The 72,089-nt window shown below is 40.4% G+C and overlaps 1 protein-coding gene across 1 annotated transcript; it reads left to right on the top strand.

Annotated features, from left to right (window-relative positions):
* Positions 1 to 37,383: 37,383 nt before the first annotated feature.
* Positions 37,384 to 51,540, top strand: LOC132131835 (myosin heavy chain, fast skeletal muscle-like). The gene is made up of 40 exons (XM_059543968.1): positions 37,384 to 37,448; positions 37,623 to 37,835; positions 37,963 to 38,106; positions 38,176 to 38,332; positions 38,822 to 38,849; positions 38,953 to 39,064; positions 39,154 to 39,246; positions 39,333 to 39,396; positions 39,498 to 39,596; positions 39,680 to 39,783; positions 39,934 to 40,072; positions 40,157 to 40,275; positions 40,384 to 40,533; positions 40,621 to 40,791; positions 40,866 to 41,166; positions 41,411 to 41,481; positions 41,560 to 41,647; positions 41,725 to 41,842; positions 41,949 to 42,072; positions 42,546 to 42,682; positions 42,764 to 43,019; positions 45,188 to 45,430; positions 46,696 to 46,872; positions 46,952 to 47,097; positions 47,183 to 47,273; positions 47,378 to 47,767; positions 47,845 to 47,971; positions 48,068 to 48,186; positions 48,309 to 48,505; positions 48,587 to 48,770; positions 48,853 to 49,018; positions 49,116 to 49,240; positions 49,443 to 49,751; positions 49,858 to 50,061; positions 50,156 to 50,281; positions 50,423 to 50,593; positions 50,797 to 50,901; positions 50,989 to 51,084; positions 51,196 to 51,327; positions 51,442 to 51,540. The coding sequence occupies exons 2-40, from the start codon at positions 37,635 to 37,637 to the stop codon at positions 51,457 to 51,459; spliced, it is 5,802 nt and encodes a 1,933-aa protein (XP_059399951.1). The 5' UTR covers positions 37,384 to 37,448; positions 37,623 to 37,634; the 3' UTR covers positions 51,460 to 51,540.
* The last annotated feature ends 20,549 nt before the right edge of the window (positions 51,541 to 72,089 follow it).

Below are 72,089 nucleotides of genomic sequence, written 5' to 3'. Positions count from 1 at the left end.
ATACTGTATTGGAGAGTCCGAAAACCAGTCAGTATCTGGTGTGACCACCATTAGCCTCACGCAGTGCAACACATCTCCTTCACATAGAGTTGATCAGGTTGTTGATTGTGGCCTGTGGAATGTTGGTCCACTCCTCGTCATTGGCTGTACAGTGAAAACCGGGACTCATCCGTGAAGACAACACCTCTCCAAAGTGCCAGACACTATCAAATGTGAGCATGAGCTGCAGTCAGGTCGAGACCCTGATGAGGATGACGAGCATGCAGATGAGATTCCCTGAGACGGTTTCTGACAGTTTGTGCTGAAATGCTTTGGTTCTGCAACTGATTATTGCAGCAGCTGTGCGGGTGGCTGGTCTCAGACGATATTGGAGGTGAAGATGCTGGATGTGGACCTGGGTTGGTGTGCTTACAGGCCTTTTTTGTACATAGAAAAAGTCTTATATCTTTGAGATCATTTCTCTTTTGAAAAATGGGGGCAAAAGCAAAAGTGTTGTGTTTATAATTTTGTTCAGTGTATAAACAAATGTACAGTATAAAGGTGAGTGATGTCAGAAAAAGAAAACACCTTGGTTTCTGCTGCTTTGGAAAATGCTAGCAGCTCGGAAAGTTTTTTTCCTCCCCTCTGATAGGTTCCCCAAACTAGCCCTTCTGATTGGCCAAAACTCTCTGATCTCTGAACAGTGCCCACCGTTGCCTGTACAGATGCACAAATCACTTTTGCACCATTTATCACACAGAGATGTGCTGCAAAAGGGTGTACAAAACTTGTCACTTGCAAGTGAAAAACAGTGAAAACCATTGTCGTAAAGCACTTGTCTTTGTGCTAGAAAAAGTATCCAAGAAAAAAAATATATATATCTACGAAAACATTCTACAAGCATGCAAATCTCATTGTAAGAATTCACAAATTGATTTGCAGATGTACAAAATTTGTCCATGACTTCACATTGAGCGTACGAGTTTCTCGATTTGTGTTTGCAACTTTTGACAAGTGACTTCCAATTTACTGGTACATGTGTGGCTATTCTCTACAACTACAAATTCCATTGTCACATACTCGGTTGTTTTGCACCAAAAATACCTTCATACATATCTGCCATATGTCCATAAACTGACAGTCACCACTGATAAGATACTACTAAATATTGTAGAAACTCAATTTTCTGTAAATTTGCTTTGCAACAATGTGCATCATAAAAGGCGCTCTACAAATACACTTGAATTTAAATTGCATTCCTTCTCTCACCACACACCATGATCCTTAATATGACTTTGACCTATTTATAAATGTGCACTCAGCTTGCTGTTGTCTTGACACTGTACACCAGAGCAATCTGACAGCTCCTCCACAGCCATGCCTGCACTGGAAGAGTGCCAGCTGGATTATCTGACAGCATGAAGAAGCAGTGAAAACCTGAGCAGCTGATTCCCATTCCCACTCTTGCCCAAACAAATCTGTCAATCATTACAGAAATTTTCATCTATGTGGACAAAGACGCATTTTACATTATGCTTGTCTTGAATACTTTATTTACTGAACTTTAGGAATCATCTTGGATATATTTGCCTAATTTTACTTATTTAACAAGGAAAATCCTCTCAGAGATTAAAAATCGCTTTTACATTAGTGTCTTGGCCAACTTATACACATCTACACAAACAACCCCAATTCTCAAATAATATTTTAATTTAGTTTTTTTGTAAGACACAAATAATATCTTTAATTTCATTTAGAAAGAATTCTAATCCATGGGGTACAGCATACCTAAAACATACTTTTTCAGCATACTCTTTTTTTTTGCCTAGTTCAGTTCAGACAATCGGTGCAGAAAGAGAAATTTGGGAAACAATGAAATTAACTACCAATAATTTTCTGTTGAAGAAAAATTAAACATATGGGCAAATAAAATCTGTTGTATTGTTTGTTTTGAAATTCAAAAAGAATTCTCTCCTGTTTAAGAAAAAAATAGGTTTACAGTATACACTTTCATCTTGTGTAAAGTAAAATTCTTTAAATGCAGAGACATTACTTTGACTTCTCTTATCAATCACTCTGTGGGGGTGTGTAACTGTATACTAGGATAAAAACAGAACAGAACACATTCATCATAAATAGAAAGTAAAACCCAGCCCATTATAACCAAATACAGTGGCTGCACTGCTGAGACAACATCTTGAGTCTATATAAAAAGAGTCATCCTGGACCTCAGTGACTTCCAACCACTGGAAGGTGAGTCAAGACTTTACTGTGCCAAAATTATTAATTTAATTGATCATTTTAATCAATTTTTTTTTTTTACTGTTATATTTGGTTGACATTAATAGCAATGTTTGATATCGTTAAAAGAAAAAAGAGCTTATATGAGATTATATATCAACAAAAATCAATATCCAATAAATAGTCTGTGTCCATGTATTTATTTAACAAAACCTAGCAGAAACATTTATGGTCTTGAAAAACAAAAAGGTGAGCAGATTGGATGTTCACGTAATGATATACTGCATCTTTAATGAAAATACTTTGTTAATGCAAAATTAATTAATAAAAAAGAATAATTATTTTTGGAACACATTGTTTTTTTCATAACTTAAGTAAGTCTGACACTTAAAAATGTGTACCTTTTAACATTTTAAGCCGAAAAGTACAATCATGGGAGATGGAGTGTTTCAGCTCGGCGGCCATTTACCTCTGGCAGCCAGAAGGAGAGTGAATCAAGGTTCAGAACACCCCCTTCGATGCCAAAACAGCATTCTTTATGACAGATGCAGCTGATATGTACCTGGAAGGTATTTTTTATTTTTATTTTTTTTAAAAGGGGGTCAAAGCTAATGTCAAAACTCACAGTGGGAAAGTATAACGGGAAAAAAAGACTCTGTGCTTCAGACTGTTACAGTAAAATAAGATGAAATATTCCCAATGAATCCTCCCATTGTTTGACAGAATTGAGCACATGGCCAACCCTTACGACTATCCAATGATCAGCCAGGGTGAAATCACTGTCAAGAGCATCAATGATGTGGAGGAGTTCATTACCACTGTATGTTGACAACTGCAATATTATTCTTATTATAATTTTTGAGGTGGCACAATAAGTACAATCAATTTTATCTGAAGTAACACATTATATATTGAGTTATTTTAATAATGTGTCGCTGAAAAAAGCACTTACACACTATTAATAATATGTTACCTGCCCAACCGGATGGTATGAAATACTAAATGTGTGTTATAGGTCAGTGATTGGGCTTGGACAATCACAACTGAGTGTTTTTATTACCTACATATAAGACTACATTTTGTACAAGGAGAGAGTAAAAAAAACGATGTAAAGGTTTGGATGGAAGATTCTGTGCTCTGTTTACAAGAGTGTTATGATTGCATGAACTGGACTATGCTTAAAGAAAGCTTTGGTGATGATTTGGATGAACTTGCTGGGGCCCCTTCTCTGTACATCACTAACTCAGTTAGCTGGATTTAATTTTTTTGACGATTTAACGTGATCTTGGATTATTTGGGTCTTTGAAGCTCATCCTGGACTTGCTGTCATAGTAAATGGTCTCTAAGCTTAAACCTGATTGGGAGCAGGCTTATGTCATATGGGCTTATTTCATTAGATTGCATCTTTTAAGTGGAATTGATATTTAAAATCTTTCCCAGCCACTGATAATTTATTACATGAGTACCCTACTAACCCAGGGACAATAAATTAAAATGATAAAAAATTAAAAAAATTAATTAGAAAATAATATTTTAATTTTGTGTTATCTATAATAATATAGACACAGCCCTTTCTACTCACTGAAATATTTATTTGTGATAAAATATTTACTTTATGATTGTATTTGAGTCTTACACACATGCTATACAGTTAATCTGAGTTGTGCATTAATTTGAGTACTGGCAGCTATCATTGGCTTGATGGAGTGAAGGAGGTGCAGATAACTTGATCTTGACCCTTAAGAAACTTAAATGAATGCTGTCACATAACAAATCTACTTCGAAGATGAAATCACATGAATTGATAATAACAAAAACTCTGTACAAATACTAGAAAATGTGAATATAAATCATTTGGAAATAAATAAAAGAAAAGAAATGCACATTTAAAGTATCTATTATAACATTTAGTTTTGTTTTTCAGTTGACTGTTTCCTTGTAAAGGTCCAGAATGTTTTACATGAGGAGTCTTTTTTTAATTATGAGATGTCATTACATTGCTGTCTTGCTGTATCTGTATCTGTCCTATAGGGGGAACACGAGAACGCACAGTAACCTTAATCCAGATATTTTAATAAAATCCACAATTTCTTTAGAAGTACCAAATTAGCCAGAGATCAGTTATCACAATTAGAAGATCTGGCATCTTTCAGATCATCTCAGAAATATTAAGTGAGGTGTGAAGAACGGGCCCCTGATGTGACTTGTTCTTATGTTGCCTTTTGTTGATGATAATTCTTTATAAGACGGTCAAAATCTACCCAAATAACAAACCATGGGTGACTGAAATCTGTTAAAACCAAAATAGAAAGTAAGAGATGGGTGTTTAAACAAGGTAAATACATTTATCTGCATAAACAAGTAGTTGAACCGAGAATAGTTGTTAATAAATTGGGCTTGGCCTTGTCTAGTATGAAAAGTACATTAGTGTATGATAGTTCAAAGCACAATATTCAGGTCATCTTGGACGGATATAATTCTGGTTTGGAATTTCAAATGCCTTGAATGTTTTTTTAATCATTTTGATACAATTGTTTTATGTAAGGAAATCCAGGACTCGTGTTAAATGTAGATAGGCAGCATTTCTGTATAGACCAAGGGGAGGTGAATAAGAGTTATGGGCCTGATAATATTTGTAGGTGGGTACTCAAGAAAAGCGTTAAGTCCTGTATTTCACTACATTTTTTATATGTCTTTGAGGGTTCAGCATGTTTCAAATATGTGGAAGGATGCCCTGTTCTGAAATATAGATGTCCAAGGATGCAAAATGAACTTAGACCAGTGGATCTTAAATCTGTTTTAATGAAAATTATTGAAAGTCGTGTGAGATCTGAAATCTTTAGGATGACTGAAAGTTTATTTGATCAAATGCAGTTCACCTACAGATATAAAGATGTATATGAGTATAGAACAGGTGTAGAGAATGCCACAGTGACCTTCATGCATTCACTTTTTAACCATTTGGAGGGGAAGGGGTCTCATGCAAGACTTTTATTTGTATATTTTTCTTTATTTCAACCTCACATTTTAGTAACTAGGCTATTAGAACAATTTAAATTGAGTAATAACTTAATGGGTTGGCTTTTAGAATTCTTTGTAGTATTTAAACTTTATGGTCCTATTCTTTGGTGTCCTGGTTTGGGAATTTATCTTTAACCGCCTGGGCTTGGCAAAGACACCGGAGGGAGCACTTGGATATTTTCCAGATGACAGAAGAAACTTTAAATGCTGTGTCACTTTTGATTGGGCACATAATACATCACTTGAATCTGTACATGGTCTACTTTAACTGTTTAGAAGCAGATCTCTTAGAAGTGGTTAACGCCTCACTTCTTTCTGGGACATTTCCAAACTCCTTGAAAACAGCAGCTGTTAAGCCCCTCCTGAAAAAGAGCAATCTTGATAACACCATTTTGAGCAATTATAGACCAATATCTAATCTGCCTTTTATAGACAAAACTATAGAAAAGGTATTTTTTAATCAGCTGAATCAATACTTAAACTCAAATAGATATCTGGACAATTTTCAATCTGGTTTTCGACCACATCACAGCACAGAGACAGCACTCATTAAGATAATAAATGATATTCACTTAAATTGTGACTCTGCCAAAATATCATTGCTGGTATTGCTAGATCTCAGTGCTGTGTTTGACACTGTCGATCATAACATACTACTAAAGAGACTGTAAACTGGGTCTGGCTTTCTGGGATGGTACTCAAATGGTTCAGGTCATACTTAGAAGGGAGAGGTTATTATGTGAGTATGGGAGAGCATAAGTCTTAGTGGACGTCCATGACATGTGGTGTCCCACAAGGGTCAATTCTTGCACCGCTCTTGTTTAACCTGTATATGCTCCCATTATGTCAAATAATGAAAAAGAACCAAATTGCTTATCACAGCTATGCTGATGATACCCAGATTTACCTAGCCTTATCTCCAAAAGACTACAGCCCCATTGACTCCCTCTGCCAATGCGTTGATGAAATTAATAGTTTGATGTGCCAGAACTATCTTCAGTTAAACAAGGAAAAAACTGAAGTCATTGCATTTGGAAACAAAGATGAAGTTTTCAAGGTGAATGCATACCTTGACTCTAGGGGTCAAACAACAAAAAATCAAGTCAGGAATCTTGGTGTGATTCTGGAGACAGACCTTAGTTTCAGTAGACATGTCAAAGCAGTAACTAAACATAGTATTATTTAAAAAACATTTCAAGATTTTTTGTTTCAAGCCAAGACTTGGAGAAACTTGTTCATGCCTTTATCACCAGCAGGGTGGACTATTGTAATGGGCTCCGCACCGGCCTTCCCAAAAAGACCATTAGACTAGAACCAGAAAATCTTAGCATATCATACCAGTCCTCAGGTCCTTACACTGGCTTCCAGTTACATTTAGGAATGACCTAGGACCGAAAAACATTTCAGATATGTTTACTGTATATAAGCCTAACAGACCACTCAGATCACTAGGATCAAGTCAATTTGAAATACCAAGGGTTAGAACAAAACAAGGGGATTCTGCCTTTAGTTACTATGCTCCCCGCAGTTGGAATCAGCTTCCAGAAGAGATCAGATTAGTCACATTAAAACATTAGTCACATTTAAATCTAGACTCAAAACCCTTCTGTTTATTGAATGATCACTGTGCAATGTATGAACTGTTTGCACTTTATTTAACGTATTCACTGTATTTTATGTAAAATCATTTTCTATTTCTAGCTGTTTTAAATTCATTTTAAATAATTCAATTTTTAAATCATTTCCAAAGTTTTAAAATTGTTTGTTTTATTTTTTGTTCTTGATGATTATTTTACTGTCTTTTATGTAAAGCATTTTGAATTACCATTGTGTATGAAATGTGCTATATAAATAAACTTGCCCTGCCTTGCCTTGTAAAGACCTTGTCTCAGACGACCACTGGGACAAGACCACAGGAAACAGATGATTCTTCTGCACAATCTGACTTTGCTGCCACCTGGAATTGAACTGCTGGTTTTGTCTGGTCAGAGGAGAACTGGCCCCCCAACTGAGCCTGGTTTCTCCCAAGGTTTTTTTTCTCCATTCCGTCACCGATGGAGTTTTGGTTCCTTGCCGCTGTCGCCTCTGGCTTGCTTCTACAGCTTCTTCATCTACAGCGATATCGTTGACTTGATTGCAAATAAATGCACAGACACTATGCTGTTTTTCAAAAGAAAAGTGTTGGGAAATATTCCCTCCGGTCTGATAATTGTTTTACTCTATCCGTCCCATTTGTGAGAACTGAACTGGGAAAAAGGGCTTTTATGTACGGAGCTCCATTTGAATGGAATTTACTCCAAACTAAATTGAAATTACAAACTCTGTTGCCTATGGAACATTTTAAATCTATTATTCGGTCACTCGAAGAAGACTCATTGATTTGTAATTGTTTTTAAGTGTTTTAAATTGTGCATTTGTTGTTTCAATTTGTAAGTTGTGACTGTAACTGCTGTCCATTTTTGGCCAAGATTCTCCTGTGAAAGAGATTTTCCTGTTTAAATAAAGGTAAAAAAAAAAATGTTAGAATGCTGTTGATCGACTTCAGCTCAGCATTTAAACCCATGACTGCACTGCACTCACCTGGAACACCAACACCATGTCACTCTCCAAGATGGCATAACAGCACCTACACTCTCCCTCCACCCATCCTCACCCCATTCTACAGAAGAACCATAGAGAGCGTGCTGACCAGCTGCATCACTGTTTGGTACAGGAACTGCAGTGCAGCAGACTGCAAGACCCTCCAGTGGACAGTAAACACAGTCAAGTCAAGTCAACTTTATTTATATAGCGCTTTAAACAAAATACATTGCGTCAAAGCAACTGAACAACATTCATTAGGAAAACAGTGTGTCAATAATGCAAAATGATAGTTAAAGGCAGTTCATCATTGAATTCAGTGATGTCATCTCTGTTCAGTTAAATAGTGTCTGTGCATTTATTTGCAATCAAGTCAACGATATCGCTGTAGATGAAGAAGCTGTAGAAGCAAGCCAGAGGCGACAGCGCCAAGGAACCGAAACTCCATCGGTGACAGAATGGAGAAAAAAACCTTGGGAGAAACCAGGCTCAGTTGGGGGGCCAGTTATCCTCTGACCAGACGAAACCAGTAGTTTAATTCCAGGCTGCAGCAAAGTCAGATTGTGCAGAAGAATCATCTGTTTCCTGTGGTCTTGTCCTGGTGGTCCTCTGAGACAAGGTCTTTACAGGGGATCTGTATCTGGGGCTCTAGTTTTCCTGGTCTCCGCTGTCTTTCAGGGATGTAGAGGTCCTTTCTAGGTGCTGATCCACCATCTGGTCTGGATACGTACTGGATCCGGGTGACTGCAGTGACCCTCTGATCTGGATACAGACTGGATCTGGTGGCTACGGGGACCTCGGAATAAGAGAGAAACAGACTAATATTAGCGTAGATGCCATTCTTCTAATGATGTAGCAAGTACATCGGGTGTTATGGGAAGTGTTCCCGGTTCTAGTTTACCTAATTAATGCAGCCTAAAAATCCTTTAACGGATTTGGATATTAAAAGCAAATTAATATGTTATGTGTAAGCCAGGTTAAAGAGATGGGTCTTTAATCTAGATTTAAACTGCAAGAGTGTGTCTGCCTCCCAAACAATGTTTGGTTATTCCAGAGTTTAGGCGCCAAATAGGAAAAGAATCTGCCGCCCGCAGTTGATTTTGATATTCTAGGTATTATCAAATTGCCTGAGTTTTGAGAACGTAGCGGACGTAGACGATTATAATGTAAAAGGAGCTCATTCAAATACTGAGGTGCTAAACCATTCAGGGCTTTATAAGTAATAAGCAATATTTTAAAATCTATACGATGTTTGATAGGGAGCCAGTGCAGTGTTGACAGGACCGGGCTAATATGGTCATACTTCCTGGTTCTAGTAAGAACTCTTGCTGCTGCATTTTGGACTAGCTGTAGTTTGTTTAGAACAACCACCCAATAAAGCATTACAATAATCTAACCTTGAGGTCATAAATGCATGGATTAACATTTCTGCATTTGATATTCAGAGCATAGGCCGTAATTTAGATATATTTTTGAGATGGAAAAATGCAGTTTTACAAATGCTAGAAACGTGGCTTTCTAAGGAAAGATTGCGATCAAATAGCACACCTAGGTTCCTAACTGATGACGAAGAATTGACACAGCAACCATCAAGTCTCAGACAGTGTTATAGGTTATTACAAGCAGAGTTTTTTGGTCCTATAATTAACACCTCTGTTTTTTCAGAATTTAGCAGTAAGAAATTACTCGTCATCCAGTTTTTTATATCGACTATGCATTCCATTAGTTTTTCAAATTGGTGTGTTTCACGGGGGCCGCAAAGAAATATAGAGCTGAGTATCATCAGCATAACAGTGAAAGCTAACACCATGTTTCCTGATGATATCTCCCAAGGGTAACATATAAAGCGTGAAGAGTAGCGGCCCTAGTACTGAGCCTTGAGGTACTCCATACTGCACTTGTGATCGATATGATACATCTTCATTCACTGCTACGAACTGATGGCGGTCATATAAGTACGATTTAAACCATGCTAATGCACTTCCATTAATGCCGACAAAGTGTTCAAGTCTATGCAAAAGAATGTTGTGGTCAATTGTGTCAAACGCAGCACTAAGATCCAATAAAACTAATAGAGAGATACACCCACAATCAGATGATAAGAGCAGATCATTTGTAACTCTAAGGAGAGCAGTCTCAGTACTATGATACAGTCTAAATCCTGACTGGAAATCCTCACATATACCATTTTTCTCTAAGAAGGAATATAATTGTGAGGACACCACCTTTTCTAGTATCTTGGACAGAAAAGGGAGATTCGAGATTGGTCTATAATTACATTGTTAACTGAGAAGATGTTCATTTTCAGCGTTTGTTGGCGCAGCTTCTCAGTTAACAACGGCTCTGTGTAGTAACAGCTGCTCTATGTGAAATCACGCACCTGATGGAATTAACCGCTGAATAGAGAACCGGCTTTACTGACGAGATGCGCATAACGATCGGCCGATCGTGATCGGAGCACCCCTATCTATAATTATTTAGTTCTTTGGGGTCAAGTTGTGGTTTTTTGATGAGAGGCTTAATACCAGCCAGTTTGATGGTTTTGGGGACATATCCTAATGACAATGAGGAATTAATAATAGTCAGAAGAGGATTCTATGACTTCTGGAAGCACCTCTTTTAGGAACTTAGATGGTATAGGGTCTAACATACATGTTGTTGGTTTAGATGATTTAACAAGTTTATACAATTCTTCCTCTCCTATAGTAGAGAATGAGCGGAACTGTTCCTCGGGGGGTCTATAGTGCACTGTCTGATGCGATACTGGCTGAATGGTTGCAATTTTATCTCTAATATTATCGATTTTAGAAGTAATTTAGTTCATAAAGTCATTACTGCTGTGGTGTTGGGAAACGTCAACACTTGTTGAGGCTTAATTTATGTTTGTTATGTTTGTTTTCTTCTAAAAGAGAAGAAAAGTAATCGGATCTAGCAGTTTTTAATGCTTTTCAGTAGGATGGGTTACTTTCCCGCCAAGCAATACGAAATACCTCTAGTTTTGTTTTCCTCCAGCTGCGCTCCATTTTTCGGGCTGCTCTCTTTAGGGTGCGAGTATGCTCATTATACCATGGTGTCAAACTGTTTTCTTTATCCTTCCTTAAGCATAAAGGAACAACTGTATTTAAAGTGCTAGAACAGAGAGAGTCAATAGTTTCTGTTTCATCATCAAGTTGTTCTGAGGTTTTGGATATGACATCCCTCCTGCCTGCGGGTGTCGCTGTTGGACAGTGTTTTCTCTACTTCCTGTTGGCCTTCTGTAGCAAATTGTAGCTCCGTGTAGCTGTTTTTATTTTATTTTTTTTCTCTAGAATCTTTATCTTACTATCACTCTCTGTTTTTTAAAGTGGTAAAATATAACTTAATTCACACCATATTTCTGATATTATCAATCAATCTTATCAGATTAACTTTGATCGTTCACTTTTATTTTATATCCGTGAGTGCAGTACACCTGCAAAGCGTTAGCACTCGTTAGCTTGTCATTAGCGTTTTCATTCGAACCTATCGCTGTTTTCTTTTCTCCTCTCCCTCGCTCCAGTTTTTCACAAGTTCATCAAACAACCGCAGTAAGAATTTTCATCAAGCACGGTGAGTAATGGCTTCTCCTATCATTGTTTCTTGCACCTCTTGCCACATGTACAGTTTATCTATCTCTGTCGCTGATGAGGGATTCACATGTGATAAATGCAGGGAAATAGTTAGGCTGACAGAGAAGATTTCAGAATTAGAGACACGCATCCAAACTTTAATTGAGGACAGTAAGAATGTTAGGGCTCTAGATATGGCTTTGGATGCGTCTAGCTCAGGGATTCCTGTACATTGTTCGGTTCCGGAAACAGAGCCCCAGCAGCAGGGCAACTGGGTGACGGTGAGGCAGCGTAGTCGTGGGTCAAAACACCGCTCTTCTGTTCCGATCAAAACATTAAACAGGTTCTCCCCACTCAGTGATGCACCCACTGAGAAACCTGATGAAAGTGCTCTAGTTATTGGTGATTCTATTGTACGGAACGTGAATATAGAGACACCAGCCACCATAGTCAAATGTTTACCGGGAGCCAGAGCGCCTGACATCTTGGCAAATTTAAAAGTGCTGGCTAATGCTAAACGTAAATACAGTAAGATTGTTATTCATGCCGGCGCTAATGATGTTCGACTTCGCCAGTCGGAGATCACTAAAAATAACATTAAAGAGGTGTGTGAACTTGCAAGCACGATGTCAGACACTGTAATATGCTCTGGTCCCCTCCCTGCTTACCGTGGTGATGAGATGCATAGCAGATTGTCATCACTCAATGGCTGGATGTCTAAGTGGTGCCCACAGAATAACATAGGTTTCATAGACAATTGGACGAGCTTTTGGGGCAGACCTGACCTGTTTAAAAGAGATGGTCTTCATCCCTCCTGGGGTGGCACCACTCTTCTCTCTAGAAATATGGCAAATAGTCTTAGTGTTTATACTTGACTAACTGGGGCCCAGGTCAGGAAGCAGACAGACTGGCTAAACCGACCGTCTGCTAGCTGCCTCCCGTCACAGAGGTCAGTTAATTCTCAGCACATAGAGACTCTTTCACCTAGATATCATACTATAGAGACTGTGTCTGTTCCCCGAACTAGAAAATACAAAAAAACGTCCAAACCAAGTTAAGATTAACAATTTAATTGAGGTTCAAAAAATAAAAAACAGAAGCAATATGGATAAACAAATGATAAAGCTTGGCTTATTGAATATCAGATCCCTTTCTTTGAAAACACTTTTTGTAAATAATATGATCACTGATCATAATATAGATGTACTCTGTTTGACAGAAACCTGGCTAAAACCTGATGATTACATTATTTTAAATGAGTCCACCCCCCAAGATTACTGTTATAAACATGAGCCACGTCTAAAAGGCAAAGGTGGAGGTGTTGCTTCAATTTATAACAACGTTTTCAGGATTTCTCAGAGGGCAGGCTTCAAGTATAACTCGTTTGAAGTAATGGTACTTCATATAACATTATCCAGAGAAACAAATGTTAATGATAAATCCCCTGTTATGTTTGTACTGGCTACTGTATACAGGCCACCAGGGCACCATACAGACTTTATTAAAGAGTTTGGTGATTTTACAACGAGTTAGTTCTGGCTGCAGATAAAGTTTTAATAGTTGGTCATTTTAATATCCATGTTGATAATGAAAACGATGCATTGGGATCAGCATTTATAGACATTCTGAACTCTATTGGTGTTAGACAACACGTTTCAGGACCTACTCATTGTCGAAATCATACTCTAGATTTAATACTGTCACATGGAATTGATGTTGATGGTGTTGAAATTATTCAGCCAAGTGATGATATCTCAGATCATTATTTAGTTCTTTGCAAAAATTCATATAGCCAAAATTGTAAATTCTACTTCTTGTTACAAGTATGGAAGAACCATCAATTCTAACACAAAAGACTGCTTTTTAAGTTATCTTCCTGATGTAACCAAATTCCTTAGCATATCCAAAACCTCAGAACAACTTGATGATGTAACAGAAACTATGGACTCTCTCTTTTCTAGCACTTTAAATAAAGTTGCTCCTTTACGCTTAAGGAAGGTTAAGGAAAACAGTTTGACACCATGGTATAATGAGCATACTCGCACCCTAAAGAGAGCAGCCCGAAAAATGGAGCGCAGCTGGAGGAAAACAAAACTAGAGGTATTTCGTATTGCTTGGCAGGAAATCAGAATCAGAATCAGAATCAGAATGAGCTTTATTGCCAGGTATGTTCACACATACGAGGAATTTGTTTTCGTGACAGAGCTCCGCAGTGCAACATAACAGCGACAGAACAAAAAACACAATAAGGAATAAAAAATACAAAAAAATACAAATAGGTGGGTAAGGATTGACAATATACAAATTGACAATGTATGGCAGGTATATTAAAAAGAGCATTTATGTATGTAAAATGATTACATGCATTTATGTATGTAAAAAGTAACATATCCTACAGAAAAGCATTAAAAACTGCTAGATCCGATTACTTTTCTTCTCTTTTAGAAGAAAACAAACATAACCCCAGGTATTTATTCAATACAGTTGCTAAATTAACGAAAAATAAAGCCTCAACAAGTGTTGACATTTCCCAACACCACAGCAGTAATGACTTTATGAACTACTTTACTTCTAAAATCGATACTATTAGAGATAAAATTGCAACCATTCAGCCGTCAGCTACAGTATCACATCAGACAGTGCACTATAGACCCCCTGAGGAACAGTTCCACTCATTCTCTACTATAGGAGAGGAAGAATTGTATAAACTTGTTAAATCATCTAAACCAACAACATGTATGTTAGACCCTATACCATCTAAGCTCCTGAAAGAGGTGCTTCCAGAAGTCATAGATCCTCTTCTGACTATTATTAATTCCTCATTGTCATTAGGACATGTCCCCAAAACCTTCAAACTGGCTGTTATTAAGCCTCTCATCAAAAAACCACAACTTGACCCCAAAGAACTAGTTAATTATAGACCAATCTCGAATCTCCCTTTTCTGTCCAAGATACTAGAAAAGGTGGTATCCACATAATTATATTCCTTCTTTGAGAAAAATGGTATATGTGAGGATTTCCAGTCAGGATTTAGACCGTATTATAGTACTGAGACTGCTCTTCTTAGAGTTACAAATGATCTGCTCTTATCATCTGATCGTGGGTGTATCTCTCTATTAGTTTTATTGGATCTTAGTGCTGCGTTTGATACAATTGACCACAACATTCTTTTGCATAGACTTGAATACTTTGTTGGCATCAGTGGAAGTGCATTAGCATGGTTTAAATCGTACTTATATGACCGCCATCAGTTCGTAGCAGTGAATGAAGATGTATCATATCGATCACAAGTGCAGTATGGAGTACCTCAAGGCTCAGTACTAGGGCCGCTACTCTTCACGCTTTATATGTTACCCTTGGGAGATATCATCAGGAAACATGGTGTTAGCTTTCACTGTTATGCTGATGATACTCAGCTCTATATTTCTTCGCAGCCCGGTGAAACACACCAATTTGAAAAACTAATGGATTGCATAGTCGATATAAAAAACTGGATGACGAGTAATTTCTTACTGCTAAATTCTGAAAAAACAGAGGTGTTAATTATAGGACCTAAAAACTCTGCTTGTAATAACCTAGAACACTGTCTAAGACTTGATGGTTGCTCTGTCAATTCTTCGTCATCAGTTAGGAACCTAGGTGTGCTACTTGATTGCAATCTTTCCTTAGAAAGCCACATTTCTAGCATTTGTAAAACTGCATTTTTCCATCTCAAAAATATATCTAAATTACGGCCTATGCTCTCAATGTCAAATGCAGAAATGTTAATCCATGCATTTATGACCTCAAGGTTAGATTATTGTAATGCTTTATTGGGTGGTTGTTCTGCACGCTTAGTAAACAAACTACAGCTAGTCCAAAAGGCAGCAGCAAGAGTTCTTACTAGAACTAGGAAGTATGACCATATTAGCCCGGTCCTGTCAACACTGCACTGGCTCCCTATCAAGCATCGCATAGATTTTAAAATATTGCTTAATACTTATAAAGCCCTGAATGGTTTAGCACCTCAGTATTTGAATGAGCTCCTTTTACATTATAATCCTCTACGTCCGCTATGTTCTCAAAACTCAGGCAATTTGATAATACCTAGAATATCAAAATCAACTGCAGGCGGCAGATCCTTTTCCTATTTGGCGCCCAAACTCTGGAATAACCTACCTAACATTGTTCGGGAGGCAGACACACTCTAGCAGTTTAAATCTAGATTAAAGACCCATCTCTTTAACCTGGCATACACATAACATACTAATATGCTTTTATTATCCAAATCCGTTAAAGGATTTTTAGGCTGCATTAATTAGGTAAACCGGAACCGGAAACACTTCCCATAACAACCTATGTACTTGCTACATCATTAGAAGAATGGCATCTACGCTAATATTTGTCTGTTTCTCTCTTGTTCCGAGGTCACCGTGGCCACCAGATCCACTCTCTGTCCAGATCAGAGGGTCACTGCAGTCACCCGGATCCAGTACGTATCCAGACCAGGTGGTGGATCAGCACCTAGAAAGGACCTCTACATCCCTGAAAGACAGCGGAGACCGGGACAACTAGAGCCCCAGATACAGATCCCCTGTAAAGACCTTGTCTCAGAGGAGCACCAGGACAAGACCACAGGAAACAGATAATTCTTCTGCACAATCTGACTTTGCTGCAGCCTGGAATTGAACTACTGGTTTCGTCTGGTCAGAGGAGAACTGGCCCCCCAACTGAGCCTGGTTTCTCCCAAGGTTTTTTTCTCCATTCTGTCACCGATGGAGTTCCGGTTCCTTGCCGCTGTCGCCTCTGGCTTGCTTAGTTGGGGACACTTCATCTACAGCGATATCGTTGACTTGATTGCAAATAAATGCACAGACACTATTTAACTGAACAGAGATGACATAACTGAATCCAATGATGAACTGCCTTTAACTATCATTTTTGCATTATTGACACTGTTTTCCTAATGAATGTTGTTCAGTTGCTTTGACGCAATGTATTTTGTTTAAAGCGCTATATAAATAAAGGTGACATTGACATTGACATATGCTAAGGAATTTGGATACATCAGGAAGATAACTTAAAAAGCAGTCTTTTGTGGTAGAAGTGATGGTTCTTCCATACTTGTAACAAGAAGTAGAATTTACAATTTTGGCTATATGAAGTTTGCACAAAACTAAATAATGATCTGAGATATCATCACTTGGCTGCATAATTTCAACACTATCAACATCAATTCCATGTGACAGTATTAAATCTAGAGTATGATTTCGACAATGAGTAGGTCCTGAAACATGTTGTCTAACCCCAATAGAGTTCAGAATGTCTATAAATGCTGATCCCAATGCATCTTTTTCATTATCAACATTGATATTAAAATCACCAACTATTAAAACACCGCTGCAAAGATCAACATGTGAAGCATTCGTATAGTCTATATATTTTTCTTTTTCAGTCTATGTATAGGTAAAATGCATGTATAGTATATTTAGTCAAAAATTTGCAGTAGGTTAGTTGTGTATAGATTTATATTGTTTTAATAAATTGTTGTATGTCTGTATTTATGTAGCACTGTGGTCTTGTGAGGCACAACATTTTGTTCCACTGTATATCCACACATGTAGCAGAGTGACAATAAAGCTCTGAACTTAAACTTGAAACTTGAACTTAAAGACCCCTCTGTCAAGCACCTGAGTTTGCAGATGACACTACAGTCATCAGTTTCATTCAGGATGGCGACAATACTACAGCAGACAGCCAGCTGCTCAGCCTCTTGTCTGTAAGCAGTCTTAACAACCTGGAGCTGAACATGCTCAAAACTGTGGAGATGATCGTGGACTTCAGGAGAATCCACCCTGCTCTCCCCTCACTCACCATCATTGACAGCAGTGGAGTCATTCAGGTTCCTGGGCACCACTTTCTCTCAGGACCTAAAGTGGGACAATCACATTGACTCCACTGATAAAAAGGCCCAACAAAGGTTGTAATTCCTTCACCAGCTGAGGAAGTTTAATCTGTCACAGGAGCTGCTGAAACAGATCTACTCAGCCGTCACTGAGTCTGTCCTGTCCACTTCAATAAATGTCTGGTTTGATTCAGATACAAAATCAGACATCAGAAGACTACAGAGAATGCTTTGGACTGCTGAAAGGATTATTGATGCTCCCCTATCCACACTTCAAGAACTGTATACATCCAAAGTGAGGAAAAGGGCTCAGAAAATCAATCTGGATCCCTCAAAGGGTTGCCACCTTCAATACAGAGAAATAAGGGACGCCTCACACACACTCTCTCTCTCTCTTTCTCACACACACACACACACATACACACTCAATATAATATGCTGTTATACTCCATATAACTCCATATACAAGCCAGAAACCAAGCCTTTTTTTGCACAGGCCTATTTAAAGGGTTAATGGTCCCACCTAGTGACCAACTGTAAAAAATAACAAATGTTACCTCTTCCCAGAAGTGAAAACCACAAACAATCAAGAATGCATGATTATATGGTGTCATGGCATTGCAATCAAAAAATGTCATTATAATGGAAGTCAATGGGGCAAAAACAGCCACCAACAACAAATTAAGGAGAAAAAATTTAAATCTAATGCTGCACAAAAACTAACAATGCATCAAAGCCAATCTTGTTACTAATCTTTGACATGCCCAAGACTGTGATAAAAGGTTTAAAAAAATCCAGTCCACAATCACTTTTTATATTGAAAATATGTAATTTTGTGTGTTTTTATTTCCCAAATCAGTGACATCATTTATGAACTTGGTAATTAAAAAGTTAAAATCTTGAATTTTTTTTTTTAATTTGGTAGTTTTGATCAGGACTGAGGTTGATTAATAGATTTATGCAAAAAAAAAGAAAAAATATTTATCTGATACATTTTTACAACAGTTTAATTTAGTGGATGGTTTCATCCACGAACATCCCGAAAGGGTAGTGAATTTGGCCACAGTGTACCATTGAGTTTTTGAAAAATTTCAATTTAATTCCATTAGCTCAAACACAGAGAAAGTTGTGGCCAAAATAAGACTCAACTTTACCCCCTAGTGGACGAAAACGTCCCCAACAACGCACAAGGGTTAAAACATGTTTTCATAAAAATATTAATTGCTAATGAACTTTAGTAATTGTATAAGGTGGCGTGAACAGATTTTGGATAAAATATTTGTCATTGTTTGCAGACAGTAACAGCATCCAAACACTGAAACCACATAATAAATAACCGATCTATAAACATTTCTAAATTCATGTTAATCACACAATTTTTTTTTTTTTATTATTGGTAAATTAATCTATTTTATATAGTCAATTGTTAATTCTACAGTAGCCTATTGAAGAATGCAATCATTTAAATTAGTTAAGTTGTTTATTTGCTTCACTTAGGCATTATATTTTTATTATTAAATATATCTATCTTATCTCTTATTAAAATAATGCTTATGTGTCTGACTGTACACCTTAACCGTAATAAACAAATTGCCAACACTTTAAAATAAGGTTCATTAGTTAACTATATTAATTAACATGAACTAATAATGAACTGCACTTATACAGCAATTGTTCATCTTTGTTCATGTTAATTTCCACATTTAATAATACTTTATAAAAATCTTGTTAATATTAGTAAATGCACTGAACTAACATGAACAAACAATGAACAGCTTTATTTCTATTAACTAACATTAACAAATATTAATAAATAATGTAACAAATGTATTTCTTACTCATTGTTAGTTCATGTTAGTTAATACACTAATGTTTAATAAATGAAACTTATTATAAAGTGTATGAATGTTGTTCTCCCGAGTCATGCTGTCGAGCATCTGAAAAGCCACCGTGCGCAACAGAGAACACTCGCCGACAAATTGTGCTTGATACTCATTTCCGCTGACACTTTCCAGCCAAGTATTTGATTCCTCCCACTTTCGTCGGTACGTTTGCGTCCACTTTCGTTTCAGCGCTGGACGCGGTTGGGTATCTGGAGCAGCCTCCGCCATTCTTTCAAATCGACTCTCTGTCAAGAGACCCGCCCTCCTCTGACTCTGATTGGCTGTGAACCTGAAACAAACCAATCAATCCACCGATGGCAGCGAGTATTACCCAATCAGGGTCAGAATAGGACGAGTCTTCACAGAATGCCGGTGGGATGATCTGCACGAGATGCTGTATTGAAGACAACTCCGAAAATACGGGACAAACCCCATACTGGATCAGCACCTAGAAAGGACCTCTACATCCCTGAAAGACAGCGGAGACCAGGACAACTAGAGCCCCAGATACAGATCCCCTGTAAAGACCTTGTCTCAGAGGAGCACCAGGACAAGACCACAGGAAACAGATGATTCTTCTGCACAATCTGACTTTGCTGCAGCCTGGAATTGAACTACTGGTTTCGTCTGGTCAGAGGAGAACTGGCCCCCCAACTGAGCCTGGTTTCTCCCAAGGTTTTTTTCTCCATTCTGTCACCGATGGAGTTTCGGTTCCTTGCCGCTGTCGCCTCTGGCTTGCTTAGTTGGGGACACTTCATCTACAGCGATATCGTTGACTTGATTGCAAATAAGTGCACAGACACTATTTAACTGAACAGAGATGACATAACTGAATCCAATGATGAACTGCCTTTAACTATAATTTTTGCTTTATTGACACTGTTTTCCTAATGAATGTTGTTCAGTTGCTTTGACGCAATGTATTTTGTTTAAAGCGCTATATAAATAAAGGTGACATACCGTATTGATTCAAAACGTGACGCGCTATTTTATTCTCAAATACGGGACGATTCCGTATTTTAAGGGACGGGTGGCAACCCTAATCCCTAACATCTAAGTTTCACACTTTCTGAACTTTTGCCATCTAGCTGGCGCTTCAGAGCCGCAAATACCAGGACACAGGGATTTTTTTCAACTGGGGGGCACAAGAGGGGCCACGAGTAATACAGAGGGGCCAATCTTGTGTTGTTTGAACTGTATATCCAAGTCATTTCAAGAGTTCAGTAACCTTTAAAATCAGTAATAAACAGTGATACCCTATTATATTTTAATAGCAGTTATTCACTGCTCTAAATCAAAACAATCAAATACAATTTGCATTAACTTTTCACTTTACAAAAGTGAAAGAAAAACTGTAATAAATAAAAGAATCCAATGTATGAATAGTGTACAACTCACAAATAATAATAATAATAGAATTTATTTATAATAGCCTTATATAATATATATAATAGCCTTATTTATATAAATGCAGAATAACATCAATAATTCATAGAAATAAATACACAATTAATGAATTAATATAACTAATATAAATGCAATATTGATGAATTGATTAATAAACAAAATCTACTTATGTCAAGGCTAATTAATCTTGAGCATATTGATTTAAAAATATCATATATCCATACTTTGTTAGATAGCTACTTGTTCAAAAAAGTAGCTTTAGTTTAACATGTAAAATATGTGGATCCCATAGAAACAGTTTAGAATAGCTTAATTAGTCCAGTGTTATTTTAGTATTAGTTATTTATTTTGCTATTTAATCATTCATTAAATGCATGTTCATGCATGTTATTTGTGGACATATGATGAACATATGATAAAGCCAGTTGCTAAATTATTTTTTTCACTTTGATTACACACAAGATGAAAAAAGATGTTCAGAGGGATTTCAGCATATTTATATATTTTCGGCATATTTTTTTATTTTTATTAAAATGTCTCATTAATCAGGCCAGTAATGATTTATTAACAAATCCCTCTGGAGATATCTTCAGAATACAGAATATAAGTGTATAACTGGAGAGTTTGGTGCACATAGCTGCTACATAGGCTAAGATGTTTGTACTGAAGAATGACAAAAAACTCATTTTGAGAAAACGGCATTTAAATATTTGTAATGTACAGTCGTGGCCAAAAGTTTTGAGAATTACATAAATATTAGTTTTCAAAAAGTTTGCTGCTAAACTGCTTTTAGATCTTTGTTTCAGTTGTTTCTGTGATGTACTGAAATATAATTACAAGCACTTCATACGTTTCAAAGGCTTTTATCGACAATTACATGACATTTATGCAAAGAGTCAGTATTTGCAGTGTTGGCCCTTCTTTTTCAGGACCTCTGCAATTCGACTGGGCATGCTCTCAATCAACTTCTGGGCCAAATCCTGACTGACAGCAACCCATTCTTTCATAATCACTTCTTGGAGTTTGTCAGAATTAGTGGGGTTTTGTTTGTCCACCCGCCTCTTGAGGATTGACCACAAGTTCTCAATGGGATTAAGATCTGGGGAGTTTACAGGCCATGGACCCAAACTTTCAACATTCTGGTCCCCGAGCCACTTAGTTATCACTTTTGCCTTATGGCACGGTGCTCCATCGTGCTAGAAAATGCATTGTTCTTCACCAAACTGTTGTTGGATTGTTGGAAGAAGTTGCTGTTGGAGGGTGTTTTAGTACCATTCTTTATTCATGGCTGTGTTTTTGGGCAGAAGTGTGAGTGAGCCCACTCCCTTGGATGAGAAGCAACCCCACACATGAATGGTGTCAGGATGCTTTACTGTTGGCATGACACAGGACTGATGGTAGCGCTCACCTTTTCTTCTCCGGACAAGCCTTTTTCCAGATGCCCCAAACAATCGGAAAGGGGCTTCATCGTAGAATATGACTTTGCCCCAGTCCTCAGCAGTCAATTCACTATACTTTCTGCAGAATATCAATCTGTCCCTGATGTTTTTTTTGGAGAGAAGTGGCTTCTTTGCTGCCCTTCTTGACACCAGGCCATCTTCCAAAAGTCTTCGCCCCACTGTGCATGCAGATGTGCTCACACCTGCCTGCTGCCATTCCTGACCAAGCTCTGCACTGGTGGCACTCCGATCCCGCAGCTGAATCCTCTTTAGGAGACGATCCTGGCGCTTGCTGGACTTTCTTGGATGCCCTGAAGCCTTCTTTACAAGAATTAAACCTCGTTCCTTGAAGTTCTTGATGATCCTATAAATTGTTGATTTAGGTGCAATCTTAGTAGCCACAATATCCTTGCCTGTAAAGCCATTTTTATGCAATGCAATGATGGCTGCACGCGTTTCTTTGCAGGTCACCATGGTTAACAATGGAAGAACAATGATTTCAAGCATCACCCACCCCTTATTTATGTAATTCTCAAAACTTTTGGCCACGACTGTAAAAGCTAATTATTTTTTTTAGTGGAAACAACTATTTACAGACACAATATCTTGTCAAATCCTTAGCAATCAACAATACAAACCAACTAAAACACATCAAAACCTATAACTCAGCATTTATGGCCTTCAACTAAACAGAAAAACAGTCAAAAACACTGTGGAAATGTCAGGGCACGTCACGTTATGTGTCTGAACGAATCATGTTGTCGGAAATTGGCATCAGCCAATGAGATTCACTTTTAGTGTTAAATGCCCCATTGTACTTTCACAATTGGTTGCTGATGAAAAGGAAATGACCATATTTGGATCCGAGAACATTGTATGGGAGAGAGAGCTAGAGAGAGAGCTTTCCAGGGTGCAGACAGCAATCGCGGAGTACCATGGTGATTTAGAACGCCAACTGAATTTATGCGAAATCTACAGACGCAAATAGACTAAAGGTGTAGTAAAATAAAGACCTATATGTGTATTTTGGACTTTTCACCACAAGTCTGAAAGAAGACATGTTATTGAAGATAAACAGCTCGGCGTTCGGCCGAAAAATAAGTAAATCGTAACGCAGTAAACCCCTTTTACATTCAGCATCAGACGAGCATAGTAAATATAATGATTAGCATCTTGGTCTGCTATAGGAGATAACATCTTCATCGAACCTGGTCTGTCTAACACCGAAAGACATTAACGTTAGTACCAAACACTTCTTGCACTGCAACAACTTGCTAATCGAAAAACATAAGCTATATAAAATAGATCAACTTACCGTGTTCTTTTTTTCGTTGGAAAACAGCAGCTCGCTATTCTTGGTCCTCGTTGAGAAGCATCGCGACGCAATCATGAGTTATTTACTAAACTGAAAGATTATGATTTGAATTTGTGAGTGACAGACAAGTAGAAGGGTGGGGGCACACTGGGGGGCCAATCAGTTTTCAGGAGGGGCCAGTGCCCCCATGGCCCCTCCACTGGCTACGCCACTGCCAGGACAGCTGGGCTCAAGAACAGTTTCTTCCCCCAGGCAACCTACCTCATGAACAGTTCAATTCTGAAACATAGCTAGAATGAAGCAGCCCCTCCTAACTTCACTTACATGAGTGTCTGCAGGACTGTTAGGAGAGGTGGAGGTGTAGCTGCTCTATTTAAAGATGTCTATCAATGCAAGCAAGTGTCATTTGGTCAGTACTTGTCTTTTGAATATCTAGGGATTGTGCTGAAAGGTGCTCTACACATTTAGTTTATTATCATTTACAGGCCTCCAAAATACTATCCAGCCTTTGTTGAAGAGGTCACAGAAATGTTATCAATGATTTCCTCAGAGTTTGACAGTTTTGCTATTGCAGGGGATTTTAATATTCACATAGATAATGCAGAAAACAAAACTACAAAAGAAATGATAACGTTCTAAACACTTTTGACTTGATTAAGCATGTGCATGGACCCACACACAAAGGTGGACACACTCTAGACTTAATCATCAGTAGGGGTCTAAACATTTCATCCATTGTTATTAAGGAGGTAGCACTATCTGATCACTTCTGTTTTTTCTTTGATATTTTGATGTCTGCTACAACTTAATCTAGATCTGTCTCTGTCAGAAGGAGATGCATTAACGAGAACACAAGTGTAATGTTTATGGAGGCTATATCTTTAACACCAAGCATTTCTGCAGAGTCTGTTGATATTCTCCTTGACTCCTTCAACTCAAAAGTTAAGAATGTTATTGATGACATTCCTCCAACAAAGAATGATCAAATAAGTGAAATAATGGGTGTAATTATTACCAAGATTTTCATAATAATATTTAATAGGAATATTGATATACAGTACAGACCAAAAGTTTGGACACGCCTTCTCTTTATATGTGTTTTTCTTTATTTTCATGACTATGAAAATTGTAGAGTCACACTGAAGGCATTAAGGGCTATTTGACCAAGAAGGAGAGTGATGGGGTGCTGTGCCAGATGACCTGGCCTCCATAGTCACCGGACCTGAAACCAATCGAGATGGTTTAGGGGTGAGCTGAACCACAGACAGAAGGCAGAAGGCCAACAAGTGCTAAGCATCTCTCTGGGAACTCCTTCAAGACTGCTTGAAGACCATTTCAGGTGACTACCTCTTGAAGCTCATCAAGAGAATGCCAAGAGTGTGCAAAGCAGTAATCAAAGCAAAAGGTGGCTACTTTGAAGAACCTAGAATATGACATATTTAGTCAATATTTAGACATATTCAACATTTAATATTTCCTTGTTCCTTGTCTCTGGCTTGCTTAGTTGGGGTCAATTCATTTACAGCGATATCGTTGACTTGATTACAAATAAATGCACAGACACTATTTAAACTGAACTGAGATGATGACATCACTGAATTCAATGATGAACTGCCTTTAACTTTCATTTTGCATTATTGACACACTGTTTTCCTAATTAATGTTGTTCAGTGTCATGCTGTCTAGTCTCTGTTTCCCTGGGTCTCCACTAGTGGGCTCACTTCCCCTTAGGGACTTCACCGTAGGCACTAGAATTCCTCTAGTCTGGTCCTGTCTTCACAGTAATTGCACTCCTGTTAATTGCACCAGGTGCTGTCACTTTATTGTCATTAGCCTCCTTATAAATACCAGTCTCTCCCTGTTGTTTGTATGGAGTCCTTACCCTTCGTGTTATCAGCCTTCTCGTCATCCGAGATTCCCCTTCGTCTTCTCGTCTTCCGAGATTCACCCTAACCTCTCGTCTTCTGAGTTCCTTTCCTGTTCCCTCCTTTGTTTATTTGTTTGTTTATTTTTGGACTGTCTGTTTGGCTTTGACCTCTGCTTGTTCGACAACGAATTGGATTACCCTGAATTGATAATAAATACCTGCAATTGGATCTCTTACTCTCTCCTGTGACTCTCTGGTACACGAATCGTCACAGAAGGACTCCTTTCAAACAGAGATCCAGCGGTATGTCTATTCAAATTTCCTCCCCAGCCACCGAGCGGGAGAGGAATGGTTTTGAGGGTACTCGCCTGGTCGTATATCGTGGGACCAGGGGAGGTCGCTCAGGAGTGGGTGGTCGAGATGAGGTCCGGCATCACTCCCCAATATGGCCACCCGTCGACCCTGAGTTCGGAGGGGAGTCGCCGTCTCTCCATTGTGGACGGTGAGGGGAAAGGAGGCGCAAGTCTGCCGAGCCAGCACCGCTGCACAAGATGGCCGCCAGCCCAGCGCCGCTGCGCAGAATGGCCACCAACCCAGCACCACGAGGCAAGATGGAAGCCAGCCTAACACCACAACACAAGATGGCCGCCAGCTCAGCGCCACGAGGCAAGATGGATGCCAGACCAGCGCCACAGCACAAGATGGCCGCCAGCCCAGAGCCACTGCGCAGAATTGCCGCCGGCCCAGCACCACTGCCCATGATGGCCGCAGGTCCAGCGACACTGCACAAGATGGCCGTCAGCCCAGCGCCATGAGGCAAGATGGACGCCAGCACAGCGCCACAGCACAAAGTGGTCACCAGCCCAGCGCCACGGTGCAAGATGGCTGCCAGCTCAGCGCCAACGCCCAAGATGGCCGCCGAGACATTTTTGGATTATTTCTCCATGCTGTCAAAGATCCTAGAGATTCCCAGGAGTGTTCACGTCACGTCTGCTGATCCAGAGACTGTTCACATCACGTCTGCTGAGCCAGCACCACAATACAAAATGGCCACCAATTCAGCGCCACTGCACAAGATGGACACCAGCCCGGAGCCACTGCAGAGGATGGCGGCTACAGTGGGCTTTCCTGAGTTGAGTCAGGTTCCCGTTGACTCTCCAGAGTCGAGTCAGGTTCCGGTTGACCCTCCAGAGTTGAGTCAGGTTCAAATGGACCATCCAGAGTCGAGTCTGGTTCCTGTTGACCATCCAGAGTCGAGTCACGTTCCAGTTGATCCTCCAGATTCAAGTCAGATTCCTGTTGACCTTCCAGAGTAGAGTCAGGTGCCCGTTGACTTTCCAGAGTTGAGTCAGGTTCCGGTTTACCATCCAAAGTCGAGTCAGGTGCTCGTGGACCCTCCAGAGTCGAGTCAGGTGCTCATGGACCCTCCAGAGTCAGGGTTAGTCACCGTCGACCTTCCAGAATCAGGGTTAGTCACGTTAACCTTCCAGAGTCAGGGTTAGTCACCGTTGACCTTCCAGAGCCAGGGCTAGTTCCTGTTGACTTTCCAGAGTCAAGTCAGATTCCAGTTGACTATGCAGGGTCGAGTAAGGCTTCTGTTGACCATCCAGTGTCGAGTCACGCTCCAGTTGATCCTCCTGAATCAAGTCAGATTCCTGTTGACCTTCCAGAGTCGAGTCAGGTACCCATTGACTTTCCAGAGTTGAGTCAGGTTCCGGTTGACCCTCCAGAGTCGAGTCAGGTGCTCATGGACCCTCCAGAGTCGAGCCAGGTGCTCATGGACCCTCCAGAGTCAGGGTTAGTCACCATTGACCTTCTAGAGTCAGGGTTAATCACCGTCGACCTTCTAGAGTCAGGGTTAGTCACCGTTGACCTTGCAGAGTCAGGGCTAGTCACCATCGACTTTCCAGAGTCAGGGTCAGTCACGGCTGACTTTTCAAAATCAGGGTTAGTTCCTGTTGACCTTCCTGAGTTGAGTCAGGGACTCACGGACCCTCCAGAGTCGAGTCAGGTGCTCGTGGACCCTTCAGAGTCAGGGTTAGTCACCATTGACCTTCCAGAGTCAGGGTTAGTCACCTTTGACCTTCCAGAATCAGGGCTAGTCACCGTTGACCTTCCAGAGTCAGGACTAGTCGCCATTGACCTTCCTGCATCAGGGCTATTTACCATGGACCTTCCAGAGTCAAGGCTAGTCACCGTTGATCTTCGAGGACAGAGTCAAGTCATTGGTGATCTTCAGGGACAGAGTCACGTCACTGGTGATCTTCAGGGACAGAGTTAAGTCACTGGTGATCTTCAGGGACAGAGTCAAGTCACTGATGATCTTCAAGGACAGAGTCAAGTCACTGGTGGTCTTCAAGGACCGAGCCAAGTCACTGGTGATCTTCAAGGACCGAGTCAAGTCACTGGTGATCTTCAAGGACAAAGGCAAGTCACCACTGATCTTCATGAACAAAGGCAAGTCACCATTGACCTTCATGAACAAATACAAGTCACCAATGATCTTCATGAACAAATGCAAGTCACCAGTAATCTTCATGAGCAGAGTCAAGTCAGCACCGATCTTCTGGAATCCAGTATAAACACCATGGGATTACCAGAGTCTCGTCACTTCTCTGTGGGACTACCAGAACCGTTCCACGTCTCTGCAGAACTACCAGAGTCTCTCCTCGCCTCTGCGGAACTTCCAGAGACTCGTCATGTCTCAGTCGAACTCTCTGAGCACCCGACTGTTCCTGTTGTGGCCACAGAGGCTACCCTTAACATGTTCATGTTCTATGTTTCCAACTTGCCCAACCAGACTTGTCCTCCTGTTGGTCCGGCCGCACGGATGTGGTGGTCTTCTGCTCCGCCCTGGGGGCCTTCTGCCTCGACCACAAGGATGTGGTGGTCTTCTGCTCCGCCCTGGAGGCCTTCCGTCCCGACCACACGGTTGTGGTGGTGTTCTGCTCCGCCCTGAGGTCCTTCGGCCTCGACCACAAGGATGTGGTGGTCTTCTGCTCCGCCCTGCGGGGCTTCCGCCCTGACCACACGGTCGTGGTGGTCTTCTGCTCCGCCCTGGGGGCTTCCGCCTTGACCACATGGTTGTGGTGGTCTTCTGTTCCACCCTGGGGGACATCCGTCCCGACCACACGGAGGTGGTGGTCTTCTGCTCCGCCCTGGGGGGCTTCCGCCCTGACCACGCGGTTGTGGTGGTCTTCTGCTCCGCCCTGGGGGGCTTCTGCCCTGACCACACGGTTGTGGTGGTCTTCTGCTACGCCCTGGTGGGCGTCACGTGATGTCCTTCTTGGACTTATGTTTTTGTGTTTTTTTTTTTTTTTAATGTCTGTCTTCCTCATATGGACCTGGCCCTCCGTCCCTCCTCCTGATCCTCCGCCGGTCCACCTCCCTCCTGGACTCCTTGTTTTGTGTTGCACTTCTCTTGTCTCTGTTTTCCCATTTTACCGAGTTCCTTTCCTGTTCCCTCCTTTGTTTATTTGTTTGTTTATTTTTGGACTGTCTGTTTGGCTTTGACCTCTGCTTGTTCGATCATTAATTGGATTACCCTGAATTGATAATAAATACCTGCAATTGGATCTCTTACTCTCTCCTGTGTCTCCCTGGTACACGAATCGTCACATTCAGTTGCTTTGATGCAATGTATTTTGTTTAACCTCGTAGCCAGCACCCCGACGCCCTCGCCCTGAAAGCTTCTAAACTGGCACTTGTCAGTGTTTACGAATAGATTAAATGAAACGGGACAAATTTAATCTTGACAAACTATGTATCATTATAAAGATCTAAGCCTCAAGCATCGACGACAGATCGCTGTTTTTCAACGGAAAGCTTATAAAGACTGTATTTGCTACATTTGTGTAAGCAGTACACATAAAAACATGAACATTAGAAATGCTGTACATACCAGATCCGTCGTAATAACGAGTCATAAACACATCCACAGCTGTAAATCCCAGTTTAGTTGGAAAGGTAAGGGTCCACTGAACGTCATCTCATGGAGCACGTTTGGTCCAATGAAGCAATAACGTTGTAATATGGATCATAATTCCTTTGTTTACATTTCAGTTCTTCAGCGACAGAACTGTTTGCGTCCGTTATGGAATAACTCATGGTCGGAAACTGCGTCTTGGTAGTAAAAAAATGGCATGGTTTTGCAGTGTACAGTGTCACAAACAGAATAAGACGATCCACTGGAAAAAATAATGAATGAAAGATAGACGAAAGATTGTTTATTTGAACACACCTGTCAGCTGATGGAGGCGGAACTTATAGCGATCGCCTTTTTCTTTCTTTTGAGAGTGTGTTTTATGTTGAATGTGAATGTATCTGCATGATTACCATCTGTTTGAGTGCAAATCAGCCCAAATCAGATCGCTATTACTGTATGATCACGGCTATCAAAGTGAACGAGTCTATATGAATAGAGAGAGTTGATTATTTACTTTATGGCACATTTGTGTTATTACCATCTGTATAAGTGGCCATCAGCACATCAGCACTTTTTTTTTTTTCTTACTTAAATATTCTTATTGTATTTTTCTAGTGCTCAAATAAATCACTTATATGATGTTTTTTATATGATGATATATGATATATTTTTATGATGATATTTTATGATGATACTTATATGATGATATTTTTGAGCATTATCAAATCTGGTTGATAAAAAGTAAAGCCCAAAGGTCCTTCTTTCCAAAATTATGTTTGTAACACACTGAAGTAGGAAACTGTTACAATTATAAGTTTGGTAGAGCACTTTCAGCTGTGAGTCCCATAATGGGGGGTGCTGGCTGACAGGTTAAAGTGCTATATAAATAAAGGTGACTTGACTTGACAGTACGTTTTTTCTCTAACCTTTTTCAATTTGATGGGGGACAACAGCTTCTAATGTATGAGAAGATAGTGCCCATGTTGCCAGTCATTTCGTTAAATTCATGTGTATTTATGGGTAAACAGAGAAGTTGAGATAAATCAAGTTATTTGCGAATCTGTCTTTGGTGGCTGGAACAATAGTCACGGTTAGGCAGAGCCATATAGTTAATATCAGTGATACGCAGCGTTCACTATACAAGGAAATGGTCTGTAACATCATCACTTTGAGGTACGATATCTATATCAGCAAGATCGATTCCATGTGATATAATTAAATCTAGCATATGATTAAAATGCCCAGTGGGCTAAGTGACATTTTGCTTGACTCCTAAAGAGTCAAATTAGTTCAGTAAACGCAAGACCTAATGTGTCATTTGTATTATCAATATGAATGTTTAAATCTCAGTTATTAAGTACTTTATCAACCTTAGTGCTTGCATAAACAATCGACTACTCGAGCATGCATTAACCATAATGCATGCACAGTTAGCAAGTACGATGTGCTTTTTAGAACAACAATATTGTGTGTAGCTGTTACTTTCTATGACTTTATCTATGTTGCATGTAAAATTAAAACATGTAATGTAATAATAAGGGGTGTCCCCAAAGCCGAATACCTTATTTGGAATGGCACAGATAATGGCTTCAAAAACAAACAAGGGACAAGTAATAATTCTGCCTAAATATTCGGCTGAGGCTGGCACAGTCTGGTGTTTGCTAGATAACAGTTGAGCCAGGGGATCAGCGCAATATTATACAAAGAACTCTAAAGTCACCCAATAGAGTGTGACGTGAATGAATGTAAACTTTATGAATGAAAAGAGCGCAAATCAAACACCGCATTGCTGTTGCCTCTCCGTGCATCCCTCATAAATCAGAGCTTGGCAAGAGTAATAACACCTATAATAATACATCATACACATTCTATTATTTGTATATATTTAAAAGGCAATGGTTTAAACCTTAGGCTACGATATGATATGAATGAATGGAATAAGCACAGCGCGCTCACCAATCAAATAGCCGCTTTGTGCATCTCAGTCTCTCAAAAACCAAACCAGTTCTCTCTCAAGAGTAGGCTAATAATCAGCTTAGATACAGATACATTACTACTTGGCCTACATGTTTGCATCTTTATCTTTTGCTGGTTTGTAACAGCATATTTGTTTAGTGAAGTTCTCTCTGCTTGCATCTCTCTTTAGTGAAGATCTCTCTGCTTGCATGATAAATATATTTAAAAAAAACTAATAATTGTTTTAGTTTAATACGTCATACTTGTTCAGTGATTACTATGAAAAAAAATATTTAGTGGTAACGGTCAAGTCATTGTACAACGTTCCATCTGGTTTTATCCGAATGCAGTTACAAATAATTTTGTCATTGTTACAGATACAAATACTGTCTGTTACATGAAAATTAAAATATGTAATGGCTTAATTATAAAGTTATGACAATTTACATAATTGTTGCATTAGACTATGAGTTTATAAGCGTTTAAATACGAACTATGTAATGTCTTTTCATTTACAGTAGAATGAACCACGGGTAGTCGAGTAACTCGAGTGTTTTTTAGATAAGAAATCGACTAGCAGAAATCAGAAGTCATGCAACCCCTAATCAACAGTAACTAACAGGTCTGGGAGGAAATCTGACAATTATTTTAGGAATTCTGTATATGGCCCTGGTGGTCTAAACACAGTAGCCAGAGCAAGAGATACCATAGATTTATTTTGCATATTTGACAGTGTAACATTAAGCAGAAGTATTTCGAATGAGTTAAACCTGTATCCTGTTTTCTGGGTTACATTGAGAATATCACTATATATTGTTGACCAATCTGATGGGGCTCATGCTTATGTTCACGTTTCAGGACCTACTCATTGTCGAAATCATACTCTAGATTTAATACTGTCACATGGAATTGATGTTGATGGTGTTGAAATTATTCAGCCAAGTGATGATATCTCAGATCATTATTTAGTTCTGTGCAAACTTCATATAGCCAAAATTGTAAATCCTACTTCTTGTTACAAGTATGGAAGAACCATCACTTCTAACACAAAAGACTGCTTTTTAAGTTATCTTCCTGATGTATCCAAATTCCTTAGCATATCCAAAACCTCAGAACTTGATGATGTAACAGAAACTATGGACTCTCTCTTTTCTAGCACTTTAAATACAGTTGCTCCTTTACGCTTAAGGAAGGTTAAGGAAAACAGTTTGACACCATGGTATAATGAGCATACTCGCACCCTAAAGAGAGCAGCCCGAAAAATGGAGCGCAGCTGGAGGAAAACAAAACTAGAGGTATTTCGTATTGCTTGGTGGGAAAGTAACATATCCTACAGAAAAGCATTAAAAACTGCTAGATCCGATTACTTTTCTTCTCTTTTAGAAGAAAACAAACATAACCCCAGGTATTTATTCAATACAGTGGCTAAATTAACGAAAAATAAAGCCTCAACAAGTGTTGACATTTCCCAACATCACAGCAGTAATGACTTTATGAACTACTTTACTTCTAAAATCGATACTATTAGAGATAAAATTGCAACCATTCAGCTGTCAGATACAGTATCATATCACACAGTGCACTATAGACCCCCTGAGGAACAGTTCCACTCATTCTCTACTATAGGAGAGGAAGAATTGTATAAACTTGTTAAATCATCTAAACCAACAACATGTATGTTAGACCCTATACCATCTAAGCTCCTAATAGAGGTGCTTCCAGAAGTCATAGATCCTCTTCTGACTATTATTAATTCCTCATTGTCATTAGGATATGTCCCCAAAACCTTCAAACTGGCTGTTATTAAGCCTCTCATCAAAAAACCACAGCTTGACCCCAAAGAACTAGTTAATTATAGACCAATCTCGAATCTCCCTTTTCTGTCCAAGATACTAGAAAAGGTGGTATCCTCACAATTATATTCCTTCTTAGAGAAAAATGGTATATGTGAGGATTTCCAGTCAGGATTTAGACCGTATCATAGTACTGAGACTGCTCTCCTTAGAGTTACAAATGATCTGCTCTTATCATCTGATCGTGGGTGTATCTCTCTATTAGTTTTATTGGATCTTAGTGCTGCGTTTGACACAATTGACCACAAAATTCTTTTGCATAGACTTGAACACTTTGTTGGCATCAGTGGAAGTGCATTAGCATGGTTTAAATCGTACTTATATGACCGCCATCAGTTCGTAGCAGTGAATGAAGATGTATCCTATCGATCACAAGTGCAGTATGGAGTACCTCAAGGCTCAGTACTAGGGCCGCTACTCTTCACGCTCTATATGTTACCCTTGGAAGATATCATCAGGAAACATGGTGCTAGCTTTCACTGTTATGCTGATGATACTCAACTCTATATTTCTTCGCAGCCCGGTGAAACACACCAATTTGAAAAACTAATGGATTGCTTAGTCGATATAAAAAACTGGATGACAAGTAATTTCTTACTGCTAAATTCTGAAAAAACAGAGGTGTTAATTATAGGACCTAAAAACTCCGCTTGTAATAACCTAGAACACTGTCTAAGACTTGATGGTTGCTCTGTCAGTTCTTCGTCATCAGTTAGGAACCTAGGTGTGCTATTTGATCGCAATCTTTCCTTAGAAAGCCACGTTTCTAGCATTTGTAAAACTGCATTTTTCCATCTCAAAAATATATCTAAATTACGGCCTATGCTCTCAATGTCAAATGCAGAAATGTTAATCCATGCTTTTATGACCTCAAGGTTAGATTATTGTAATGCTTTATTGGGTGGTTGTTCTGCACGCTTAGTAAACAAACTACAGCTAGTCCAAAATGCAGCAGCAAGAGTTCTTACTAGAACCAGGAAGTATGACCATATTAGCTCGGTCCTGTCAACACTGCACTGGCTCCCTATCAAGCATCGTATAGATTTTAAAATATTGCTTATTACCTATAAAGCCCTGAATGGTTTAGCACCTCAGTATTTGAATGAGCTCCTTTTACATTATAATCCTCTATGTCCACTACGTTCTCAAAACTCAGGCAATTTGATAATACCTAGAATATCAAAATCAACTGCGGGCGGCAGATCCTTTTCCTATTTGGCGCCTAAACTCTGGAATAACCTACCTAACATTGTTCGGGAGGCAGACACACTCTTGCAGTTTAAATCTAGATTAAAGACCCATCTCTTTAACCTGGCATACACATAACATACTAATATGCTTTTATTATCCAAATCCGTTAAAGGATTTTTAGGCTGCATTATTAGGTAAACCGGAACCGGAAACACTTCCCATAACACCCTATGTACTTGCTACATCATTAGAAGAATGGCATCTACGCTAATATTTGTCTGTTTCTCTTTTGTTCCGAGGTCACCGTGGCCACCAGATCCAGTCTGTGTCCAGATCAGAGGGTCACTGCAGTCACCCGTATCCAGTATGTATCCAGACCAGATGCTGGATCAGCATCTAGAAAGGACCTCTACATCCCTGAAAGACAGCGGAGACCAGGACAACTAGAGCCCCAGATACAGATCCCCTGTAAAGACCTTGTCTCAAAGGAGCACCAGGACAAGACCACAGGAAACAGATGATTCTTCTGCACAATCTGACTTTGCTGCAGCCTGGAATTGAACTACTGGTTTCGTCTGGTCAGAGGAGAACTGGCCCCCCAACTGAGCCTGGTTTCTCCCAAGGTTTTTTTCTCCATTCTGTCACCGATGGAGTTTCGGTTCCTTGCCGCTGTCGCCTCTGGCTTGCTTAGTTGGGGACAGTTCATCTACAGCGATATCGTTGACTTGATTGCAAATAAATGCACAGACACTATTTAATTGAACAGAGATGACATAACTGAATTCAATAATGAACTGCCTTTAACTATCATTTTTTCATTATTGACACTGTTTTCCTAATGAATGTTGTTCAGTTGCTTTGACGCAATGTATTTTGTTTAAAGCGCTATATAAATAAATAAAGGCTTATAACAGTAGTTTGGTGGAGTGGACTCATTTAGACCAAAATAATCATTTGGTTTTAGCCAGGTTTCAGTCAAGCACAGTACATCTAAACTATTATCTGTGATCATTTCATTTACAATAACTGCTTTGAGTGTGAGTGATGTAATGTGTCTAATATTGAACAAAATGGGAAACGCATCAGCTGTCGGTCATCTCAGGGACACTGATGGTATGGAAATATCTCTCTTTAATTATAAGATGGACTAATTGTCACTTGAATCCATGTTATTTGATTATTATAATGTATAATATGAAGGAAAACAGTCATTTGTATTATGCTTCAATTATTATTATTAGGTGTATGACGCACAACTTTCGTCTAATCATAAGTGCATAAATGCAGTAAAATGCAATAGATCTCATATGTTTGCTTAAACTGTTCACGTAAAATTTTATAAATGTTATGGTTGCATAAAAAGAGAAAATAAGCTAAATATATAAATGAACAAAATGAGACAATTGTAAATTGTTTATTTAAATTGTATTTGTTCACAGCTGTTAACATTTCATCAGAAGTAATGATATATCCTTTTCTTTGTTTTTCTTTTTTTCATTTAAGGTTATTGACCTAATTGAATCTACTTAAGCCAAATTGAAACTATTGTCTAACCTGCCAAACTGCCAAATTCAAGAAATGTCTATCATGATAAAACCTTAATATCAAACCTACATACTGTAATAATGTTTGGAAGTTTTAGAGAAATGCTTTAGAAACCCATTAGATTTTAGCTGACTAAATTCATGGTTGATTTAGTCGACTAAAATTTTATGATATTTAGTCGACTAAAACTATAATGAAACAAAAACTACATTCAAGAAAAGTAAATGATTTTGTGGTTTGACGTTCCGTATTTGACTTGATGCACTTAGGACAGATGTGGTGTGATAACAAACAGTACCATATTCATATAGGAATGCATCTGGAAATGCAACTCACCATACTCAGAAGCAATTGGCCCAAAGATGAATAAGTGTGTAGTACTTATTCATCTTTGGGCCAAATGCTTCTGAGTATGGTGACTGTTGTCTGTAAATTTATATTAAAATCAAGCAAAATTCCTAGGCTTGTGACTCTAACACAAAGTCAGTTAATAATCTATTGCAATAGTATACTGCAGCAGCTAATGAATGTTAACATATAAACGGAAATCTAGAGAGTTAGAGCTAGTCATAAACATTATTACTTTTAATTAATTATTTATTTATTTATTTCAAAAGTACAGTCAATTGAAAAAGCAGTGCACGTACTGAGAAATCTTACACTAATGTCATGATAGGTCAAATAAGTCTTCACCGTGGCCTGGATGTGTAACCTAAACTTAATACAAACATGAGCTCTCACTGTGCTATATTTATAATTTGTCCATATATGAACGTTCTGTTTATAACTTTGATAGTCATTATATGACCATGAAGTAAGATTTGTATGTGCAGTGATCACTGAGGTTTAATTCCCCCCAAAAAGTCAGTCAGATACATGTATTTATTTATTTATTTATTTATTTATTTATTCATTTGGAAGGACTGTCACAGTCCATCTTTGGTTTTTAAAGAGGAAATAATATGGATGCTAAAAGTTCAAAAACAAATAGTTATTAATATGATAGTTGCCCAAAACTCAAGTTGTATATTACCTTTTAGTCATCACATGGTGCTAGTCTTGCTTTCCCCTCTAAAATTAAATAGTAGTGACAGCTGACTGCTTCTTTACATCTGAATCAAGTTCCTCCTCTTTGCCAAGATTGAAATAAGAAGCAACATTGAAATAAGACCTCGGTGACATCAAATGAAACATTGTAAACAAACATACACTCAACAAGAAAGCCTACATTAAAAAGACAAGACAAAACATAAGAAAAACATGGACTGTTAAACTTTTATGTCATATAAGTATATTATCCAAATGTCTATAAATAATATGTTTTTGCTTTAAAATTTAAACATATCAATATCATGAATTTAAGTATAGAAAGACTGTTCAGTTGATCTAAACCATTAAAAAAATTAAAATATCACATGCTCCAGCAAACCAACAAAACAAATGAACGACAGCCTGCTGCTATTTACATCAACATAAACCATGTAGAATAACATGACCAAATCCAGCTGAACAGTTCAGCTGAGTCTTCAGTAAAGATACTATATAAATGACAACCTCTGATTGCAGGACAGTTGCCCATCAAAATACGGTGAGTCACTATCTATCTATCTATCTATCTATCTATCTATCTATCTATCTATCTATCTGTCTGTCTACTTATTTATATATAATTATAATTATATATGTATTACTAATTAGTATATATTCATTTATAATTTTTATATTTCAGAATCCTGGACTTGCCAGCTGCAATTTCCATCTGAGATTAATACAAGGTAAAGAACTTCCCAACTGATGGTGACAATATGATCTGGTGATGATTTGGTTGATGATTTGGTTTAACTGATTGGAATGTATTAGGAGAGTTAGAGTTGAAAGTTAGACAATGACAATCAAAAAGTGAATCTAATGAAGTATATCAGCATGGTAATGTCAGTTGTGCTCCACAGTGAAGTACAATCATGGGAGATGGTGAAATGGAGTGTTTCGGCCCGGCGGCCATTTACCTCCGGAAGCCAGAAAGAGAGAGACTCGAGGCTCAGACTGCTAAATTCGATGCCAAAACAGCATTCTTCGTGACAGATGCAGCTGAGATGTACTTGAAAAGTACACTTATTAGTATAGAGGCTGGCAAAGCTACTGTCAAAACTGACTGTGGGAAAGTAAGTATCAAATATTAAAAAATAATATTTTATATGTGACTGTGCTTGAGTCTTCAAATGTTAAAGTTTTTCACTTTAATAGTGTAGAAATATGTGTACAAAAAGTCTAAAAAAAAGTTAATTACAGACTGTCACAGTAAAGGAAGATCAAATCTTCCCAAGGAATCCTCCCAAATTTGACAAAATGGAGGACATGGCCATGATGACCCATCTCAATGAGCCTTCTGTGCTGTTTAACCTCAAAGAGCGTTACGCAGCATGGATGATCTATGTAAGTAAATCATAATTTATTTCTAGAATAGGGCAGAAACATTGTAAAACTGGACGATCTCCATTTCAGACCTACTCTGGCTTGTTCTGTGCCACTGTCAATCCATACAAATGGCTTCCAGTGTACGACGCAGTTGTCGTGAGTGGATACAGAGGCAAAAAGAGGATTGAAGCCCCACCTCACATCTTCTCCATCTCTGACAACGCCTACCAGTTCATGCTCACAGGTAAGTGGATTCCAGCAGTCTCAACATATAATAGTTAAAAAGACAATGAAAAATACACTTTATAATAACTAGCATGAGGTGTTAGCCTATAATTCATTGTTAATAAATTGCTGTTGCTCTATGAAAGGAGTTCATAGAAAAGCTCAATTAACTCCAAATAGTATCTTTATATCAAAGATTACTGATGTTTTTTTATCCTTAGTTAACAACTTCTTTATAAACGGTACCTAAATGAGGTTTTAAGCTGAGGAAACGGAGTAGTACAGTTCAAATGAATTATCAATTAGTAAGTGTTTGATAACAACCATTTTATCTTCTATTTGTACTTACGTACATGAATAAATAACTGAAATGTTAACTTTAGGATATAGCCTTTTAATCTAATAATAATGGCAAAAAACAAACAAACAAACACTTAATAGCTTCAAGTTAATATAGAGTGCTACCTATATTTATATATCCTGTTAATATTTCATGGTTTAATTTCAGATCGTGAGAACCAGTCTGTCCTGATTACGTGAGTAAATATTCTTCTGCTGACACAACCTGAAGCTTTTCACTTATGATTGTAAATCAGTTAAAGATTTATGACTAAATGATGCTCTCATATAAATCTCCAGTGGAGAATCTGGAGCAGGAAAGACTGTGAACACAAAACGTGTCATTCAGTACTTTGCAACTGTTGCGATGGCTGGTCCAAAGAAGACAGACTCTGGCCCTGGAAAAATGCAGGTTAGTGAATATCTATTCTAGACAATGTTATTGATGACAGTGTTTGTGATTCACCTCATGACTACCCACTGTGCTACAATTACGTCTAGGGATCACTGGAGGACCAGATCATTGCAGCCAACCCTCTGCTGGAGGCTTATGGTAACGCCAAGACTATAAGGAACGACAACTCCTCTCGTTTTGTAAGTTGCGGTGATGAATCATAATTAATAACATCATAAATTTTCAATCACAAACAGTTGAGCTTTTATCAATGATTTCAACCTAGGGTAAATTCATCAGGATTCACTTTTCGGGCACTGGTAAACTGGCCAAAGCAGATATTGAAACTTGTGAGTCAACACTGTTTTTAGCCAAACATTTTATTTGGGGTTTAAGATGTGGGTTAATCAATTGAAAACAATGTCTTTTTACCACACCTTTTCTTGGAAAGATCTGCTAGAAAAGTCAAGGGTAACATTCCAGCTGTCTGCTGAGAGGAGTTACCACATCTTCTACCAGCTCATGACTGGACACAAGCCAGAGCTGCTCGGTGAGAAATCTACAGGATTGTGTGTTTCAGTTATTTCTATGTTTGAGAGCACTGGCAACATACTGCACATCAATTCTTTACAGAGGCCCTGCTCATCACCACCAACCCTTACGACTATCCAATGATCAGCCAGGGTGAAATCACTGTCAAGAGCATCGATGATGTGGAGGAGTTCATTGCCACAGATGTATGTGGATAGCTGCAATATTATTAGTAGTAGTAGTATTTTAGATTTTTTGCAAAATTTCTGAGCAAGTAAACATCAGAAAAACAGTGCATGACACAGTATAAAGTACTCCAATAAACTATATGATTTATTTGGTCTGTGTAAAAACAGAGTGCCATTGACATTCTGGGCTTCAATGCTGATGAGAAGATCAGCATCTACAAGCTGACAGGTGCGGTGATGCATCATGGGGCCATGAAGTTCAAACAGAAGCAGAGAGAGGAGCAGGCCGAACCTGACGGCAATGAGGGTAAGATCAAATTTGAGCACAAATTAACATATAAAAACGGTCACTTAATTAGCAACAATAATGCATAAAACTCTGCTTCCTTAGCTGCTGATAAAATCTCCTACCTCATGGGCATCAACTCTGCTGACATGCTGAAAGCTCTGTGTTACCCCAGAGTGAAGGTCGGGAATGAGATGGTGACCAAAGGCCAGACAGTACCACAGGTGATGACTTCATCAACACATTTAACTTGTGGATACAGTGAGAAATATCTCAGACATAGTCATCGTGAGAAGTAAGGGTAATAATACATTGACCTTTGAATCTGTCAGGTGAACAATGCAGTCTCTGCACTCTGCAAGTCTGTCTATGAGAAAATGTTCTTGTGGATGGTCGTCCGTATCAATGAGATGTTGAACACGACGAATCCTAGAGAGTACTACATCGGTGTGCTGGACATCGCTGGATTTGAGATCTTTGATGTGAGTATCAGTCATTAATGTCTCTGAAAGAATCAAGGCATACAAGATAACAGTGAGTTGCAATAATTGCTTCTGTTGAATTATTAGTATAACAGCTTGGAGCAGCTTTGCATTAACTTCACAAATGAGAAACTGCAACAGTTCTTCAACCACACCATGTTTGTTCTGGAGCAAGAGGAGTACAAGAAAGAAGGCATTGAATGGGCATTCATTGACTTTGGTATGGACTTGGCTACCTGCATTGAGCTCATTGAGAAGGTAAGAGGATATTCAGTAAATTAAAATAACGATCTCACTGTGCCTGTTCTTGAGTGGGAATATTTCTTCAACAGCCAATGGGCATCTTCTCCATTCTTGAAGAGGAGTGCATGTTCCCAAAGGCTACAGACTCAAGCTTCAAAAACAAGCTGCATGACCAACATCTGGGAAAATGTTCAGCTTTCGAGAAGCCCAAGCCTGGCAAGGGCAAAGCAGAGGCCCACTTCTCTCTGGTGCACTACGCCGGCACTGTGGACTACAACATTACTGGCTGGTTGGAGAAGAACAAGGATCCACTGAACGACTCTGTCGTGCAACTTTACCAAAAGTCAGCACTCAAAGTGCTGGCCTTGCTGTATGTCGCTGTGCCAGAAGGTACAAACATTTGCATTTCCTCAATTCTTTTGTGTTTGACTTATGTACAAGACACCTGGTTATACAAAAACTAAGAAAAAAGAATAAGACCATCAGAGCGCCACAGACTTTGGAGTTTTAAAATATGAAGTATATCTATGCAAGAGAATAGTTAGAATCAACAAGACACAAATAGAGATTATTGAAGGACCTAATGAACAGCAACACAAGATTAACAAAAAAAACCTCTGTCACTGATATATAGTTGAGGGAGGTGCAAAGAAAGGAGGCAAGAAGAAGGGTGGTTCCTTCCAGACGGTGTCTGCAGTTTTTAGGGTAAACAGATTCTCTCTCTAATTGAAGTTTGTGAATTTTTCACCATTACAGATTAGATTAATCACAAACTTTCCACAGGAAAACTTGGGTAAACTGATGTCTAACCTGAGGAGCACTCACCCTCACTTTGTGCGCTGCTTGATTCCTAATGAAACCAAGACTCCAGGTAACCTTGATCCTTGAAGACTCAAATAAATCACAGTTTAGAAAAAAACCTGAACCTTAAGAACATTTGCATTTCAGGTCTGATGGAGAACTTCCTTGTTATCCACCAGCTCAGGTGTAATGGTGTGCTGGAGGGCATCAGAATCTGCACGAAGGGTTTCCCCAGCAGAATCCACTACGGTGACTTCAAGCAGAGGTAATGACATCTTTTTGCAACTTCTTACTTAGAGATGATGTATTACCTAATCTTCACCTCCTAACATATTTCACAAGAATACTACTTTCCCCTAAATGTCCTCTAGATACAAAGTATTAAATGCTGCTGTCATCCCTGAGGGACACTTCATTGACAACAAAAAGGCTACAGAGAAACTCTTGGGCTCTATTGATATTGACCACACCCAATACAAATTTGGACATACCAAGGTGAGCTTTTCAGCAAATACACCATGTGGACAAAACTATTTCAACTCTTTCCTTCAAATTTTTTTACTCTGCTACAACATAATGACATTGTAGAGAATTCAGTCCTTCCAATTGTCCTGCAACAGTATGAGGAAGGAAGCTTTTGAATTCAGGCGTTCAAGTCTAGGCTTTGTGTCAGTCAAGCCTTATTCCACACCAGATTACACAAAACATTTCTATATGTACTCCACTTTGTGTACCAGACACTGTCGTGCCTCCTCAAACTGTTACATCAAAAAAGAAAGGACAGAATTCTCCCAAATGTCATTCTATACTATAGTATAGGCCATAATATAGGTTTTTCACCACTGGAATTACTGGAACAGCCAATCTCAATTATTATTAGGGCCATATCCCAGGCCACATCTACTCTGAAAAGTGTTAATTGGCTTCTTCAACACTACACCAATAATATATTACAAATGTTCTTGTAGGTGTTCTTTAAAGCTGGTCTGTTGGGTACTCTTGAGGAGATGAGAGATGAAAAACTATCAAGTCTGGTTACCATGACTCAGGCCTTGGCCCGAGGATATGTCATGAGGAAGGAGTATGTCAAAATGACGGAGAGGAGGTACTTACAATAATGTCTGAAACACAACTGTTTAGTTGCACAGTGTGATAAGGGCTTATTTACTGATTACAATTTACACAGGGAGGCAATTTATTCCATCCAATACAACATCCGCTCATTCATGAATGTAAAACATTGGCCATGGATGAAGGTGTACTTCAAGATCAAGCCTCTTCTGAAGAGTGCAGAGAGTGAAAAAGAAATGGCATCAATGAAGGAGAACTTTGAGAAAATGAAAGAAGATTTAACAAAGGCATTAGCTAAAAAGAAGGAGCTTGAGGAGAAAATGGTGTCACTTGTTCAGGAGAAACACGATCTTCTACAGCAAGTAACTTCTGTGAGTATTTCAGCTCTTATTTATCCCAATATGGATCCTGCAGCTATGAACATAAGTAGGCATGCACTGATATGAAAATTTTGGCCGATACGATAATCGATATGTTGGCAGATAAGTCTAAATCCACATTTTACATAATTTTTGAAAGCCTCGTTACCAAAAAAGATTCACCATTAAAAGGCATTAAACACTTCAACATAAATCAAACATAAACCAGCCTTACAAATAAATAAAATAATGCTTCAATAATGGAAACAAGTTAATGGACAACAGTACTTAACATGTAAAAAATCATGCCATGGACAGTGGTGTAGTGGATAGGGTTGTGTGGGGGGGCATTAAGATGATGGAGTGTGTTGAAAGTCGATAATCATGTAAGGACTATTGCCAGAGATATTGTTAAAATCACTAAATATTGTCATTATTGAGAATATTTGTCATTTGCAATTAATGTAGGCCTGCTATTTCCTGTCTAGCATTATTAGGTTACTTTTATTATTAAATGAATATTAGAATTAATTTGCTTGGCAACAATTTCATAGCACATTAACGCATAACTGACACGCTTTGACCTGTGAGGAAAATAAAAATAGGCTATAAGCTTAAGCTACTCCTCACTGAAAAAAAAAACATCTTAAAAACAGGTCTGTCATAGCCTACAATGAGTTATAGGCCTATAGCCTAAATAAAATTGTTACACTTCAGTAAAACTTTATCAATGAAGCAAAAGAGCAGCTTTATTTTATGCACAGACAAGAGAAACATTGAAGAAATAAATTATATATACGACATATAAGGAGATTCGTCTCTCGTCGTCTCTGAGAGAATACGTGCTGTTAATGTGTGTGTCGTCAGACGCCGAGAGCGCGGTCAGATTTTACTTTCACTATCATGGATAAAAGATGTTCACCTGCATATGTTTGACTTGCACAAAGCTTGCACATTGCTTGTATGATATCCACTGGCTGGCCTTCATGGTTTAAAACAGAAGTAGCCTATTTCCAATATTGCAATGCACCCGCTCTACAAACATCGAATAGTCAGATGTGTCGTGGACACGATCTTTCTGTAACAACGCGTCGAAACATGACAAATAAACCAAAATAATTCACAACTTTTTTATCACGGTAATATTGTCTTTATAATATTATGTTTATAACATTCCCAATTATAGTTATTATTGTTTTGCAGTGCTGTTTAACCTGTCTGTGTGCAGCTAAAGCACAGAATGAACACTGGTATACTGAAGTGCTGCCAGCTTTTTTCACACAAAGAAACACATCTTATATTCAGATATTTATACAACATAAATATAATACTACAACTTATACATGTACAAAAACATGCAAATGCACACGTGAACCTGAACTAAGTTATGTGCTAATCAGAATGTGCTGTGGATGCGCTCTTGGCTCTTTCTGCAACAACGAGCTGAAATATGGAAACCAAACCGAAAGAATTCATATCGTTTTATTATAATAGAATTCAATCACAGAAAAAATGTGTGATTAATCTAGTTAAAGTTTTTAATCGATTGACAGCACTAATATATATATGACAATCTCATTCTTAGTTATTAATGTTGTAAGCTGCTGTTTGAGCCTTGTGTGCTGAGCTAAAGATGATAGACAGCAAACTGAAGCACTTAATTAAGCCGTCTATATAGCTTAATCAAACACATTCTATATGGGAAAAATCTGACTTTTATGTATAAATAAAAACACAATATTATAACGTACATTTGCACAAAAGACTGTAAATGCACAAGCGAACTTGACTGTGCTAATTATGTGTGGATCCGTTGTGAATGCGCTCTTTCCTTAACAACACGCTAAAACACGTGCAAACAAAGATTCCGTTACAATATTTTACAATAGCTAATGATCTCATTATAATATGACAGACTTGCCCTGCACATTTTCCTTTTCAAAGGGATTTGAGTAATATTTCAAGCAATTAAAAACCATCATGGTGAACAGTACACATCTGAAGTGTCTCTGCAGGAAATAATGCATTATTTATCGGCACTAAGATATTGGCCGTATTCACATATCAGTTTAATAACGATAACAGAAAAATTAAAGTTTATCAGCTGATACCGATATGGTGGCCAATATTTCATGCATCCCTAAACATAAGTGATTAACTATATCCATGTCAATGAACAGGAATCTGAAAGCCTCTCTGATGCTGAGGAGAGATGTGAAGGGCTCATCAAAAGCAAGATCCAGCTCGAGGGCAAACTCAAAGAGACAAACGAGAGACTGGAGGATGAGGAGGAAATCAATGCTGAACTGACTGCCAAGAAGAGGAAACTGGAGGACGAATGCTCTGAGCTGAAAAAAGACATTGATGACCTGGAGCTCACCTTGGCAAAAGTGGAGAAGGAAAAACATGCAACAGAGAATAAAGTCAGTATTCATATGTGTGTGTGTCTATGTATATTATATATATTTATATATACATGTATATGAAGAGATTTGTTCCAAAACCCGATTAACATCTTTTTTTTCTGCCAAAATCTGCCAAAATTTCTGCCAAAATCAGTATTTTATCTGGTCGGTATTGATAAGGCAGTTTTTAATTTGATGGAAAATGCAATATCGACCGAGTTAGTAGGTTATGTTTTTTCCCCTTTTTTTTTCCAAACCTCGTCAAATGCCAGTCTCCCTTTTCTGCAGAATGCGATATATCCGCTCCACCAACCACAGCACACCATTCCACGCACTCTAGACAGTAATAGCGGAGCTTTGAATACACCCGGCATCCTAGTTTTCCTCATCTACTTTGTGATAAACAATCAAGGGCTGCATGATAAATCACATGCGATTGTCGTCAGTAAAGTCGATTCTGTGATTAATAGCTCTGGTAAATCTCCATCACGTGCTTCTGCTTTAAGATGGAGCGGCATTTAATACACAGAGCCGTAGATCACTGACAAGATACACAATATCGAGTTCATTAGATGAATCGCATTCGATTATTATTGTTATAGCTTATCAGTGTAATTTTTTTATGTTTGGCATTTTGGCATTTATGTTTTTGTTAATACAGCGTATAGCACTAGTCAGCTAAATTAATGTAACATGACAAAGACGAATGCACTTTTGGAAGCTGAATGTAAGGGAAATGTTATCTTGGAATGTCTGTGGTCTATTGTGATATTGCTGTTCTTATTCTTGTTCATGAAGAAATGTTCTCGTTTATTGTTGTAATTAATTTATAGCAAATAAGATGACCCGTTGAATTCATTTTTGGGAGCGAAGACTGATTAATGTATTTTTGAATGTATCCTATATATAGGATTAGTATTGACAAAATTCAGAGGCTGTCATATGTGGATCAACATATTTTGTTGTGTAAAAAACTTTCATATTGTTTCAATGCATTCATTGCATTTTGAAAATCAAAAACAAAAAAACGATCATGTATTTATTAATTTTATAATAAATATTTGAAAATCAAAATCTGGATTAAATGTTGTAATGTTATTATAAATAAAGATGCTTTGTGCAAGTTTGAAACAGATTTTCAGCTTTCTTGGTAAAGAAAACACATTTTTACTCAAATTAATCAAAATGGATTTATAGCGTTTTGGAACCAGACTCTTCATATACACTGCAGACTGGGATTCAGGCTCTTGATAATGAAACCTATTATCAATGTTTCCATTTAGGTGAAAAACCTGACAGAGGAGATGGCCTCTCAAGACGAGAGCATTGCCAAGCTGACAAAAGAGAAGAAAGCCCTCCAAGAGGCACACCAGCAGACTCTTGATGACCTTCAGGCAGAGGAAGACAAAGTCAACACTCTGACTAAAGCTAAGACAAAGCTTGAGCAGCAAGTGGACGATGTAAGATGTTTGGCATCAATAAGAAATCAAATTTATTGCTCTGTACCAGATTTTAATGTTCCAGTTTTTGTAACAATAGCTTGAGGGCTCATTGGAGCAAGAGAAGAAGCTTCGTATGGACCTTGAGAGAGTCAAGAGGAAGCTTGAGGGTGATCTGAAACTGGCCCAGGAGTCCATAATGGACCTGGAGAATGAAAAACAGCTATCAGATGAGAAGATCAAAAAGTGAGTGACCATCAGATCTTTAACTTTACACAACTACACAAAATATGTATTTGACACATTTAACACAACATTACTTTGAAAACAGGAAGGATTTTGAGATAAGCCAGTTTCTCAGCAAGATTGAGGATGAACAGTCTTTGGGAGCACAGCTTCAGAAGAAGATCAAAGAACTTCAGGTAACACTAGCTCTAATCTTTCTGATGTGAAATGGTGAAGTGGATGCATAGCTGGAAAAATCCACGATACAAATATCAGTAAAGAATCTTTTTTTTTCACTCAGGCCCGTATTGAGGAGCTGGAAGAGGAAATTGAAGCAGAGCGATCTGCTCGTGCCAAAGTGGAGAAGCAGAGAGCTGATCTTTCCAGGGAACTTGAAGATATCAGCGAGAGGCTTGAGGAAGCTGGTGGTGCCACTGCTGCTCAGATTGAGATGAACAAGAAGCGTGAAGCCGAATTCCAGAAGATGCGTCGTGATCTGGAGGAGTCCACCTTGCAGCATGAAGCTACAGCTGCAGCTCTCCGAAAGAAGCAGGCTGACAGTGTGGCTGAACTCGGAGAACAGATCGACAACCTCCAGCGGGTCAAGCAGAAGCTGGAGAAGGAGAAGAGTGAATACAAGATGGAGATTGATGACTTGACAAGCAACATGGAAGCTGTGGCTAAAGCAAAGGTAATGTCACTAGATGATCATTAAGAAGTACAAAATCATCTTTGAAAACATATTTATATAATCTCTAATCTCTTAAGGGTAATTTAGAGAAGATGTGCCGCACTCTTGAAGACCAGCTGAGTGAAATCAAGGCCAAAAGTGATGAAAATAGTCGCCAGTTGAACGACATGAATGCACAACGAGCAAGACTTCAGACTGAAAATGGTGAGTAAGCGACACATGTAAAAAATCTTAAAACAAAACTGAGTTCAAATATTCTGTTGTTAAAGTTCATGCTAATATCTGTAACCTGTTTCTAAGGTGAATTTAGCCGTCAACTGGAAGAGAAAGAAGCACTTGTTTCACAGTTAACTAGAGGAAAACAGGCTTTTACTCAGCAAATTGAGGATCTCAAAAGACATGTTGAGGAAGAAATCAAGGTAGAGTTGCAAATATTATTTAGTTTTGATAATAAATTAATTGTAATGTTCTGTTTTTTTTTAATCCAAACCATTGTGTAGAAGGTACAGTGTTTAAAATCCCAAAATGTGTCACCTTACAGGCCAAGAACGCTCTGGCTCATGCAGTTCAGTCTGCCCGCCATGACTGTGATTTGCTCAGAGAGCAGTATGAGGAGGAGCAGGAGGCCAAAGCTGAACTCCAGCGTGGAATGTCTAAGGCCAACAGTGAGGTGGCCCAGTGGAGAGCCAAATATGAGACTGATGCCATCCAGCGCACTGAGGAGCTTGAGGAATCCAAGTAAATACAGCAACGAAAAGAGTCTTAACTACCCTACATTTAATATCAGTAAGATTTCATCATTTAATACCACTATTTTAGGAAAAAGCTGGCACAGCGTCTGCAGGATGCTGAAGAATCCATTGAGGCAGTGAACTCCAAGTGTGCCTCTCTGGAAAAGACCAAACAGAGGCTGCAGACAGAGGTAGAGGACCTGATGATTGATGGGGAGAGGGCAAATGCATTGGCTGCCAACCTTGACAAGAAGCAGAGAAACTTTGACAAGGTGAGAATGATGTGGATAATCTTAAAATCTAAACCTTGAACCATGGACTTAGCTAATTAACAACGATTACCTTTTTCACCAGGTCCTAGCAGAGTGGAAGCAGAAGTATGAGGAAAGCCAGGCTGAACTAGAAGCTGCTCAGAAAGAAGCTCGTTCTCTCAGCACTGAGCTTTTCAAAATGAAGAACTCCTATGAGGAAGCTCTTGACCACCTCGAGACCCTGAAGAGGGAGAACAAGAATCTGCAACGTAAATGGCACTTCTATTTTTAAAGCAAAGATTTTAAAAACCAGAGATGCATTTAAAAACAGAAAATGATGTACAATTGATTTTTAAATACTTTCAGAGGAGATTTCTGAGCTCTCTGAGCAGCTTGGAGAGACTGGAAAGAGCATTCATGAGTTAGAGAAAGCCAAGAAGACAGTGGAATCTGAGAAATCAGAGATCCAGACTGCACTAGAAGAAGCCGAGGTGCCATTCCTTTGCTACAACACTACCATCACACCAGTGCTTTGAATAATATTAAAACATTGTATATGTAGTGGTTCAAAACCTTAAATGAATGTTATTTCTTCTTAAACTGTCACAAATATACTCCCATAACTCCAGAGGCATATAGTACAATTTGACAAGTTTAAAAAGTATGTAAATCATTTCCTTTTTCTACTTGCAGGGCACCCTGGAGCATGAAGAGTCCAAGATTCTCCGTGTGCAGCTGGAGCTGAACCAGGTGAAGAGCGAGATTGACAGGAAGCTTGCTGAGAAGGATGAGGAGATGGAACAGATCAAGAGGAACAGCCAACGAGTGATCGACTCCATGCAGAGCACCCTGGACTCTGAGGTCAGGAGCAGAAATGATGCCATGAGAGTCAAAAAGAAGATGGAGGGAGATCTGAATGAGATGGAGGTCCAGCTGAGTCATGCCAACCGCCAGGCTGCTGAGGCCCAGAAACAGCTCAGGAACGTCCAAGGACAACTCAAGGTATCCCTCTGTAGAAAGAGTAGTTTAAGTGTTTGATCAAATGAATATGATACATGAATTAACTGAAGCATAACATGGAACTAACAAAGAAAGAACATTGCCACAGGATGCCCAACTGCACCTTGATGAAGCTGTCAGAGGACAGGACGACATGAAGGAGCAGGTGGCCATGGTGGAGCGCAGGAATGGCCTAATGCAAGCAGAGATTGAGGAGCTGAGAGCTGGCCTGGAGCAAACAGAGAGAGGCCGCAAAGTGGCGGAGCAGGAGCTGGTGGATGCCAGCGAACGCGTGACACTGCTGCATTCACAAGTACAAAAAGATTCTTAAATACTAAGAGCAAATTCAGATCACACGATACATCATTAGTTACATATACATTAAACTACCTGCCTAAATCCTGCAGAATACGAGTCTTATTAACACCAAGAAGAAGCTTGAGACTGATCTGGTCCAGGTTCAAGGTGAGGTGGATGATGCAGTCCAGGAGGCCAGAAATGCAGAGGAGAAAGCCAAGAAGGCCATCACTGATGTGGGTGTTTGCATTCTGTCACTCTATTCTAATTTAAACAGTTATTTGACTTGTTTAGCTAGATGTGGTAGCAAAGAGAACATTCATGGAAGCTAATTCTATCTATATTGGTAAGCTCGTTTTCATTGGCCAATATTTCAGGCTGCCATGATGGCTGAGGAGCTGAAGAAGGAGCAGGACACCAGTGCTCACCTGGAGAGGATGAAGAAGAACCTGGAGGTGACTGTCAAAGACCTGCAGCACCGTCTGGATGAGGCGGAGAATCTGGCCATGAAGGGTGGAAAGAAACAGCTCCAGAAACTGGAGTCCAGGGTAAATTACAGGCTAAATACAGACTTAGGGTGTACTCATACTAGGAACGGTTGCCTTCTAATGAGCCAGAGTGAGATTATACTAGTCAAACGAACCAGACTTTGGGGGTGCTCTGGAACGGTTCAGATCGCCTAGTGTGAGTAACCCTCAGGTGAGCTGGTCATGGCAGAGATTTCACCGTTGACAATAACTCTCTACTGAAGGTTCATGAGTTGGAGGCTGAAGTTGAAGCTGAACAGAAACGTGGTACAGACGCTGTGAAAGGAGTGCGCAAATATGAAAGGAGAGTGAAGGAGCTCACCTACCAGGTAAAACCACACGCGAATTAGACACTTAACACCTTTCATGATGATAAACCGTTTAACCAAGGCCATGAACAATTATTACACCCAAAGACTGAGGAAGACAAGAAGAACGTGACTCGACTGCAGGATCTGGTAGACAAGCTGCAGCTGAAAGTGAAGGCCTACAAAAGCCAAGCTGAAGAAGCTGTAAGTCTAATGTCAGATTTCTTGAGTGTTTAGACATTTTCTATCCAATACAATCAGTGCCATGAGTGCAATGCTCTGAAAGGGGTTGGATATCTGGTGTAATCCTAACAGGAGGAGCAGGCCAACACTCACCTGTCCAGGTACAGGAAGGTGCAGCATGAGCTGGAGGAGTCTCATGAGCGCGCTGACATCGCAGAGTCCCAGGTCAACAAGCTGAGAGCCAAGAGCCGTGAAGCTGGGAAGGTAACAACAGATGATGATTATGTAGAGAAAAGTTACTTTTTATACATAACATCTATGAAACATTTAACAAAATCATTTTTATTAATTTTAATGTTTTTTTTTTTTGCTTTTTAGACTAAAGATGAAGAATGAAGACAAGAAACTATTCCTACAAGCAAGCATATGACTGACTTGTGCTGAGTTCTTCTTTGTCCATTAAATGGCAGAGTTTGACTTTGTTCTTCATTATTTTTTCCACTTTCAAACTTCATCACATACTCAATCACTGTTTTAAAAGATAACTCATAAGGCATGATATGGTAAAGAACACAAATGCAGAGTACTGAAATTGTGATAGTGACATAAAGTGACATAAAACGTACTCGGTTACTAACGTAACCTCGGTTCTCTCTAGAAGAGGGAACGAGTACTGCATCTTAGCTAAGACGCTACGGGAAAAGTCTCTTTTCACAAAATACTGAAGCAAAAAATTATCCTTAATTTTGAATTTTTGTAAAGCGCATTTGCAGCAGTACACAGCCATAGGCGAGATGGCTTGCTCGCTCATTGGCTGCTCTGCGGCAAGTGCACAGCCTATCGAGCGCAGGCTGATGCAATATCAGACCAATTCATGCCACTTCCCGCCGAAACAGGTGTGGCCCAACCCTATAAAAGGAGCTCGAAAAGGCTGACTCACCTGATTTATTTCATCGCCGAAGCGAACCAGAGTGAATTGTACGCACGGCAGAGAACGCAGTACTCATTCCTTCTTCTAGAGAGAACCGAGGTTACGTTAGTAACCGAGTACGTTCTCTTACGAGAGTTCTCTCGTACTGCGTCTTAGCTAAGACGCTACGGGAACCCCATGTAAAATGCCGTGCGCACAGGGATCACACACCAATAAACCTGAAGCAACGGCCAGGATTTACAGTGCACAGTCACCCGAGGGACTCACAGAGAGTCCAGGACAGGAGAGGGGGGAGCCCTCCGTCCCATATCTAGCAGCACCAGTAGATGCGGCAATATAACATCACACAGTCGAGGCAAGGCCTGACCAATGTGGCAATGCGGGTCTTATGCAATACTGCCCATATAACAGTCGGCAGCGCATAATGCTCACGAACTCAGAATTCCCATCAGGGCCCTGATTCGGCTATACCGACAGCAGCCTTGCTTGCAAGGCGGGAACCTCAAAGTTATAGAACCTGATGAATGCAGACGGCGAGGCCCAACCTGCCGCTATACATATATCCTGCAAGGAGATCCCAGTAGACCACGCCCACGACGAGGCGACGCCCCTTGTGGAGTGTGCTCTGACGCCCAGTGGGCACTGAAGGCCCCTGGAAGCGTAAGCTAACGCTATGGCGTCAACTATCCATCTGGATAGAGTCTGCCTCGAAACAGCCATTCCCTTGGAACGTCGACTAAACGAGACAAACAGCTGCTCAGTCTGTTGAAAGACAGCGGAGCGAGACACATAAGCTCTTAAAACCCTAACAGGGCAAATAAGACTCGAGTCTCCATCCTCTCCTGACACCGACAGGGCAGACAGGGCAATAACCCGAGCCCGAAACGGCGTGTTGAGGGACTTAGGCACATAACCGTGCCTAGGTTTGAGTATGACCCTTGAGTCATTAGGCCCAAACTCCAAGCATGACAGGCTCACCGAGAGCGCGTGGAGGTCACCCACACGCTTCACTGAAGGTCGCAGTTGGACAGTGTTTTCTCTACTTCCTGTTGACCTTCTGTAGCAAATTGTAGCTCCGTGTAGCTGTTTTTATTTTATTTTTTCTCTAGAATCTTTATCTTACTATCACTCTCTGTTTTTAGAGTGGTAAAATATAACTTAATTCACACCATATTTCTGATATTATCTATCAATCTTATCAGATTAACTTTGATCGTTCACTTTTATTTTATATCTGTGAGTGCAGTACACCTGCAAAGCGTTAGCACTCGTTAGCTTGTCATTAGCGTTTTCATTCGAACCTATCGCTGTTTTCTTTTCTCCTCTCCCTCGCTCCAGTTTTTCACAAGTTCATCAAACAACCGCAGTAAGAATATTTCATCAAGCACGGTGAGTAATGGCTTCTCCCGTCATTGTTACTTGCACCTCTTGCCACATGTACAGTTTATCTATCTCTGTCGCTGATGAGGGATTCACATGTGATAAATGCAGGGAAATAGTTAGGCTGACAGAGAAGATTTCAGAATTAGAGACACGCATCCAAACTTTAATTGAGGACAGTAAGAAAGTTAGGGCTCTAGATACGGCTTTGGATGCGTCTAGCTCAGGGATTCCTGTACATTGTTCGGTTCCGGAAACAGAGCCCCAGCAGCAGGGCAACTGGGTGACGGTGAGGCAGCGTAGTCGTGGGTCAAAACACCGCTCTTCTGTTCCGATCAAAACATTAAAGAGGTTCTCCCCACTCAGTGATGCACACACTGAGAAACCTGATGAAAGTGCTCTAGTTATTGGTGATTCTATTGTACGGAACGTGAATATAGAGACACCAGCCACCATAGTCAAATGTTTACCGGGAGCCAGAGCGCCTGACATCTTGGCAAATTTAAAAGTGCTGGCTAATGCTAAACGTAAATACAGTAAGATTGTTATTCATGCCGGCGCTAATGATGTTCAACTTCGCCAGTCGGAGATCACTAAAAATAACATTAAAGAGGTGTGTGAACTTGCAAGCACGATGTCAGACACTGTAATATGCTCTGGTCCCCTCCCTGCTTACCGTGGTGATGAGCTGCATAGCAGATTGTCATCACTCAATGGCTGGATGTCTAAGTGGTGCCCACAGAATAACATAGGTTTCATAGACAATTGGACGAGCTTTTGGGGCAGACCTGACCTGTTTAAAAGAGATGGTCTTCATCCCTCCTGGGGTGGCGCCCCTCTTCTCTCTAGAAATATGGCAAATAGTCTTAGTGTTTATACTTGACTAACTGGGGCCCAGGTCAGGAAGCAGACAGACTGGCTAAACCGACTGTCTGCTAGCTGCCTCCCGTCACAGAGGTCAGTTAATTCTCAGCACATAGAGACTCTTTCACCTAGATATCACACTATAGAGACTGTGTCTGTTCCCCAAACTAGAAAATACAAAAAACGTCCAAACCAAGTTAAGATTAACAATTTAATTGAGGTTCAACAAATAAAAAACAGAAGCAATATGGATAAACAAATGATAAAGCTTGGCTTATTGAATATCAGATCCCTTTCTACGAAAACACTTTTTGTAAATAATATGATCATTGATCATAATATAGATGTACTCTGTTTGACAGAAACCGGGCTAAAACCTGATGATTACATTATTTTAAATGAGTCCACCCCCCAAGATTACTGTTATAAACATGAGGATTTCTCAGAGGGCAGGCTACAAGTATAACTCGTTTGAAGTAATGGTACTTCATATAACATTATCCAAAGAAACAAATGTTAATGATAAATCCCCTGTTATGTTTGTACTGGCTACTGTATACAGGCCACCAGGGCACCATACAGACTTTATTAAAGAGTTTGGTGATTTTACATCCGAGTTAGTTCTGGCTGCAGATAAAGTTTTAATAGTTGGTGATTTTAATATCCATGTTGATAATGAAAACGATGCATTGGGATCAGCATTTATAGACATTCTGAACTCTATTGGTGTTAGACAACACGTTTCAGGACCTACTCATTGTCGAAATCATACTCTAGATTTAATACTGTCACATGGAATTGATGTTGATGGTGTTGAAATTATTCAGCCAAGTGATGATATCTCAGATCATTATTTAGTTCTTTGCAAAATTCATATAGCCAAAATTGTAAATTCTACTTCTTGTTACAAGTATGGAAGAACCATCACTTCTAACACAAAAGACTGCTTTTTAAGTTATCTTCCTGATGTATCCAAATTCCTTAGCATATCCAAAACCTCAGAACAACTTGATGATGTAACAGAAACTATGGACTCTCTCTTTTCTAGCACTTTAAATAAAGTTGCTCCTTTACGCTTACGAAAGGTTAAGGAAAACAGTTTGACACCATGGTATAATGAGCATACTCGCACCCTAAAGAGAGCAGCCCGAAAAATGGAGCGCAGCTGGAGGAAAACAAAACTAGAGGTATTTCGTATTGCTTGGCGGGAAAGTAACATATCCTACAGAAAAGCATTAAAAACTGCTAGATCCGATTACTTTTCTTCTCTTTTAGAAGAAAACAAACATAACCCCAGGTATTTATTCAATACAGTGGCTAAATTAACGAAAAATAAAGCCTCAACAAGTGTTGACATTTCCCAACACCACAGCAGTAATGACTTTATTAACTACTTTACTTCTAAAATCGATACTATTAGAGATAAAATTGCAACCATTCAGCCGTCAGCTACAGTATCACATCAGACAGTGCACTATAGACCCCCTGAGGAACAGTTCCACTCATTCTCTACCATAGGAGAGGAAGAATTGTATAAACTTGTTAAATCATCTAAACCAACAACATGTATGTTAGACCCTATACCATTTAAGCTCCTAAAAGAGGTGCTTCCAGAAGTCATAGATCCTCTTCTGACTATTATTAATTCCTCATTGTCATTAGGATATGTCCCCAAAACCTTCAAACTGGCTGTTATTAAGCCTCTCATCAAAAAACCACAACTTGACCCCAAAGAACTAGTTAATTATAGACCAATCTCGAATCTCCCTTTTCTGTCCAAGATACTAGAAAAGGTGGTATCCACACAATTATATTCCTTCTTAGAGAAAAATGGTATATGTGAGGATTTCCAGTCAGGATTTAGACCGTATCATAGTACTGAGACTGCTCTCATTAGAGTTACAAATGATCTGCTCTTATCATCTGATCGTGGGTGTATCTCTCTATTAGTTTTATTGGATCTTAGTGCTGCGTTTGACACAATTGACCACAACATTCTTTTGCATAGACTTGAACACTTTGTTGGCATCAGTGGAAGTGCATTAGCATGGTTTAAATCGTACTTATATGACCGCCATCAGTTCGTAGCAGTGAATGAAGATGTATCCTATCGATCACAAGTGCAGTATGGAGTACCTCAAGGCTCAGTAATAGGGCCGCTACTCTTCACGCTTTATATGTTACCCTTGGGAGATATCATCAGGAAACATGGTGTTAGCTTTCACTGATATGCTGATGATACTCAGCTCTATATTTCTTCGCAGCCCGGTGAAACACACCAATTTGAAAAACTAATGGATTGCATAGTCAATATAAAAAACTGGATGACGAGTAATTTCTTACTGCTAAATTCTGAAAAAACAGAGGTGTTAATTATAGGACCTAAAAACTCTGCTTGTAATAACCTAGAACACTGTCTAAGACTTGATGGTTGCTCTGTCAATTCTTCGTCATCAGTTAGGAACCTAGGTGTGCTATTTGATCGCAATCTTTCCTTAGAAAGCCACGCTTCTAGCATTTGTAAAACTGCATTTTTCCATCTCAAAAATATATCTAAATTACGGCCTATGCTCTCAATGTCAAATGCAGAAATGTTAATCCATGCATTTATGACCTCATGGTTAGATTATTGTAATGCTTTATTGGGTGGTTGTTCTGCACGCTTAGTAAACAAACTACAGCTAGTCCAAAATGCAGCAGCAAAAGTTCTTACTAGAACCAGGAAGTATGACCATATTAGCCCGGTCCTGTCAACACTGCACTGGCTCCCTATCAAGCATCGCATAGATTTTAAAATATTGCTTATTACTTATAAAGCCCTGAATGGTTTAGCACCTCAGTATTTGAATGAGCTCCTTTTACATTATAATCCTGTACGTCCGCTACGTTCTCAAAACTCAGGCAATTTGATAATACCTAGAATATCAAAATCAACTGCGGGCGGCAGATCCTTTCCTATTTGGCGCCCAAACTCTGGAATAACCTACCTAACATTGTTCGGGAGGCAGACACACTCTTGCAGTTTAAATCTAGATTAAAGACCCATCTCTTTAACCTGGCATACACATAACATACTAATATGCTTTTATTTTCTAAATCCGTTAAAGGATTTTTAGGCTGCATTAATTAGGTAAACCGGAACCGGAAACACTTCCCATAACACCCTATGTACTTGCTACATCATTAGAAGAATGGCATCTACGCTAATATTTGTCTGTTTCTCTCTTGTTCCGAGGTCAACGTGGCCACCAGATCCAGTCTGTGTCCAGATCAGAGGGTCACTGCAGTCACCCGGATCCAGTACGTATCCAGACCAGATGCTGGATCAGCACCTAGAAAGGACCTCTATATCCCTGAAAGACAGTGGAGACCAGGACAACTAGATACCCAGATACCGATCCCCTGTAAAGACCTTGTCTCAGAGGAGCACCAGGACAAGACCACAGGAAACAGATGATTCTTCTGCACAATCTGACTTTGCTGCAGCCTGGAATTGAACTACTGGTTTCGTCTGGTCAGAGGAGAACTGGCCCCCCAACTGAGCCTGGTTTCTCCCAAGGTTTTTTTCTCCATTCTGTCACCGATGGAGTTTCGGTTCCTTGCCGCTGTCGCCTCTGGCTTGCTTAGTTGGGGACACTTCATCTACAGCGATATCGTTGACTTGATTGCAAATAAATGCACAGACACTATTTAACTGAACAGAGATGACATAACTGAATCCAATGATGAACTGCCTTTAACTATCATTTTTGCATTATTGACACTGTTTTCCTAATGAATGTTGTTCAGTTGCTATATAAATAAAGGTGACATTGACATTGACTGAAGCGAGAGCCAACAAGAATACTGTCTTGAACGACAGATGCTGGAGGCTAATTGATTGGATAGGCTCAAAAGGGGGACCCTTCATGGCCTCCAAAACCGCCACGAGGTCCCATATAGGTACTGACGGAGGTCTGGGAGGATTCAGCCTCCTAGCTCCTCTAAGGAAGCGAATGACCAAATCGTTCCTTCCTATTGACTGACCGAGCGCTGTTTCAGAAAATGCTGCGATGGTCGCCACATAAACTTTAAGCGTGGATGGGGCTCTGCCCTTATCCAACAGCTCCTGTAGGAAGGAGAGAACCTCCGTCACCTCACAACTAAGGGGTGAACATCCCCGAGCCGTGCACCAGCTGGAGAACACCGACCACTTCGAGGCATACAGCCGTCGTGCCGACGGAGCTCTAGCCTGAGTGATGGTATTTAGCACTCCCACTGAGAGATCAGCGGGTAACCGTTGAGCGCCCACACATGGAGGGACCACAACTCCGGTTGAGGGTGCCGAATCAAGCCCCTGGCCTGCGAGAGGAGGTCCCTCCTCAACGGCACTGTCCACGGGGCGATGTCTGCTAACTGCATCAAATCTGGGAACCATGGTTGGTTCTTCCAAAAAAGATGCTATAAGCAGTATTGAACATCTCGTTTCTCTCACCCGTTCTATCACCTGCGGAAGGAGGGAGACGGGAGGGAAAACATAAAGCGGGCAGCACGGCCATCTCCGTGACAGCGCGCTTTCGTCCTTGGAAAAGAATGCGGGGCAGTGAGCGTTTTCGTGGGACGCGAAGAGGTCCACCTCCGCCCTGCCAAATCTCTCCCACAACAGCCGGACTGTTTGCGGGTGTAGAGACCATTTGCCCGTGGGAATGTTGCTTCTGGACAGCCTGTCTGGACCCAGATTCTGTAGCCCAGGCACATGAACTGCCCTCAGCGAGCCCAAGTTGCGCTGAGCCCAAACCAGGAGGCGTTCTGCCAACCTGCACAGGTTTTGGGACCCGAGACCGCCCTGGCGATTTCTGTAGGACACCACAGACATGTCGTCCGAACGGACTAAGACGTGGTGTCCCTTGATTCGGGGACAAAAGCGCGTCAGCGCGTTCTCCACTGCCAGCATTTCCAGACAGTTGATATGTTGGAGCCTTTCCACCATCTGCACTTCGACACCATCTTCACTTTCGAGGAAGTCCCCAGGCTTACACCTGATTGGTACCAGTCGTTTGCTGCCCAGGGTTTCAGGGCTGTAACGCAGCCCTGATTGACCTTGAGACGCAGCCGACCAGATACCCGCGCTTTCAGCCAGAAGTGCAGGGGGCGCATGCGGAGCAGTTGACACTGAGACCGAGTTTCTTGAGGTGATAGAGTAAAACGGTGATTGAGCTCGTGATTGAGCCAGAATCAGCAAGTCGTCCAAATAGTTCAGCACTCGCATGCCTCTGAGTCTGAGAGGAGCGAGCGCTGCGTCCATGCACCTCGTAAACGTACGAGGAGCTACGGACAAGCCGAACGGCAGGACTGCAAACTGGTATGCCTGGCCCTCGAAGGCGAATCTCAAATATCGCCTGTGACTTGACGCCATCTGTATTTGAAAATACGCATCCTTCAGATCTATTGACATGAACCAGTCCCCTCTGCGAATATGCGCGAGGAGCTTCCTGGTCGTAAGCATTCTGAAACTGTGTTTCACCAATGCCTTGTTCAGCTGTCTTAGATCCAGTATGGGCCTGAGACCCCCGTCTCTCTTGGGCACTAGAAAGTATCTGCTGTACAGCCCCCCCTCGCTTTGAGCTTGAGACACAGGCTCTACAGCCCCTCTGCTCAACAGTTTTGATATTTCGGCCTGAAGAATGCGGCCTGAAGAACTTCTGTTTTGACCGTGGTTTCGATGCGCGGAGGGCGTTGAAAAAACTGTAGCGAGTAGCCTCTCCTTATAATGCCTAGCACCCAATCCGAAACCCCTGGAAGCGCTGAACATGCATCTGCATGAATGGCTAAGGGCTGGATGCGAAGTGCGCTCTGTTGACAGAGCAACGGCGGTGCTTCGGTGTGCTGTAACATGGGCGTTACACCTGTGGCATTTGAGGCGGGGAGCGCGCTGATCACAGCGGGCAGGTCGCTCCTCCTCGACCCCGTCCCGGCACTTAACCGATTGAGGGAGGGCTGAGCGGGTCCCGTGGGACTCGTGATGTCTGCGAGTAACTGTGGGCTGCAAGTGTGCACATTTACTGCTTTCGACTCGCTGTCTGCCTGGGCAGAACGTACGTGCACGGGTTTCGTTTTTACAGAAAACCACGTGCCGTGTGTGACATAGTGTTTGTGGGCACTGAGGAGTGGGCATGTTTACTATGTGGAGCGCGTGACCGATCTGAGTCGATCTTATAGGCGCGAGCCCTGTGTGCAGGGCTGTGCTTACATGTGGAGATGGGCACTGAGGAGTGGGCATCGTCACTACATTTATAGCACCATCGGCCGTGGCCGGACGAACGTGCACGGGTTTCGTTTTTACAGAAACCACATGACGCGTGTGACATAGTGATTGTGGGCACTGAGGAGTGGGCACGTTTACTATGCAATGCGCGCGATCGACTTGAGTCACTTTTATGGGCGCGAGCCCTGTGTGAAGGGCTGTGCTTATATGTGGAGATGGGCACTGAGCAGTGGGCATCGTCACTACATTCATAGCACCATTGGCCGTGGCCAGACGAACGTGCACGGGTTTCGTTTTTACAGAAACCACATGACGCGTGTGACATAGTGATTGTGGGCACTGAGGAGTGGGCACATTTACTATGCAGTGCGCGCGATCGACTTGAGTCGCTTTTATGGGCGCGAGCCCTTGTGTGAAGGGCTGTGCTTATATGTGGAGATGGGCACTGAGCAGTGGGCATCGTCACTACATTTATTGCACCATTGGCCATGGCCGGGACACCAGAAATTACACCTCTTTCGGGAAATAACTGGGTAGCCGTGATAACGGTTTTTGTGTGCAGGCAAGCGGGCAACCGTACAGGCTTGCGCATTGCAAAAGACGCTGAAACAGTCACAATCCCTGGAACTGAAACAGCGGCGCACTTAGGTGAGAGTTCGGCCGCGGCGACTCGTACACCGGCGCTTTCCTAGGATGGCTTCGGGGCTCCCGGCCTCACCGTGATCCTCTGCCGCGTTCCCCGCGGCGCGGGGCGACGGCCGGTAGAGCGAGAACGGGGGTCTCGAGCTGCGTTGCTGAAGCCCTTGTGATAACGGCTTTTGTGTGCAGGCAAGCGGGCAACTGTGAAGGCTTGCGCGTTGCAGAAAACGCTGAGACAGTCACAATTCCTGGGACTGAAACAGCGGCGCGCTTGGGTGAGAGCTCGGCCACAGCGGAGATCGTACACCGGCGCTTCGATGAAGCAGCCATCGTGTGCAGTGCAGACGCAGCCTGCTCAGCAGCAGAAGGTTCGCGCGAGCAGAGGTGACGTCATGCAGCAGGCTTTAGATGGCAACACCGCTTTCGTCCGCCGTCCAGCAGAAGGCGGACAAAGGTGCGTCGCTATCGCCTGTTCCACCGGCGGAAGTGACTGGTAGTTCCTGTTTTTAGCATCATCCAGTGTGGAGAATGCTAGTGAGACAGACGAACGAGTTCGCGCTGAATATGGAGCGTTCCAAGCCTTTGCCACCTCTTCGTGAAGCTCGGGAAGAAATGAGGCGGGCTTTGAGAAGTACGCTCATCCGAAAGAAACCTACCATCCAGCCGGGAACGAGGGGGGGGGCGCTGGTGCAGACCACTCGAGGCCGAGAATCGTCGCGGCCAGCGTGAGCACTCGCCTCGGCTCCTACTCGATGTCAGCGCGTTTGCTGGGCTTCTGAGCAGAAGGCGCGAGATCCTCGGAGCTCGCCCAGCCCTCACTGCCCGAAGCTAGCAGAGTGCGGCGCCTCAGCGCAGCGGAGAATGCAGGCTCAGAGAAAAAGGCCAAGCGAGTCCTCAGAGTCTCCATGGCAACAGCTCGCAGTGAGGGCATCCGCCGTCAGCGAGCACGAGCGCTGCATGATCTTCACCCAGGCAGGAGACACAGATGACGTAACGGTCTCACTCGCTGAGTGAGGCTCTGACGAGCGGAAGGCGGCAAAGGCCAGCAGCTTCAGAATGGCTCGTCCCGCTGAGATGCTTCTCAGACGGCGCTTGCTTCCTCCGTGATCCAGCGATGCGTGAGCTTCGCTGAAGAGATGAAAAATCAGTTAAGTCAGCCTTTTCGAGCTCCTTTTATAGGGTTGGGCCACACCCGTTTCGGCGGGAAGAGCCGTCTCGCCTATGGCTGTGTACTGCTGCAAATGCGCTTTACAAAAATTAAAAATTAAGGATAATTTTTTGCTTCAGTATTTCGTGAAAAGAGACTTTTCCCGTAGCGTCTTAGCTAAGACGCAGTAAGAGAGAACTCTCATAAGAGAACCTAAACCGGAAACAACCTGAACTTCATAACAAAAATGGGAACTTGTCTCTGTATGTCACTTTGCATAAAAGTGTCGGCTAAGTACATAAATGTTAATGTGTTGGAATAAACCAAAAGTCACTGGCAAATAAGAACACCAACTCAAGGAGACAAACCAAAATGGGTATATTTATGCACTGTATAAAAGGCATTACATGAAACCATGATGACAAAGGAAATACCAAAATAAAAAAGGGAAGGGGAAACGTGAAGACAGAAAAGTCAAGATCAAAACAGTCAGCCATATCACCCTGTAGCCCAGGACTGGTTGCCCCACTGAAGCTAAGCAGGGTTGAGCCTGGTCAGTACCTGGATGGGAGTCCTGGGAAAAAACGTTGCTGGTGGAAGAGGTGGGGGTAGTGCATGTACAGTGCTCTCTCCACTCTCAATACCACGACTGAGGTGCCCTTGATCAAGGCACCGAACCCCCAACTGCTCCTAGGGCGCCGCAGCATAAATTATGCCCACTGCTCCGGGCGTGTGTTCACGGTGTGTGTGTGGATTTGAGTTTGAGGAGAGACCCCCTCATATGATTGTAAAGAGCTTTGGGTGCACAGCAATACACAGTAAAGCACTATATAAATGCCTCATTCATTCACAACAAAACTTCAACATAGGTTTGCTTTAAAAATGCTTTGATCTTCCTGCCATGCAGGCAAGTGGTTCATGGAGCTGTCAATATTTCCAAACAACTATGCGCTGTCTGTATGTTTGAATGGGTTTATTCGGGACAGACAGCAGTTTCTAGTACTTTATGTGCATTGATAACTATGCTGACTTCACTTTACCATAACATTTTATTCAATTAAATAATTGTACTATATTTTCATCATTCAGTTCTATTTAGTTATTATTTGGTCATTGCATCCATGAATGACCAAATATAATATAACATTCTCTAAGTTGTTTATTGTTTATATTATTATGTAGCATTTAGGGTTAAAATGGAGAAAACATTATTTCAGTGCCAAGAGGAAAATAATATTCATATGTAATGCCATAGTTTAACCACTAGATGCCAATATGGCCCTTTAATAAATATAGTCTACATGTATTAAGCACTAGTTTAGTAGCTCAAAAGAGTTTTGCCGGTCATATATATTTTTTTTTTTTAGGTTTTTGTCTAGACAAAAATCAAACACTTTATTTTAGTTTCAATTTATATATATATATATATATATATATATATATATATATATATATATATATATATATATATATATATATATATATTAAATTTAACAAGGTTAATTACTTCCCAGTTTTATTTTGTGATTTTCACATAACCATACAACATAACATAATATTACAAAAGGCAAGCATATTTGGAATTTAACCAAATAAAAAAGGTTTCAAATAATGTTTTAAAAAACACAAGGCAACCAATTGCATTCAGCAAAACTCTTTATTGTAATTATTGAAAGTCATTCCACCTCCTTCAGGGAGAGAATAATTGCAAAAGACTAAAAACTAAAAATATGACAACTAGCATCTTGCTATCTATCGTGTTTCTCATATTATCTAACTGCAATTATAATATAACTGTCTATTATATAATGATAAACGTTAAGTATAACATGCAGGGCCATAGCTGGGGTTTTACGGGGCCCCGGTGCAGGTTGTATCAGTGGGCCCTGTTTGAGTTTAATTTGTATGTTCTTTCTATTTATTTATTTGTGCCATTTACACACTGTTTAAGTTTTTTCAAGTTTGTAGGTGTCCAGGTACAGAAACTGAATAGTTAAATGTAAGATAGCACTGCACAGTCTTCATTGTAAAACAAAAATTTGGTCCCATTTAATATTGTGTCCTTAATGCCTGTGTACTTAAACTGTGGTTACATACTATGTATACATCTAGTTACTATGTAAGTACACAATGGTATATAATATCTAAAGCTGTATTGTTTGTGTAACTACACATATTCTTTTCATTTACAGCAATATCGTTGACTTCTTTGCAAATATTTGATAACGATTTGGATGTTAGAAGCATATTAGTGTGTTATGTGTAAGACAGGTTTAAGAGATGGGTCTTTAATCTAGATTTAAACTGCAAGAGTGTGTCTGCCTCCCGAACAATGTTAGGTAGGTTATTCCAGAGTTTTGAGATCGCAGCGGAAATGGAGGATTATAATGTAACAAGAGCTCATTCAAATACTGAGGTGCTAAACCATTCAGGGTTTTATAAGTTATTAGCAAGATTTTAAAATCTATACGATGTTTGATAGGGAGCCAGTGCCGTGTTGACAGAACCGGGCTAATGTGGTCATACTATATATAAATGCTGTATTTTTATCACTCCCAAGAATAAAATGTTATTGTAAAGTGAAGTCAGCATAGTTATCAATGCACATAAAGTACTAGAAACTGCTGCAAATATAGTGAAACTGCTGTCTGTCCCGAATAAACCCATTCAAACATATAGACAGCGCATAGTTGTTTGGAAATATTGACAGCTCCATGAACCACTTGCCTGCATGGCAGTAAGATCAAAGTATGTTGCAACTTTCTCGATGGCTCTGCATGTAATGTACCTATATATTGGTATGCTTTGGAAGGTAGCATTTTTAAAGCAAACCTATGTTGAAGTTTTGTTGTAAATGAATGAGGCATTTATATAGTGCTTTACTGTGTATTGCTGTGCACCCAAAGCTCTTTACAATCATATGAGGGGGTCTCTCCTCAAACTCAAATCCACCTGGCTGATGCAACAGCAGCCACAGGACAATGGCACCAGTGCACTCACCACAAACCAGCTACAGGTGGAAAGGAGAGAGAGAGATAGAGCCAAATGTCTGGATGGGACTATTAGACCACTGACAAGGGCCAGTGGAGATAATTTGTCCCAGACACCAGGGTTACACCCTACACTTTAAGAGAAGTGCCATGGGATTTTTAATGACCCCGTAGAGTCAGGACCTCGGTTTAACATCTCATCCGAAGAACGGTGCTTTTTACAGTGTTGTGTCTCCATTACAGACCACAGGGTGAGCGCCCCATTCTGGCCTCACTAACACATCTTTAAAGTGAAGTGACATACAGCCAAATATGGTGACCCATATTCTGAATTTGTGCTCTGCTATAACCCAGCCAAAGTGCACACACACAGCAGAGAACACACACACACCGTGAACACACACCTGGAGCAGTGGGCATAATTTATGCTGCGGCGCCCTAGGAGCAGTTGGGGGTTCGGTGCCTTGCTCAAGGGCACCTCAGTCGTGGTATTGAGAGTGGAGAGAGCACTGTACATGCACTACCCCCACCTCTTCCACCAGCAACCTTTTTTCCCAGGACTCTCATCCAGGTACTGACCAGGCTCAACCCTGCTTAGCTTCAGTGGGGCAACCAGTCCTGGGCTACAGGGTGATATGGCTGACTGTTTTGATCTTGACTTTTCTGTCTTCACGTTTCCCCTTCCCTTTTTTATTTTGGTATTTCCTTTGTCATCATGGTTTCATGTAATGCCTTTTATACAGTGCATAAATATATCCATTTTGGTTTGTCTCCTTGAGTTGGTGTTCTTATTTGCCAGTGACTTTTGGTTTATTCCAACACATTTTACATCTTACTATCACTCTCTGTTTTTTAAAGTGGTAAAATATAACTTAATTCACACCATATTTCTGATATTATCGATCAATCTTATCAGATTAACTTTGATCATTCACTTTTATTTTATATCCGTGAGTGCAGTACACCTGCAAAGCGTTAGCACTCGTTAGCTTGTCATTAGCGTTTTCATTCGAACCTATCGCTGTTTTCTTTTCTCCTCTCGCTCCAGTTTTTCACAAGTTCATCAAACAACCGCAGTAAGAATTTTCATCAAGCATGGTGAGTAATGGCTTCTCCCGTCATTGTTACTTGCACCTCTTGCCACATGTACAGTTTATCTATCTCTGTCGCTGATGAGGGATTCACATGTGATAAATGCAGGGAAATAGTTAGGCTGACAGAGAAGATTTCAGAATTAGAGACACGCATCCAAACTTTAATTGAGGACAGTAAGAATGCTAGGGCTCTAGATACGGCTTTGGATGCGTCTAGCTCAGGGATTCCTGTACATTGTTCGGTTCTGGAAACAGAGCCCCTGCAGCAGGGCAACTGGGTGACGGTGAGGCAGCGTAGTCGTGGGTCAAAACACCGCTCCTCTGTTCCGATCAAAACATTAAACAGGTTCTCCCCACTCAGTGATGCACCCACTGAGAAACCTGATGAAAGTGCTCTAGTTATTGGTGATTCTATTGTACGGAACGTGAATATAGAGACACCAGCCACCATAGTCAAATGTTTACCGGGAGCCAGAGCGCCTGACATCTTGGCAAATTTAAAAGTGCTGGCTAATGCTAAACGTAAATACAGTAAGATTGTTATTCATGCCGGCACTAATGATGTTCGACTTCGCCAGTCGGAGATCACTAAAAATAATATTAAAGAGGTGTGTGAACTTGCAAGCACGATGTCAGACACTGTAATATGCTCTGGTCCCCTCCCTGCTTACCGTGGTGATGAGATGCATAGCAGATTGTCATCACTCAATGGCTGGATGTATAAGTGGTGCCCACAGAATAACATAGGTTTCATAGACAATTGGTAGAGCTTTTGGGGCAGACCTGACCTGTTGAAAAGAGATGGTCTTCATCCCTCCTGGGGTGGCGCCACTCTTCTCTCTAGAAATATGGCAAATAGTCTTAGTGTTTATTCTTGACTAACTGGGGCCCAGGTCAGGAAGCAGACAGACTGGCTAAACCGACCGTCTGCTAGCTGCCTCCCGTCACAGAGGTCAGTTAATTCTCAGCACGATGCAACACCTCCTTTCTTTGAAAGATGTTACTCTGAGGAGGTTCAACAGAATTCTGACATGTACTGATAAAAATCACTCTTCACAAACCAAATGATCATTTGCTTATTTTATTTTATTCACCAGTGCTTAATAAATGTGTCAAAAAAGACAATAGAAACAAAGTCAGAGATCTTGGAGGTCTTTGTCTCCTCAACAAAGAGTCAATGAGATGAAGAAAACTTATCTCTTGGCATGTCTTGTCTTGGATAAGGTGTGTTACGATGATGAAGTGCTGAAGATGTAATGAGTTTCAGATCCCCAAAGTTATTTGAGAGCGATGCAAAGATTGAGTGCGATGCAATGATAGTAATCCTATAATCCTCCATACGAGAAAAGATCGTTTGAAATGCAGATGCTTAGTGCATAGCTGTCCTCAGTGCCACATAGCTGACCATGTGCAAAGCCATTCACAAAAGCACCTGTGATAAATGAAAAGTCCTTTAGTTGAGCAGAAACTCAAAGAGTTCTCAACACAAAACTTAGGATGAGAAAGAAGGTAGCACAAGATCAATCCTGAGATTTCCCTCTACCAAACGAACCGTCTTACTCTATGGTGTCAGTGTTTATATACCCAGTTACCTCCAGGCAATAGCGCCCTCTAACTGTTCCTGTTGTTACTGCCCGTCACTCCCATACATTACAACCAGGTCTTAACAAAAATACTTGAACAAAAATACAAAAAGTACAGAATTACAAAAAGTAACGTTTGTCCGTTACATACCCCTCCCTTTGGTGTCAAAAATTTGACATATGGCAAATTTTTAAGTTTTGGGTATGATAATTGTCTATCTGGGTAGGATCAGATAACATTGTCACCTTGTAATTTACTGGACCTAGCCTTTTGACTACTCTAGCTGGGCCTCGCCATTTTGGCGCAATTTTAGCCATGAAACCATCATCTGCACGAGATAAAGGATGAGTACGCACCCAAACTAGATCACCCTCCTGGAAGTCTTGAGTTCTTCTCTTGAGGTTGTAATACTTTCTCTGCTTAGTTTGTGCTTTCTCAACATTTTCTCGAACAGTTTCGTACAGTAGTTTCTGGCGACCAAGAGTACTGTAGCTTGGTTGATCTGGATCTGGCGGACTCTGTAGAGCTCTTTGTAGTGGGCCTTTTAATTGACGTCCCAGGGCCACTTCAGCGGGTGAAAATCCGGTGCTTTCATGCCATGCAGTATTCAAAGCAAACCTAAATTCACAGATCCACTGATCCCAAGTGCGGTGATTATTGTCAACATAGGATGCGATCATGGTTTTTAGATTACGGTTAATGCGTTCAGTCAAGTTTGATTGTGGATGATAAGCAGTTGTGAGTTTTTGAGTTACCTGCCACTGCTTGCACAACTGATCCAGGAGGTTTGAGGTGAATTGAGTGCCTCTATCAGAAACAATAAAGGCTGGTGTTCCCCACCTTGTAAATATCTCTTCGATGAGAATACGAACAATGATGGTAGATTTGGCAGATCTCATGGGGAAGACCTCTACCCATTTAGAGAAGTAGTCTACCACCACTAGAAGATATTCATTTTGACGCGTACTCCGTGGGAATGGTCCCATAATGTCCATGCCAAGCATGTATCCAGGCTCAACAATGGGCACACTTTGGAGACCTCCTGCTGGCTTTAAGTTCGTAGACTTATACTGCTGACATTTTTCACACTGTTTACAGTGTTGCCATACGTCAGTACGCATGGAAGGCCAATAAGCAAATTCTAGGAGTCTCATTAGAGTTTTAAATTTGCCTAAATGTCCACTGAGGGGGCTATCATGGGCATATGTTAAAAACTCTTCCTTCAAGCTAGCAGGTACAATAATTTGGAACTTTCGCCCTCCTTTGGCGACTGGGACACTCCTGAATAAAATATCATTTTTCAAGACATAGTGGGTTCTCATAATATCAGTGGTATTTTGGTTTTTGGCTCTTACCATGATTTCTTGGCACTCTGAATCTTTCTTCTGCTCAGCAGCAATCTGAGACAGGTCCATTGGCAGTTCACAAGTGATAGGATTAAGAACATGTTTTGAAGGTATGTGCTTCAGCTTGGCTGTTGGTTCAACTAGATATCTCCTTGACAAAGCATCCGCAACCACATTACATTGTCCTTTTCTATAACGTACTACGAAGTGATAGCCTTGAAGCCTGATAGTCCATCTTTCCAACCTAGACGAAGGCTTTGGGTGCTGGAAAAGCCAAACCAAGGAAGCATGGTCAGTGATTACTTCAAATGCTCTGCCCTCAAGATAATGATGCCACTTTTCCACAGCCCAGACTACCGCTAGACATTCTTTCTCTGATGCGGAATATGACCTCTCAGCACCTCTCAGTAATCTAGATGCATAAGCAATCACTTTCTCTTGTCCATCCACTTCTTGTGTCAGCACTGCTCCCAAACCAACTCCGCTTGCGTCTGTTTGCACTTTAAAAGAAGAATTAAAATGGGGAGTGTTTAACACCGGAGCTTTAGTCAGGTCATCTTTGAGGGATTCAAACGCTCTCTGACACTCGTCTGTCCATATCCATTTAGCTCCTTTCTTCTTTAGTGCATGTAAGGGTGCTGCTTTAGTGGAGAAATCTGAAATGAAACGGTGATACCAAGCCGCAAGACCTAGGAACCGTTGTAACTCCTTTATGGAAGTTGGTGTAGGGAATGATTTGACCGCGTCCACCTTGTCAGCGTTCACTTTGACTCCATCAGTAGGGATTGTGTGACCCAAGTAGTCCAGTGATGAACAGATAAATTTGCACTTCTTGAGATTGAGAGTGAGACCGGCAATGTGCAGACTATTGAATACTTGATTAAGATGTTGCAGACGTGTTTGAATGTCTGGTGAGTATACAATGATGTCGTCTATGTATACCATACAACACCTGTTTTTGTGCTCTCGTAGAACTTGTTCCATTAAACGTTGGAAAGAGGCAGCGGCATTTTTAAGACCAAAGGGAAGACACAAAAATTCGTATAACCCTGAAGCGGTTACAAATGCAGTCTTCTCCACACTTGCAGCATTCATCTCTACTTGCCAGTAACCACTCTTCAGGTCCAAAGTGCTAAACACCTTGGCTCCTTGCAAAGAATCCAGTATATCTGTAATTTGGGGCATCGGATAAGCATCGAGGTGAGTTTTAGAATTAAGGCCACGATAGTCAACGCATAACCGAGATCCACCATCCTTCTTATCTACTACCACAACAGGGGAAGCCCATGGTGATGTGGAAAGTCTAATGATTTTTTGTTGAAGCAATTCTTTGATTTGTTCCTCAATAAAATCATTCTTGACTCTTGATACTCGATAAGGTCTCTTTCTTAGGGGAAGTTCATCAATTGTTTTTATTTCATGTTTGATGCAGTTTGTACGTCCTAGCTTGTGAGTGCAAACTGATGACCAATCAAACATGAGAGATTTCAACTGATTCTTTACCTTGAAGGAGGCATGAGAATTTTCCACTGCTTGTTCAATGAGCTTCGAGTCTTCCTTTTTAGAGCTCCATTCGGCATCATCTTGAGCAGCATAAAACTGAATGGGAGCATTCTCATGAAGTTCATTAAAACAAATGGGGTGACTGGTGTTAGAATCAGGTAAGTAAACATGTGAAGAATTAAAATCAATGGTAACTTTTGCTTCCCTTAGGAAATCCAGTCCCAGGATAACAGGAACAACCAAGTCTTCATCATTCATCACATAAAATGTGACAACAAGTTTCACTCCATATATTTCACATTGCCAGAGAACCTTTCCCTGAGTTCTCTGACTTTGACCATTAGCAAGCATAAAAGTTTGAGTACTTTTGGTCAGATGCTCATCATTTCTCCTCAACCTCTGCCAAACTTTCTGCTGCAACAAAGAGAAGGTGCTTCCAGTGTCAATTACAGCATTAAAGTAAGAGTGATTTAAAATGATCGGAGTTTGCAGCACGCTATTATATTGAGAGCTGCAAGTTGAAGTTGGATCAACGAGCATGAGGTGATTCTGTTGCCCTCTTCCACCAGCAGATTTCTTTCTCTGCTCCTCTTCTTTTCCTTGATTCCATCTCTTTTTACTCTCCACCCAATCCTTCTCTATCTGAGTACCGAGACGGACCAGATCATCAACCGTCTTCACTGTTCCCCTTAACAACGAAGCCAATCGAGGGTTGCAGTTTCTTAAAGTCGCTTGAACGATCTCAGTTTCAGACATTTTAGGATTATTCTTCAGGCACAGAGCTCGGTAATTGAAAACAAAGTCTCTGATGTTCTCATTAATCCCTTGACGATAGTTTGCTAATTTTTGGGCAGCAACTTCTTTATGATCTTCATTTAAGAAAGAAAAAAGAAACTTTTCTTTGAAAGAAGACCAGTCTTTTATATTTTGTTTCTCCGCTTTCCACCAGCTCTTAGCAGTACCTTTCATACTCACAGATAATGAGGCTAACAGCTCTTCAGGATACAGAGGTCTCAGCTCATTATATTCTTCAAATCGATCAATAAAATCAATTGGGTCTTCTGCATCCAGATTACTGAAGGTAGGCAGTTCAAGTTTAACTGGAGGATTAGGAGATGAGGAAAGATATGTTACTTGCTTTGAATCGTGTTGTGTAACTGGGTCAATCTTGGATGGGTATTGAGACATCTTATGAGTAGTAGAAGTACTGGTGTGCAAGGGAGTAGACACAAGGGGTTTGAAGGTTTTAAATTGTTGCTCTAATTGTCGGTCTCGTCGCTTTAAGCAGTCCACAATACTTTGAC

This window comes from Carassius carassius, chromosome 48, assembly GCF_963082965.1.
Source record: "Carassius carassius chromosome 48, fCarCar2.1, whole genome shotgun sequence".
Classification (NCBI taxonomy): domain Eukaryota; kingdom Metazoa; phylum Chordata; class Actinopteri; order Cypriniformes; family Cyprinidae; genus Carassius; species Carassius carassius.
The sequence above is the reverse complement of the archived record's forward strand: the minus strand, read 5'-3'. Positions and strand labels throughout refer to the sequence as shown.

What these genes read in the sequence shown, in the direction of transcription:
- LOC132131835 (XM_059543968.1), top strand. Translation starts at nt 37,635, where the DNA reads ATGGGAGATGGTGAAATGGAGTGTTTCGGCCCGGCGGCCATTTACCTC. An exon ending in ACGCAGCATGGATGATCTAT is followed by an intron (nt 38,107 to 38,175) that starts GTAAGTAAATCA and finishes TCTCCATTTCAG; the next exon opens with ACCTACTCTGGCTTGTTCTG. An exon ending in AGGAGTTCATTGCCACAGAT is followed by an intron (nt 39,784 to 39,933) that starts GTATGTGGATAG and finishes GTGTAAAAACAG; the next exon opens with AGTGCCATTGACATTCTGGG.